The sequence below is a fragment of the Malus domestica genome, chromosome 03 (assembly GCF_042453785.1).
Source record: "Malus domestica chromosome 03, GDT2T_hap1".
Lineage (NCBI taxonomy): Eukaryota > Viridiplantae > Streptophyta > Magnoliopsida > Rosales > Rosaceae > Malus > Malus domestica.
Window position 1 is genome coordinate 25,298,952 of NC_091663.1, and position 72,089 is coordinate 25,371,040.

The 72,089-nt window shown below is 38.6% G+C and overlaps 2 protein-coding genes and 1 long non-coding RNA gene across 12 annotated transcripts; 2 read left to right on the forward strand and 1 right to left on the reverse strand.

Annotated features, from left to right (window-relative positions):
- Positions 1-22,580: 22,580 nt before the first annotated feature.
- On the forward strand, positions 22,581-26,907 carry LOC103427872 (zinc finger CCCH domain-containing protein 18-like). 7 transcript variants are annotated; one of them, XM_029100092.2, is made up of 8 exons: positions 22,581-22,701; positions 23,712-24,630; positions 24,726-24,893; positions 25,000-25,179; positions 25,519-25,595; positions 25,808-25,975; positions 26,100-26,217; positions 26,331-26,638. In XM_029100092.2, exons 2-8 carry the CDS (start codon positions 23,723-23,725, stop codon positions 26,413-26,415), a joined length of 1,704 nt encoding a protein of 567 aa, XP_028955925.2. In that variant the 5' UTR covers positions 22,581-22,701; positions 23,712-23,722; the 3' UTR covers positions 26,416-26,638. The 7 variants fall into 7 exon arrangements, with proteins under 7 accessions (XP_028955925.2, XP_070675298.1, XP_028955923.2 ...); XM_070819197.1 differs by having other exon boundaries at positions 22,592-22,701; positions 26,369-26,907; XM_029100090.2 differs by lacking the exon at positions 22,581-22,701 and adding an exon at positions 23,017-23,149.
- A 4,083-nt stretch (positions 26,908-30,990) lies between these two features.
- On the reverse strand, positions 30,991-34,360 carry LOC103427287 (transcription termination factor MTERF9, chloroplastic-like). 4 transcript variants are annotated; one of them, XM_017330092.3, is made up of 6 exons: positions 34,034-34,360; positions 33,349-33,540; positions 32,548-33,240; positions 31,873-32,281; positions 31,582-31,686; positions 30,991-31,297 (listed from the first exon to the last, which is right to left on the reverse strand). In XM_017330092.3, exons 1-4 carry the CDS (start codon positions 34,322-34,324, stop codon positions 31,952-31,954), a joined length of 1,506 nt encoding a protein of 501 aa, XP_017185581.3. In that variant the 5' UTR covers positions 34,325-34,360; the 3' UTR covers positions 30,991-31,297; positions 31,582-31,686; positions 31,873-31,951. The 4 variants fall into 4 exon arrangements, with proteins under 4 accessions (XP_017185581.3, XP_017185580.3, XP_017185582.3 ...); XM_017330091.3 differs by having other exon boundaries at positions 31,582-31,764; XM_017330093.3 differs by lacking the exon at positions 31,582-31,686.
- Positions 34,361-44,508: 10,148 nt separating this feature from the next.
- Positions 44,509-45,107, forward strand: LOC139194249 (uncharacterized). The gene is made up of 2 exons (XR_011579008.1): positions 44,509-44,802; positions 44,926-45,107. It is a non-coding gene; the product is annotated as an uncharacterized lncRNA (long non-coding RNA).
- The last annotated feature ends 26,982 nt before the right edge of the window (positions 45,108-72,089 follow it).

Genomic DNA, 72,089 nt, shown 5'->3' on the forward strand with positions numbered 1-72,089 from the left:
TATGGGGCGTATGGTCGTAGTATACAGACCACTCGAGATACGCTCCATCTTCTCTAGAATACGCTTCTGGCCATATTCGTAGGAAGTTATGCACAAAAATTCAACTCCATTTTCTACATGGGTTTTAGGGTGGTAATTGTTATCTCTAATGTCCTTGAAACTCAACAACGTTCTTTCGGAACATGGAGAATAAAGTACCTCATCAATGGTCAGAATTGTACCATTGGACAACATTATATGTGCCTTATTGTATCATTCGATCAAGTTGGATAATTTTGACAGGGTTGTTAGATGTGCATTCTTAGGTATGAAGTTAGTGAAATAAATTTGTTCACGTAAAACGATGTATGTGGTTGTACTACTGTCAAACAACTAACTTCCCCACTAGTCATACCTAGAATGAAAATTTAATTTGAATCGGTCACATGCATAAAAGTTCGTAAAAACAAGTATCCATTCAAAATAATTTTAAGTATTCAAGGATGGTAATTAAAAAACCTAATATCCAAAAACAAATTACCAACAAATGATCCAAACATAAAGGAAAATCGTTTAAAAATTAACCAAAAATAAGGAGTGTTCGGCCACTACTGTGGAATTCGGCCTCAATGTCTTATTTCAACCAAAAAATAGTCTATGTCTAAGATTCTAATCTTCCATAGGTGTGGTATCCTCCTAAAAGTCTGAAACCTCCATCTTGGTACTCTCTAGTTTGTTCATTTGCACAAAGTTTGATTCAAACTTCTGACGACGAGAATAATATTCAGCTACAACCTTCTAGGGAGCTCAGTAAACAATGGACCAATGGTCCTTTGAACCATAGTGATAGCACATGTCCATATCTATGGTTTCAGGTGCTTTGCCTTTATTCTTGAAGTTTGGGGCCTTGGGAGAGAGGTTTGGGTGCTTCTGGGCTTTGTTTCCCCCCTTAGATGGGCCTTGGCTCTGTTGACCTTGACAAGGTGGATTCTGGCCACCCCTACCACGTCTCTTTTGGCGTTTTGGGCGTTGGTTCGTGCTATAGTGTGCTTTAGGCACAACAGTCACCCCAGTAGGTCAAGCTTGATGATTCTTCATCAATAGCTAATTCTGCTTTTCAGCAAAAAGTAAAATAGAGATTAAATCTGAGAACTTCTGAGCTTTATATTGTTGCTACATGACAATATTAGTAGCAGAAAAGGTCGAATATGTATTCTCTAATAGATCATTTTCAGTTAAAGTTTCGTTACAAAACTTGAGAAGTGATCGAATTCGACAAACTTCATAATTATATTCATTCACAGACTTAAAGTCTTAGAAGTGTAAATGTTGCCAGTCATGTCCTGCTTCAGACAAGAAGATGTCTTTTTGGTTATCAAAACGATTAGCCAAAATGACCCATAGTTCTCGTGGATCATTTTCAGCAAGGTACTCGGTTTGCACGGCGTCATGGATATGTTTTCGGATGAAGATCATAGTAGTTGCTTTCTTAGCTTCGCCAATTGGGTTGTCCATCTCATCTTCAATGGCAATACGTAAGTTCTTTGCAGTGAGGTAGAGCTTCACATCTTGGACCCACTTGAGGTAGTTCCTTCCAGAGACCTCCAAAGCGATGAAGTCGAGTTTGTTCAAATTTGACATGTTCCTATCACAAAATAAATTGACAAGATGTGGTTAGTGTAATGGAGAAAAATCAATCCATTGACATAGGAGTAGAACATTCAGGTTCTAATAGACATGTATTGGTTTAAATTTGCATGAAAAACTTCGGGTTTTCATGGGTGATGTTTTTAAGGAAAAGTTCAGGTTTTCAAACAAGGCATGTTTTTAAGAAACATCAGGTTTTGAAATAATTATGAACTTCAGGTTCATATGTTCTTGCAGGTAAACTCAAATATATACACAGAAATATGCAACAAGAAAATATGCAAATAGAACTTCAGGTCTATAATTATAATTGAATTAATTATTTGGACTTTGGGCCAAATTTAAAGTGTGGGTGAAAAAATATAAAACCCAAATTGTCTAAAAATATTAAACAATCGAAGCTTAAGGCCCAAAAATATAGGCCAAAGCCCACGGGTGGGTTGAGCAAATCTCTGCGGTGAGGTCCAGGCCCAAATTAGGCTGGATTTAGGTGGGCTGTAGGCCCAATAGTGAGAGAAAAAAAGAAGCAACAAGCCGAAACCAAAATAAGAGCCCATGAAAGAATATGATCCGGTGCGAGGCGGACAATGAACCCAAGGAAGGACGTGATCCAATGCGTCACAATGTACGAGACACCATAGCCCTTGGGCTGGTGCCATGCTTGGGCTAGGTTTGAATTTATAGGCTGCAACCTGGGAGCCCAGATTGGTATATCTCTCCAATGGGCTTCAAAAGGAACACCAAAGCCCAAAGGGTTAGTGTATAAACCAAGCCAAGCCCACATGGGCCCGGGTAAGAACTAAAACATCCCAGCGTTTGCTGGGCAAGGTCGCCAGAGTACCCCCACTACTGGTGGCCATGTTCTGGGTAAATATTGGTCGGGGGAAGCACATGTTCGATATGGAACCCTATATTGAATGGAGAAAATTCGATTTCTCGACATTTGGGTGTGAAAACCATGGGGATTTCGAATAGAAATCCTAATGAAATTCAACGAGAATTTCAATGATCATCATCGGAGATGATAAATTTGTCCCAAAAATCCCAACTTCAGGTCGTAGTTTTTTATGGATGTCAGCGTTGGTGCCGTGACTCGGTTACGGGTGAGTGAAGGCTTTTGGGGACGACGCCATGAACGATGTCATGTTGGTTTTCATGGAAAGAGAGAACTGTTGGCTCTTGGCTAGTGGCTCGGCTCGGCTTCGCCACATAGGTTGCGGGCCTGGGCGAGTCGAAGTCATGTGTTCAAAGAACCCTAGCGCTATCGATTTCAATTTTGTTTCTTTTTTTTTTCAATTCAATACATATTCAATTCAAATCAAATATTTTAATGATGTACATATATTTGATTCAATTCATGGAAAATATCAAATTCAAATAATTCAACAATTATGAATATAATGCATACACAATTTATGTAGAATCTATAATTCGAAAAACGTAAAGTTGGGTCATGTATTATGGTGAATGTTCATGCTATCAAGGCTAGAAAAATATCGAGATAAAAATCTTTGTTTTGGAAGAACCTGATTGCGTAATGATATGGATGAACTAGTTTAATGCAGAAAAAGCTTCCTCATCAAATTCCTAAGCGCAGTGGTAGGAGCACGTTGATGACGTGTTGTAGCCTATTTTATCTAACAAGGGGAAACGGTCCAATGGCAAGGAGAGAGATTGAGAGAGAGAGAGATGTGTTTGTAGAATTATAGGGGAATGTGTGTTATTATTCCTTCCTACGTAGTGCTTTTATTTATAGTAATAAGGGAAAGAAGAAATCCTTCATCCCCAAGGAATACAAGTTCATATAGGAAAGAATAACTAAAATCAAATCTAATATGGGATTTACACAATCACACATAAAGTAGGAAAGTTTACAACAAAAACATTAGATCATTTCCTTTTTCTCAATGCCTAATGACATATTGGGTGTTTGATGTCTCACCTCTTTCAAATAAATTATGCACTTTCATTGTAATTTGTATTTTCTTCACATTGTCCGCTAGTCATGCTTGTTATATATATATATATATATAAATCCATGTGTGTGTGTGTTTTGACTTAAAATGACAGTTTAGGCCGAGCAGGGTTGACCCGGGAATTACGAAACTCGGCCCAATGGACATCCTTTAAGCCAATGGGCTTTTAGCACACAAAGAAGGTTTGGTCGAGTCTTGCACGAGTTGAAATTTCCAAGAGATTAAGCCTTAGATAAATATGACTTATCCCAAGGATTAGATTAGGGCTAGACATTTAACAAATAAATAAACCGACTAAACAGCTTGAACTGTATCAGCAGCTTTGTTTGGTTTGGTTTGGTTTGGTTTTTTTTTTTTTTTTTTTTTTTTTAATTTTTGGTGGTTAAACTGAACCGCATCGACCTTAATCGGTTCCCAAAATTCTAAGGCCTCGTTTGGCACACCGTATAAGACCATCGGATAGTATTAATAATACGAAACGGGTGTTTGGTGAGCTTCGTATTAAATAAGCACCGGATTATTTAATCCGGCCCCACTTATTTTATACCCCTCCCACCCGCTTATGAATCCCGTCCAAAACCTCTGTATTATTTAGTCAGGTGAGATTTCTCTTGTTCACTCCGTTCCTCTCTCGCACGACTCTCCTTCAACTATCTCACCCGCCTACTCTCTCTCGTCTGGATCTCAAGTTCATCTTTGTCATCTTCTTTTTTTCTTTCTGTTCCTACCTCCTCCCTCCTCCTTCACACACACACACCTCCCACCTCCTCCGTTCGCCTTCGATCTCTGACAGAACAACAATACTTCCGTGGGTTGAAGGAGGAAGATGATGATTCAAATTTTCCGATCTAGGCTCCAACGAGAAGGACAAGGAGGAGGAAGGGAGCTGGGCTCCGACAAGGAAGGGAGCTAGGCTCCGATGATAAATTTTGGTTTATTAGCATTGAAAATATTTAATTTCTGGGAATTTTTTTTTTTTTTTGGTTGGTGAATCGATGTGGGTTTTGGGAGATTTGAAGAAATGAGGAAGTGGGTTCATATGGGAGGGTGGGAATTGATGTGTGGGGAAGATGGTGTAGATAGGAAGACACGACTGGGAACTGGGAAGAGATATGGGTTTTTTTCTCTTCCTTTTTTATTTTTATTTGTTAATTTTTGTCTGTGTAATGATGTTTAATTTTTTTTTTCTCACTTGTTTTTCTTCCTTTTTTTTTTTCATTTTAACAACACTTATCCTGTGAAATTATTTAAAAAAAATATTATAGTCCGACCTATTATCCGATGTATAAATTAATCCGATGCAACACCAAACGCCCGATTAATTTAGTCAGTCCTATCCGACGACTATTTATCCTATCCGACTGAAATAGTCAGTACAGTCCGAGCTGCCAAACGAGGCCTAAGGGTACAGTTAACCGAACGACCAACATATATTTAATTATTTTTATCCATAATTAGTATATGTAATAATATAAATGGTTAGTTATTTATGAGTTACCGTGTTTTCACCACATGAAAACAAAACTTGTTACTTTTAAGAGTCTTTGGAAAAGAACAGAGGGGCCATTTGGAGAAGGACGCAACTACTGCTTTGGTGTTTTCCTTGGGTTGCTTCATTTGTACTTTTCTTTGAGCAATCAATCATATTAGTGCTACGTTATGTAGCTTTTGGGAGATAAATTTGTTATGTATTTTCCACTTCTGACAAATTGAGAACCGATCGAAACCAACCTGTCACTGTCGGTTAACCGACTTGATCAGTTTTAGACACAACTTAATCGGTTTCGGTTTGAAATTTTGGCTCAACCAACTAGGTCGGTTTGGTTTCAATTTTGGCCTAAAACCAATCCAAACCAACCCACGCCCACCCCTAGATCATATTGCCTACATAATTGGACAAAGGTGAATGATTTTCACAATGAAATCAATTTCAGAATCCACGTTGAAGTAAAAAGGCCAAGGTTGGTTGGAGATGAGGTTTTGGCTACTAAAAGATAAAGGGAATATTCAAGGAGATGCTGAGGAGTAGGTACAAACCCATTAGAACTTTGCCTCGACAGGATTGTTTATCTTAGGGTCTTTATCTATTCATTTATAAATAGAGAAGGTTCTGCAATAGAAGAGGGGGACCCCTTCAACTCAACAAACAACTCAAAACGCTTTACATGAAAACCTTTCCTCTAGGTGAAACCCTTCTCAAACCCCTAAGACAAACACTAACTATCGTAATCTTCCCGTCAACACATCTCCAAGTTGGACAAGTGAACAACACTATGTTGATGACTGGCAACATCTTCAGTTTTAACTAACAGCAATAGAGCTGTAGAACCAAATTCAAGAGCACCTTTAGTTTGGATCAATGAAGAACACGACAATTGGTTGGTTGGTTTATCTATCTAAGTCTTGGCAGGCAAAGAATTCTATATTCTTTAATCTTAAGATGTCATCTTATCAGCTTCAACGAAGTGAAGTGTTCCCAACTCACTCCATATTCAACACAAAGAAAGTCGAACCAATTATTGAACTTTGCAATGATTTAGTATAACCTTGTATTCAGGCTCTAGAACCCAAGGCCAAGACATGTTCCTTCCTTGGCCGTAATCTTTTCGGTGCAAAAGTTAGTAGTGTATTCGACACCACCACCACCTCAATTCTACTCACCCGACCGAGCTCAGTTGTGAGATGGCATGCCCGCATTCAAAAGAATAATGTAGTTAGCTCATAGTTACTCAGTATGTGCGCCACGTTTAGGTTTTCTAATTTTTTGTGTCAACATTTTGCCACGCCCAGTGGGTCCAGTGCTAGAATAACCACGTGGGATTTTGTTTAAAGTATACAAACTAATTCTACTAAAAAGTATACAAAATTGATTTTATATAGATTTGAAACTGATTCCGCAAAAATGTTCGATGAAGGGTTAGATTGACGGTATGCATGTAGTTTTGTTGAAAGTATACAAACTGATTATACTAAAAAGTATACAAAACTGATTCTACATATATTTGAATTGATTATGCAAAAGTGGTCGATAAGGGGTTGGATTGAAGACATGTATGTATTTTTTTTAAAGTATACAAAACTTATTCTACATATATTTAAGATTGATTATGCAAAAATGATCCATGAGGGGTAGGGTTGATGCCATACATGTAGTTTGTTGAAACTATACAAACTGATTCTACTAAAAAGTATATAAAACTGATTCTACATATATTTGAAACTGATTTTGCAAAATGGTCAATAAGGGGTTGAGCTGATGGCATGTATGTAGTTTTGTTCAAAGTATACAAACTGATTCTATTAAAACTACACAAAGTGATTCTACTAAAAAGTATACAAAACTGATTCTCCATTTATTTGAAATTGATTTTGCAGAAATGTTCAATGAGGGGTTAAGCTGATTGCACACGTTACTTTCACTATAGTTGTGTGGGTTGTGCTCTGTTAATAAACAAAAATATTCGGGGTATGGCTAGTATTTAAAAAAAATTGTTCCTATGTTTTTGGGTTGGGCTTTAGTTGTTTTTGTGTTTTTATCTCTTCTTGAAACGTTTAAAAACTAGTGGAATTTTTTGAAATATATTGTATAGTGGGAGCATTTTTGCTCACCACCATAAACTATGGTGTATGCTAACCATACATCTAATTAATAGACACGTGTCATTTCACTTAACTCTAGTTAACTTTCACATTAAATGTTAGTTTTTCAATTTTGAAAAAAATTAACCAAGATTAAGTTAAATGACACGTGTCAATTGATTAGGTGTATGGTGAGCATACACCATAGTTTATGGTGGTGAGCAAAAATGCTCCCATTGTATATTTGTATCTACATGTAAGGTTTCATTAATATACACATGTTAATATTATTAATTTTGTTTAAGTCCCTCCAATTATTTCCTTATAAAATACCTAAATGAGAAAACATTAAAAAAAAGGAAAAATTAGTATCCGGTCCCTAGTTTTTACTGTTCATTGACTAACACCTTATTAGTTCTCAAATTTTGATTCAAGTCCCTAGCATTAATGCGATAATGAATTTACATGTTTATTATATAATTTTTTTAATATAAAAATTAGTAATTAATTTAAGGTTTAATACTCACACCTCTATTAAACTTCTAATTAATTTTCAATTCAAACATTTCCAAAATAATAAAAAATTAAATTAAGTTTGTACCTATTAGTTTTTTTTTATATATAAAAAGATTCTCAATTTTTTAATCTTAAATGTACCCATTCATATAATTTTTCAATTTTTTTAATCTTAAATGTACCCATTCTCAAATATATCAATTTGTTATATGTAAAATGTACCCTTTTTTAATATAAAATCCATTCAAATTTTTTAATCCATGTTTAAACTTATATGGGTACATTATTTTTCGTTGATTTGAGAATGTATCCATGTTTTGGTACAATAACTTTTTTTGTTAATTTTGGTTAATGTACCCATACATATATGTACACACACACACACACACAATATAATAGAGAGAATAATTTATATTTTATTATTTTTAATCCCATAATTATGGGTTTTATTTAAAATCTCATTAATATAAACAATTACAAATTTCAATTTTTTATTTTTAATTAAAAAAATATAGTAACTTACATTATTACATTAATATCAGGGACCTCAATAAAAAACTAAAAACTAACAAGGTTTCAATCAAAGGATATTGATAGCTAGGGACCCCATCCAAAGTGTCCCTAAAAAAATGACACAAAAAAAATGTAAATACAGACTTGTAACAAAAGTAGATTTAAGATGATTTGATGTATCCAAATGTATGCATCAAAATATATTGTAATAAATTAATGTATCTAAATATCTAAGAAGCATGTACTAAAAATATATTATATTAAATTAATGTACTAAAATGTATATACAAAAATATATGCAATGGTACTAATCTTCCTAAATGTCTATACCAAAATAGATATATTAGAATATATTAAATTAATTAATATACATAAAAATAGAACACAAAGTATACCCAAAAATATTACATAAAAATAATTTACCTAATTTTCTACCTGTAAAATATACTATGGGAATAAAATGAAAATTACTATCATATGCAATTTGACACACCGCGACCCGGAATGTCCACTAGGACTCTAAATCGAGCTGTGTTGGCCGACATCTGGAAGGTGACGAAGCCATGAAGTGTAGTGATGTGGAAAATGTGAATAAATTTAAACCTAAAAGTGCCTAAATATAAGAGTGCGCTGGTGAGCTGGAATGAACCCATTTCACATGTGATGACAAAGCATAAGTAAAGTACAGTATGTAGGATAAGGATTATACCCTCAAAGATAGCCACCTATATTATGATTTGCCAAGAATCCTCATCGATACAAAAGTTCAGCAGCTAAGACCTGGAGGGGCGAAAAAAACAAAGGTGAGTGGGCCTGAAAATAAAGTTTTATAAAAACCTTTCTGAAAATATTGTAACCCCGCCCTGTATCCAAAATATACTTACTACGCATAGTATAAAAACACTTACCGTAGCCTTCAAAATCTCAAGAATTCATTACGGCACAATATCTTGTAACAAAGGGCAGGATATCCAAAATCACAAAATCTCAATAGTAATATAAGTAAAATCAGGTGCTCAAACAATCTATGCTAGCACACAAGTCGGAGTCACCTAATGTAACCTGTATGAGTGAACTAATGCTTATCAATCCATGCTGGCACACGAGTTGGAGTTGCCTAATGCAACCTGTACGTCAGGACTGGGTGTAATCATAATATACACTCTAGTGCTACAATCACGTGAGGACTGGTGCTATTCACAGTCAACTACAAGTCGGAGTTGCCTAATGCAACCTGTACGACAAGACTGGCACCTACTTAGATCCAAGGCGAGCGTGCAGTGCGGAGGTGAACATACACGTGAAAGACTGGCCCTGGCCGTGGGAGAGCACTAACACTAGGGTGCATCAATGATGAGCAGACTACATAAATATAAGCATGCCATAACGATTCAATAATTTTAGTCAACATAATAAACTTACATGCGCATCCAGTATGATTTAGCATATTTCATAAATTTCGTCATTTCGCTTATTCTTATAAATTTTAGTCTAATCCAGGCCTATGTAAGAAATTCTTTTTCAAATGCATAAATGGAAACTATCAATCATATATATATATATATATATATATATATATATATATATATATATATATATATATATATATATATAAAGGAAAAGACCCACTCACCTGAGGTTCGTGCTACAACTCCCTAACATGAATATCGAGGCATCACGAACGATCGTCGTCTAGAACAATTATCAATTCACTTCTTAGAATTCTTATCGATAGAACACATAACTTACATAAAACACATCCCCAATGACGTTCTACAATGATTTGTAACCTATTTACAAACTTAGAAAGCCCATCCAGGAAGATCCATATGTCAGATTCTCAATCTGTCAGTTTCTAATATCCTTAAATATTACGTACTATAATATAATAAGGTTTGGTGATGATCCAATGGTCTGATCGTCGAATAATAAAATGGTCAAGTGGCATAGTATTCCATTTTATGTTCAAACTATTAAACTATAACAAACGGTGATCAAATTGAAATTAGAACATCAAATTTAACTTAAAAAGGCAGCGTCGCCCCACTGGCCACGCGCCACTGCACATGGCGGTTGGCCGCCCCTACTCGCGAAAAATCGAATAACTAAAAAAATTCCCAAATTTTACAATAATGAAGATCTTAATGAGTAGAGCAAATTTTATACTTGTGGCCAAGTCCAATTTGGCCAAAAAAAGCCTCAAATCGCCACGAACCCGCCAGAAACCCTAGAAAATGGTGGTTATCGATTCGTCGTCTCTGATGCTTCGACGCACCAACCAAGGCTTGGGACTTGTTCCTGGTTTCACAAGGAGTTGAACCATGGTGGTGGTCGATGGTGGGGACTTCAAAAATGGCAAGTCGTCGCTGTGGGTGCCCTCAGACTTATTGAAGAAAACGACATGAGTTCATCGTGAAATCTCCACTAACCGCCGTCAAGTTTGTGTGGAATTTGAAGAGTGAAGGTCGTTGAGTCGAATGGTGGTGATGGGAGACTCCAACTCGCAGGAAAACAGAAGGAAATGGCGACGGAAGAAGCCGCCAGAAACCGGGTCAAGGGGATCCAGCCTTGGTTGGCTACTATCCCCCTTCTCTCCTTTCCTTCCTTGTTCTCTCCTCCCATTGGTCATCTCCTCACCTCCTTCTTCTAGTTGGTCCATCCTCTTTTCCCTCCCTATTCTCCTTTCCTGATTGGGCAATTCCTTCCCCCATCTCTATTTTCTTCCTCCTCTCATCTGCCTCTCTCTCCCTTCCTCTTCTATCAACTAATTTTAAAATAGTAATATAATAACACAATAAATGTTAAAATAATAATATAATAATTATGAGAAATATATACAATAATAATTAGTAATTTTTACAAAATTACTTTTCAGATTTGTAGTTCCGTAAAACCTCCGTCGTAACCCTGGCTTCGATTTCGCTTGCGCCTACCCATTTGTAATGTCGAGTACTTCGAGAGTACGGTAAAGTGATAGCCCATACACGTCACGAATGATGGTCAATGAATGTTAACGTTCTCGCCTCTATTGGCATTTTCGTAAATTCACTCTTTTGAAAGTTATAAAATTGTAAAATTAGGGACGGGTCATCACAATCTACCCACCTTAAAACATTTCTTCCCCGAAATTTGAAATCATTTGTTATACAAAAATAGTGAAAAAACAACAGAAATAACTATGTATAGAAGATATCAAGTTAGAGAGGTTGCATAAAATAGAATGTCATTCCTTCACGATCGAAGTGCGGTGATTCCTCTTTCATGCCACCAAACTCATACATTCCTTCTCCTCCAGCACAAGAATATAATATACTGCTTTTATAAAAACATAACGTCGAAAATATTTATATATGTATAGTAACATCCCGTCAAAATACATACATACATACATATATATATAATAACGTAAAGCTAAAGTAATTATACTGAAATTAAAATTGAACATAGAACATTTTCAGCCTACGCACTCAATGCGTCACATACGTAGAAGGTAAGTGTGTAGTATCTTTGGGTCACACCCAAACAATAATAAATAAATAACCTAACGTATAAATAAATAGAAATACTAACGTAGACCTACCTATCCACTTGTTTAACGAATCCAACGAATAAGTTATTGATTATACAGTCTGCAGCCCGTAATACCAACAACTCACAGTTGTCTCGATAAGTAAGTAACAAATTCTCGAGGGTGCAATATTACCATCATGCCCCTCATTGGGAAATACACATAAATCATCCAATTAGTTCCTCAATCACGGTCACGTATTGTCCTCTCAGGCGACAATGCAAATAGCACATAATTTGCTACATTGTAATCTTGATCATTCAACTACCTATTCACAATACTCTTTTGTCAATCATGTGATGTGTATAAAATTTCCATACTACGTCTTAACAGTGCCATACCCAAAACCAAAAATTGTAACCGTAGTTACAAGCAACTAAAATAAAGATAACTATGTGTTACAACCATGCTAATTGTAGAACGGACAAAATGCAACATGTCCACTAAGGTTTGAGTAGGTTGTTTCAGACTAATCGCTAGTCTGAGGGTGAAATGTGGTACGTGACAAAGCTTAATACACACGGCCTTCAAGAAGGCATCCAAAGATTTGGAAATGAAACACGTGTCACGGTGATATACAATAGTGACATGCACACCATGTAGTTGAACACTGTAATTTCCCTCGAATTTAGCGAAAACTATGTGAAGAAGGCTAAAAGAACACTCAATAATCTGAGAGATGAGTCCATCAATTTAGGATACAAAGTAATTGGAGTGAATGCATGATATCTCACTACAACATTAGTTTCCTGAATATTCAATCACCAACGGTGAAGATTCATTCAACAGAGTATTTGTTGGGTGATTGAAGAATTAATTGTCACAACTAAAATTTTCAATGTCCGAGCAATTCTTCAAGATGATATGACTGTCCTAGAAACAATATAAAAGTGCAGTGGGTTTGACACATACTTAAGGTTGATTGAGATGCCTTCCATCACAAACAGGTGAATATGAAATCACAGTCAAAGTAGATGTTGATCAAAACATCAGAAAATCTGAAAATTTCAAGAATAAGTAATTTAACTAAATGGTCTAAAACGTAGTCCCTCTAGACCAAAGGAAAGTGAGTTGACTTGTCAAATCGGTCAATAATCACTTAAACATCATCATGATATCCACATATACAAGATACCTCGTACCATGAGCTTATGGTGATATGTCCCATCTTCATTCAGATACAGGAAGTGATTATAATCACTCAAACGATTTCTTGATGATTCGCAAATAACATCATATTCAAACTTATGAATTCCAGCTGAAACGAAATAGGAAAGGCTAAGAATGCTCAAAGGTAAATATGTTTTTGCTACTGTAAATAGTAACCACGTTTGCACAACCAGGATGATACACGACAGTGCAAGCGTAGACAATGTCCTGGTTCTTCCATCACCATTGTCAGAAATCTAATTCTTTTCAGATGAATATGTACTTAAGGGGTCTAAGGTTGATAAAGATTTTGGACACGTTTCTCCACAGAGAAAAGTCATTCGGTTTCCAAATAAAGATGGTAACTGTTGACTTAAAGTCATAAGTAAGATGGTTCAATTTGTACATTTCTAACCGTTGGAAATATAAGTGATACTTTGTCATGCTGCTTCCGCATAGCCGAAACATCCAAAGAACACGTCATCATGGATTTTTAAGATAGTCAAAGTTATCGAAATGTGTAAAACAAATGTGAGATGAGACAATAGTTCAGTTGTCAAGAACTTTATTCATAGTCAACATCCCAAATTAAACTAACTTTCCTCGATCGTAAGTGAGGAAAAACACTATAGCCGAAAAATCGCTTAACATATTGTCGATAAATCGACAAGATCAAAGATATCTCGAATTTCACAACACTTTGTGAGAATTTCAACCTTCCTCCACTAAACCCTTTTGGGAAGAGGAAAAGAATATCATCCATTGAGAGCACGTCTCCCACAAAACGTATATGCTCTAAACAAGTTTGAAGAATTTGGCTTCACTGCCGAGGTAGATGAGAAAGTTATGGATAAGACCACTATGAATTCGTCAGGCTATGAAAGAAAACTCAAGTTACAAAGGTTGGTCGGGTACACTATCAATTCGAAGTGTGGGTATTAATGGTTTTTAATCATCACTCGATGAAGTTGCTAAAATCTAGGTACGACCTTAAGGTTTGGCCTTTCACCTTCGGGATTAGGTTTGAGGTTTCCTAGATAAGGTGTTTGGTTGGATAAATTCCTAATCGATAAACTTTAGTAACTAAGTTCTCTCAATGTAGTAGGACTTGTTCGAAAAGTCACAAGGGAAAATTGGTGTAGTATGAGAAAGTGGATCGATGGTGTACTTCACTTCACCATTTGGTGATATCCAAGGTAAAATTTTGGGAAATGATGCCAAAGATATACGTTCTCGAAACGTACTAAACTACTTCCTTTAACTACGACGCGAACTAAAAGGTCTTCACAGCTTTCTCTATATTTAAATCACTCTTACAACGGAAATTAACTCGTGCTTCAATTGTAGTGTTTGCCAGGTGGCAGTGACCACAAGGATGAATGGTCAAAATGTTCTGGTTACCTAGATGGGTAAAACAGTTAATACAACTATGAGTTTAGACTATCCTCCAATAGGGCTTGCTCTTAAGCGTCTACAATTTAGTTTATTCGGCTTAGGTAACCATTGTTAATCAGTCTATCAGCTGCACCGCTAATTAACGCATACATGATATTTGATATTATTCGTTACCCTGAAACTGTGAACCGACATTCTGGCATAAAGGTATCACTCCTAGATACTACAAGTGTCTGGTATCAGAAATTACACCGCCTGAATACTGGTTGACAGTTCCTGGATATCAAACAGTATCGTCAATTAGTAACGCCACCATAGGCTGACTACAGGCTAGAGCCCGCTCGAGTAGTTGGTCTCGGATAATTGGTAAGGAACTAGTCTTAGGAGGTGGTTTCGTTAATTATAGGGAAAATACTTACTGCCTCTGGGATTTATACTAACCGTAAGCATAACAACTCGTACACCTGTGCCTATGCTCGTCGAAATGACTAGTACAGCACCATAAGAAATTCTGGAAGCTAGTATTGGTTGGAATGTCCTAAGGCCGGAAAAGAAATTTCTAATAACTTACTTCGGAACATATCTAAAGAGATTCGATCTTCCTCCTAAAGATCCAGAATTTTAACTAATGTGTTTGAGGAGATTCGTGCTATCGGGGACCAAAAATGGTTGTCCCCAAGACGTTCTTCCGTCGAATGCTACCACTTTAGCACCAGGTTGTCACTTAATGACGTTTCTAGAATCTTGACGAAGTAAACTTCGTAAGGATTCAAATAGATTGTATTCTAACGGGTACTATCAAGGAATCAAAACCATTTATGGTTTCCCAACTCAAAAAGGTTGGTAGAAATGATTAGATGGTAGTCGAATTGATCGGTAAGTCTCTGGTGGCACACAATTATCGATACATTAGCACTGCTTTAAGGTCATCAACTTGTCTCAACTTGGGATTTTTCCTTGATATGGAGGTTCTTCGTTTAAGTCTAGAGGCGGTCACTAAAACGATTTTCTCAAATGTCAATAAGTCGCCTAATCAGTCCAAAACTTAGGAAAACCTAACATGTTTTCGTAATTGACGAGGTGGAAAAATTCAACATTTAGGCTCAAGAATCGAGAATGCTTACATCACGCTGTGATGAATGCAATACTACCCAAACTTATGCTCTGATACCAAATTGACACACCCCGACCCAGAATGTCCACTAGGATTCCGAATCGAGCTGTGTTGGCCAACACCTAGAAGGTGACGAAGCCATAAAGTATAGTGATGATAGAGCATAAGTAAAGTACAGTAGGTAGGATAAGGATTATACCCTCAAAGGTAGCCACCTATACTGATATTTACCAAGAATCCTCGTCAATACAAAAGTTCAATAGCTAAGACCTAGAAGGGTGAAAAAAACAAGGGTGAGTGGGCTTGAAAATAAAGTTTTATAAAGACCTTTCTGAAAACATTATAACCCTTCGCCGTAAAACAAGTATAGTTTCCAAAATATACTTACTACGCATAGTATAAAAATACTTACTGAAGCCTACAAAATCTCAAGAATTCATTACGGCACAATATCTCGTAACTAAAGGCAGGATATCCAAAATCACAAAATCTTAACAGTAATATAAGTAAAATCAAGTGCTCAAACAATCTATGCTAGCATACAAGTCGGAGTCGCCTAATGCGACTTGTACGACTGAACTGATGCTCATCAATCTATGCTAGCACACGAGTTGGAGTTGCCTAATGCAACCTGTACGACAAGATTGGGTGTAATCATAATATACGCTTTAATAACTGGCGCTATTCGTGGTCACCTACGAGTCGGAGTTGCCTAATGCAACCTGTACGACAAAACTGGCACCTACTTGGATCCAACGCGAGCGTGCAGTGCGGAGGTGAATATACACATGAAAGACTGGCCTTAGCCCTAGGCGAGCACTAACATCGAGGTGTAGCAATGATGAGCAGACTACATAAATATCAGCATGCCATAACGATTCAATAATTTTAGTCAACATAATAAACTTACTTGTGTATCCCGTAGGATTTAGCATATTTCATAAATTTCATCATTTCGCTAATTCTTATGAACTTTAGTCTAATCCAGGCGTATGTAAGAAATTCTTTTTTCAAATACATAAATGGAAACTATCAATCATATATATATATATATATATATATATATATATATATACACTATAAAAAAGAAAAGACCCATTCACCTGAATTCCGCACTACAACTCCCTAGCATGAATATCGAGGCATCACGAACGATCGTCGCCTAGAACAATTATCAAATCACGTTTCAGAATTTGTATCTATAGAACACATAACTTACATAAAACACATCCCCAAGGACGTTCTAGAATGATTTGTAACCCATTGACCAAAAGTCAACCTTCGTAAGATTCGCACCTTGGATTTATGATCCGTAACTTTCCAAGAATTTCAATAAGCTTCTAGAACAACATCCTAAAGTTAAGGAACGATCCAACAGTCGGATCTCCGCCAATTGCCAAAATTAAGTGACAGCCGACTTTTAGGCTTACAAACTTAGAAAACTCATCCGGGAATATCCGTATGTCAGATTCCAGATCCATCAGTTCCCAATATCCTTAAATATTACGTACTATAATGTATTAAAGTTTGGTGACGATCCAATGGTCGGATCATCGAATCATAAAATGGTCAAGTGGCATAGTATTCCATTTTAGGTTCAAACTATTGAACTATAACAAATGGTGATCAAATTGAAATCAGAACATCGAATTTAACTTAAAAAGGTAGTGTTGGCCCACTGGCCACTAACAGCCGCACATTGCGGTCGGCCACCCCGACTCACCGAAAAATTGAACAACTCCAAAAATTCCCAAATTTTACAAGAATGAAGATCTCAATGAGTAAAGCAATTTTTATACTTGTGGCCAAGTCCAATTTGGCTGAAAAAAAGCCTCAAATCGCCACGAACCAGCCAGAAACCCTAAAAAAAGGTTGTTGTCGTTTCGTCATCTTCAATGCTCCGACGGACCAACCAAGGCTTGGGACTTGTTCCTGGGTTCACAAGGAGTCGAACCATGGTGGTGGTCGATGATGGTGACTTCAGAAACAGTGGATCGCCACAATGGGTGCCCTCGAACTCGTTAGAGAAGACGACATGAGTTCGTTGTGAAATCTCCACTAACCGCCATCAAGCTTGTGTGGAATTTAAAGAGGGAAGGTCGTTGGGTCGAATGGTGGTGGTGGGAGATTTCAACTCACCAAAAAACGGACAGAAATGGCGATGGAAGAAGCTACCAGAAACCAGGTCGAAACCGGCTCAAGGGGATCCGACCCTGGTTGGCTACTCTCCCTCTTCTCTCATTTATGTCCTTGTTCTCTCCTCCCATTGGTCATCTCCTCACCTCCTACTTCTGGTTGGTCCATCCTCCTCTTTTCTCTCCCTGTTCTCCTTTCCTGATTAGGCAATTCCTTCCCCCATCTCCTTTTTCTTCCTCCTCTCATCCGTCTCTCTCTCCCTTCCTCTTCTCTTAACTAATTTTAAAATAGTAATATAATAACAAAATAAATATTAAAATAATAATATAATAATTATGAGAAATGTATACAATAATAATTAGTAATTTTTACAAAAGTACTTTTCGGATTTGTAGTTCCGTAAAACCTCCATCGTAACCCTGGCTAGTACTTCTAGAATACGTTAAAGTGATAGCCCATACACATCACGAATGATCGTCAACGAAAGTCAACGATCTCGCCTCTAGTGGTATTTTTGTAAATTCACTCTTTTGAAATTTATAAAATTGTAAAAGGGTAGTCACACAATTAATATATTAAAATCAGGAAGAAAAACAAGAAATCAAACATCAAAATATAATTAATAAATGAGGTAATTATATGTACAAGGGACTAAAATAGACTTCAATCTTACACAAGTTTATAGTCTCGAAGGTAGTTCTTCAAGCATTATAATGACATTTTCTAATATTTAATATTGTGTGGTTATGTAAATTATAAGTAGAGATTATGAGTAATGCTAGATAGACCAAATTTTTTAAACCAAATTTGCAAACTAAATGATGTGGTTGTAGATGATTGGATTATTAATTAAGTGTCAAGTAACATACTTGTTTCTTATTGGTGACATATCATATAACAAACATTTAAGATCTAGATAATCTTTCTTATTAGATTTTGTACTACTTAAAGATTAAGTTATTACCTCGCTACTATAATTGTGATTAGAGACATTAGACATGATGAGTATCATACACACAAAATTCCTCAAACTTTTCTCTCATTCTATGCCGCACCTCCCTTCTTCTCTCTAAATTTTAGTCTACAGAAAGTGTTTTACATTTTATTTTATTTTTAACACTTAGATTAAATAATTCAAACGAAAATCTAAGTGACGGTCATAATTAAATTACGTGAAGATTTGTGTGCACCGAAAATCTAAGTGAAATTGCTATGCTGCATGCTCTTAGGACCTAAGGTATAAACTTGTCATGGTGATCTCAAGGAAGATTCAACGGATCATACTCTATTAGCAAAGCACGAAACGCACAACTTGCAACTAGGCTTGACAATTCCTGACATGACTTGATAACCCGACACGACATGACACGAAATTAACAAGTGTTCGGGTCGACACGATAACAAATCGGGTAACCCGATAAGCACCTATTAAGATAACAGGTTGGTTCGGGTATACACGTGGGTAACACGATACATGATAAGCAAAATATTAATTTTATAATTTTATAACCCTTAAAAAATACTATAATAATTATATATATATATATATATATATATATATATTAATTTAACAATTTTATACCCCTAAAAACTATAATTATATATATATATATATATATATTAAATTAACTATTAAAAATTGGTGACCATTGGATTGGCTTAAATATACATACCATTCAAATTCTTAAGTGTTATACGTACAAAATAAATAAATTTAAATCTACTTAATAAATATATATATATATATATATATATATATATATATATATATATGCCATTGAACTTGATGGGATACAAATTCTACGAAACTAATTTCAACAATCCAACTGTCAAACTTGTTTGTATATGCTTCGAAATCGCATCAGCAAAAAATCACAAAAAATAAACATTCAGAGATCAAGTTACGGGACAAAACTTTTCGACGGTTATCAACGAAAAATCACGATTTAACGGTTATTTTAACTCCGATTTTGATGATTTTTTACAGCTACACTCCTTGACCCTATACGAATACAATGAATGAACTCGATCTTCAATTTAAAATATTTACACTAGTGGATACCACAAAATCTTATGTTATACTTCATGAAAGTATGAATAAACTTTTAAGTGTTAGTGAATCTATTGTTTTGATGGGATACGGATTCTATGAAACTAGTTTCAACGATCCAACCATCAAACATTTTTGTATATGCTTTGAGATCGCATGCGCAAAAAATTGCAAAAAACAAATATTCAGAGTTCAAGTAACGGGATAAAACTTTTCAACGGTTATAAATGAAAAATCACGATTTAACAGTTATTTTAACTCTGATTTTGATGATTTTTATAGCTACACTCCTTGACCCTATATGAATATAATGAATGAATTCAATCTTCAATTTAAAATATTTACACTAGTGGATACCACAAAATCTTATGTTATACTTAATGAAAGTATAAATAAACTCCAATTGTTAATGAATCTATCGTTTTTATGGGATACGCATTCTACGAAACTAATTTCAACGATCCAACCATCAAACTTGTTTATATATGCTTCAAGATCACATACACCAAAAATCGCAAAAAACAAACATTCAGAGATCAAGTAACAGGACAAAACTTTTCGACGATTATCAACGAAAGATCACGATTTAACGATTATTTTAACTCCGATTTTGAAGATTTTTTACAGTTACAATCCTTGACTCTATACGAATACAATGAATGAACTCGATCTTCAATTTAAAATATTTACACTAGTGGTCTTGTGTTATACTTAATGAAAGTATGAATAAACTCTTAAGTGTTAGTGAATCTATTGTTTTGATGGGATATGCATTCTACGAAACTAATTTCAACAATCCAACTGTCAAACTTATTTGTATATGCTTCAACATCACATACGCTAAAAATCGCAAAAAAAAAAACATTTAGAGATCAAGTAACGAGACAAAACTTTTCGACGGTTAGCAACGAAAAATCATGAATTAACGGTTATTTTAACTCCAATTTTGATAATTTTTTACAGCTACACTCCTTGATCCTATATGAATACAATGAATGAATTTGATCTTCAATTTAAAATATTTACACTAGGGAATGCCACAAAATCTTATGTTATACTTAATGAAAGTATGAATAAACTCTCAAGTCTTAGTGAATCTATTGTTTTGATGGGATAAGCATTCTACGAAACTAGTTTGAACGATCCAACTGTCAAACATGTTTGTGTATATACTTCGAGATTGCATATGCCAAAAATTGCAAAAAACAAACATTCAGAGATCAAATAATAAGACAAAACTTTTCAACGGTTATCAACAAAAAATCACGAATTAACGGTTATTTTAACTCCAATTTTGATAATTTTTTACAGCTACACTCCTTGATCATATATGAATACAATAAATGAATTTGATCTTCAATTTAAAATATTTACACTAGCTTAATGAAAGTATAAATAAACTCCTAGTGTTAGTTATTCTATCTTTTTGATGGGATACACATTCTACGAAATTAATTTCAACGATCCAACCGTCAAACTTGTTTGTATATGCTTCAAGATTGCATACGCCAAAAATCACAAAAAAAAAAAAAAAAATTCAGAGATTAAGTAACGAGGCAAAATTTTTCGACGGTTATCAACGAAAAATCACGATTTAACGGTTATTTTAACTTCAATTTTGATGATTTTTTACAGCTACACTCCTTGACCCTATATGAATACAATGAATAAATTCGATCTTCAGTTTAAAATATTTACACTAGTGGATACCACAAAATCTTATGTCATGATGATCGATGAAAATTGAGGATTTTTTAAAAGGAATAACATGCAAACTTTGAATTCCTTTGGCAAGGTTTAAACTTTTGAGAAAGGCTTCACAACCTTGAAAACAAAAACTCTTTCATTTTGCATATCCTTGCACGTTTAATATTTTGTAATAGACTAGTAGTGTATGAATGTTTGTTTATTAGGCTCTTATTTTCGAGTGTAGATGTAGTATTTAAACGACAAATGTGTTTTAATGTTTTGAAGTAATATTTATATGGCAATGTGTGGTATGTGCAAATTTAAGAAAAAAAATATATATTTTTCTTAACGGGTCATAACGGGTCGGGTTACTTTACCCGTTGGGTCACTGGTAAAGTGACCCAACCTATTAAGGACCTGTTAAGATAACGGGTGTAACACAACACGACCCGTTAAGATAACAGGTGTTACATGAAAACGACATGAACACGACAGACACGACCCGTTTGCCAGGCCTACTTGTAACTCAGTTTTTCAAGAGTTGCGGTTTGCGCACATGTCTAGTTTGGAATTTTAGCACATTTGTTTTCGAATAACAAATAATACTTTTTTAATTATTCATTTTTCAATACTTTTTATGTTTATGAGATAAAATTATTAAATATAAAGAAGGAGAGGATTAGAAAAGTTAAGCACTTGTTAGCATTGTTTTTAAAATGACTTAAAGTGTTTTTATAGAAAACTTCTTTGGTTATAAAAAAGACTTGAAGCACTTTGCATTTATAAATATAAATAACGAGAGGTACTTCAAGTGTATTTTAAAGATTTATTTATATTTTATTAAGAAATGTTTAAAGATTTATTTATATTTTTATTAAAAAATAATTTTTTTATCAAAAGTAATTTCAGTTATTTTAAAAATATATCCAAACTAACCTGATATGAGAATGCATGGCCGAATCATTGCTTATATTTATGGGGTTTGGAATAGTTCCAAACTTTGAAAACAGTTATGAACAGATTCGAAAATCGTGGAAAATTTGTTGCCTATTTTTTTGTGATTATAGAATATCCACCTGTGAACTTTTTAAAATCTATTCACAAAAAGTTTAAACAATCAAGTGCGCACAATCTCTAGATTATGATCAATAATAATTTTAATTAAAGTTATCCTTTTTTATTTGAACTCTCAAAGTGTACGCTTTAAAGCATCATTTCTGTCAGTACATATATGATTTTGAAATTAGACATTATTTATATTTTTGGATAAGTTCAGTGACAAAATAGGTATACGAGAAAGTAGTACTAAATATAGACTCGTTTGATTTTTGTGCTCCTTCTTCTTCTGAGCCTCTGACTAGTTTTTGATGCAGTTGGACTGAATGAATTGGTGAGTATTTTGCGTCCACGTTATTTATTCACTCTGTTGATTCCGTTCTTGCTGAAAAAAAAATATTCTAAGCTTTGAAGTTTTTGGGTTTTCACAAAGATTTTATAGTACAAATAATGTTTTTGTTGTTTTGATAAAGACTAATGTGTGTTTTGCTTATCGGTTCATCGAATAAATCAACTTTTTTTTTTTTAAATCCCCTCTTAATTATCATGATAACTTCTAGTTTTGTTTTCGATTATTTTTAACTGGGTTTTTGAGTTGGAAAAGAATTCAACTTCTGAGACTTTTTATGTTTAAAAGTTGCACCATGTCATTTTACTGTCAAGAATATTGTTGGTTGGCGTAATGTAATTTTTTCCAAAAAGGGAAATGATTTTTGGTTCCAATAGATTCTGTGCTTGAAGACACACTATTTATGCTGTGCAAGTGCAATCTTTTCTGAAAGGTAAGTTGAATTTTTCCAAATATTCTCTTAGTTTATGGTTTTGGTTGTTCCCTGGGATTAAATATGGAAATTACAATATTTAAGCATGTTATTTTTATTTATATCATATTTATGCAGATTTGGAGAAATGTCCATTTCTGGCTCTGCTCTGTTCTCATAATCTTTACAGCTTTTCTATTGTTGTATTGGATTATATTTATTTTAATTTATTATATTTTCCTTTTATGGATGCAAAGAAAAAGGAGGAAAAATCTTCAGACAGAAGAGAAAGAAACCTCAAAATCTTTGGTTCACTGAATCTTTGACCTAGTGCTGTTAGATTTTTAGTATTTCTTCACAAATATTAGGGTTTAGATTCTGTATTTTAGTCGTATTTCTGTCCGTACGGCACTGGTAGATTGAGAGCATTTATTTTCTTTTATTCGCTCCATTGAAGGGTAATGTTCTATATATCACATGTTTTCTCTTGGTTTATGTTTTTATTTTCTTGGTTATGAATTTCCCGTGTTTTTGGCCATTTTTTCTGAGAGTTAAACTTTGCAATATGTTTATTCTTTGGCAGTGAATAGATTGATGATGGATTTTTCTGTGTCCACAACCGCTGTTTACAATAGAATCCAGAAACTAGAACCCGAAAATGCTACGAAGATTATTGGCTTTCTTCTTTTACAAGACCATGGCGAGCAGGACATGGCTCGGTTGGCTATGGCTCCGGAACACTTGATTCACCAAGTGATACTGACAGCCAAGGCTGAACTTCAGCAGTTGGCTACCAAATCAGTGTCATCCCCACTTTCACCTTCCTTTAACCGGACAACAGGTGCTTTCGCACCTTATTCGCCTATTTCGTCAAGGCATTTCTCATCTCCGGCAGCCTTTCAAGTCCCAACTTCATTTTGGGATCGGCAACTAATTGATAGGCACAGCCCGGATTTTATGCCATTGGGTTACCCTGACTCTATTACTGTGCTGCAAAACCAGGCTCAGTTTTTTAGTTTGGAGGATCAAATGGAATCAGTTAATTCTGAGATTTCAGGATTCTCTAACGATTACTTTTACAGGGATGCTGAAATGTGCAGCTTGAGTGCTAGAAATGGTAGAAGGATTTCAAACCTCGGTGATTTTCAAGTTAAGATATGTCACTATTTCAATAAGGGCTTTTGTAAGCATGGAAGTAGCTGTAGGTATTACCATGGACAATTGATTTCTGATAGCTTCTATGGAAATGATGGCCTAAATGATGATCATGTTTTGTCACCGGGGTCTCGTGAGAAGTTGGAGTGGGAAATCACCGAGCTTCTTCGATCAAGAAGAGGGATTCCTATTTCAATTGCTTCTCTGCCAATGATGTATTATGAGAGATATGGAAAATCTCTTCAGGCAGAAGGCTACCTAACTGAAAGCCAGAGACATGGCAAGGCTGGTTACAGTTTGACAAAGCTTCTCGCTCGACTTGGAAACAGTATTCGGCTGATTGACAGGTGCAAAATTTGGCCCCTTTTCAGTGTTTTGTGATTGATTGACTGATAGTCTTTCAGATATCGGTACATAACCAGTGCCTTTGTGTTACTTACAGGCCTCATGGGCAGCATGCTGTAATTTTGTCGGAAGACTCTGCAAAATACATGGAAAATCGGAATGAGAAAGGTGATCCTGGTCCTATTGTTAGCGGTTCGCGACAAATTTATCTAACGTTTCCATCCGAGAGCACTTTCAGTGAAGATGAAGTCTCAAACTACTTCAAGTTAGTCTAATTTTCTGATTGCTCTTTGAAACAAGGATTTCACGCTTCTTTAGGTATATATTTTCAGGGTTTAATAGTTTTCTCATTTTGCTGGTTTTCTTTGCAGCACTTTTGGTCCTGTTGAAGATGTAAGAATTCCATGCCAACAGAAAAGGATGTTCGGGTTTGTAACCTTTGTCCATGCCGATACTGTGAAAACAATTTTGGTAAAGGGAAATCCGCATTATGTTTGTGGGGCTCGTGTTCTCGTGAAGCCTTATAGGGAAAAATCAAAGCTTGTTGATAGGTAAATTTTCCTATTGTTATGTTTAGATTTGTACATCCTAAGTCAAACTTCTCAAAGTAATCAGTGGAAACTGTAATATGAAAACCTCCATGAGATTTTGTACAACTGAAACTGTGATAAGATTTTTCACTGCATATATATCCAACAGTTCGTAGAATTCTTCAATACAGTTGGTAAAGCTGTCTTTAATTCTCTGCTTGTGAAATAGCATGCATTAGTGCAAATACTTTTCTTGCCTCTACGATCTTTGCTTCAGTTAAAATGATGCTGGAAGGCCTTTTTCCCTCTTCCATATTAATGACCCTCTTTTTCAATCTCACATGTCTTTGCTTTGTGCAGAAAGTACCAAGAGAGAATGGAACCTACAGCATATTATTCTCCGCACTATACAGACATGGAATCCGAGTTTTATTCGAGTGAGTAGCACCTGAAATTTCTCAAATCGTTAAAACAATATAGGTTTATGTTTATACCGACCTTAGACATGGTGGCAATAAAATCTTTTAGATTATTTTGCGATATTTGGTTATTTTCTTTTATTTTATTTTATTCTTTTATCAAATTAATTGCGTATTTTGTTCAATTGGTGACTGAGTGCTTATTTTTGCTAATGCACAAATTGTTTTAGTGTCAAGAAGCTGTGATAACTCTAGATTGTTAAGGAAGAAGCTTTTGGAGGAACAAGAATATGCACTTGAAATAGAGAGGAGGCTGGCAGAGCTGCGTTTTGTGCAAAAGCCTGTGGCCAGTCAGCCGCAATCTAGTTACTTCATGGATGGGCTAAAAGTATCAGAAGGTTTGTAATTCATTTCAACTCTTTAAGTTGTCTGCAAACCATTTTTCTTCTTTTACGATTTTAATTTAGTACTCCATGTTTTTCTTTCTTCTTGGTATATTTCTTATTGTTGTAGTGCATGCAGATAATTTCAACTTCCCGTCTGCAGAATGTTTCAATAATCTGTTGTATGCTCTAAACAGTGGGTCTACAAGTGATGATAAACCCAAGCACACAGAAACCAATTACACTGACCATGATAGGTATATCATGTATGAGTTAATTTTCTTCTTCCGATGGAAGGTTTTAAATCTTCACATTGTTCTATTTATCATCTGTCAATGATTGTTCCTGTTTGTATTTGTTTTCTGACAAGGAGGTGTCGTTGCTTCATTTTCCCTTTCATTGTGGCAGTCAAGGACTTAATCTCCCGGATAGCCCGTTTGCAACACGATAGCTAGTGGCATTTCAACACTCATATAGTTTCAGCAACGCAAAGATTATAGAGTTAGGTAACAGTTCAAATGCAACATATTTGGTTTGACAACATAACCTTCTTTCGTTTTCTTTGGCTTCATCAACTTTTTGGCAAAGTTTCCTGCAAGTACATACTGCCTACAGAAGAAACATTAGATGACATTCCTCCCTATCACGCACGGGTTGACGGACATAGTAAAGAAGAATTCGTGGATACGTAGAAGTATATGCAAGAAAGATTTACAGTTTCCTAGTGTTAAGTCACAGAAATAAGGCATGAAAGTGTCTGATGTAATATTTTAGTCTTTTAGTTGAACAAAGGATCTTAGAATATTTCACGGTTTCAGAAGGTTTTAAATTTATTAAAATCTGTGTCACATTAAGCGAAGATGAAATTACCTTGAACTATATGTTAGGTAGAAAATATACCAATTCTATAATTTCAATCAAAGTGGGTAGTTATATTTATTAATTAATTATTTTATTGCTACTGAAATGATTTATTTTTATTATTTTTTATTCTCTCGTTGAGTTTGAAGCTCCTCATTTATAATTGCTGCATAGAACAAAACAAAGAGAGGAAGTGTGCTTTTAATTTCAATTAATTTCCATGAATTCAAGGTTTGCATATATTTTTAATTTTTCTGTATTTTAGGCGAAGATTGCATTGTCATTTAACAAATTGTACTTTTACTTGAATGTGTTAATTGGGAAGATGAAACTACAGTATCTTACCACATGACATTGCTTAGTTTGGAGAGAGCACGGTCTTTGAGACTTCCACACCTTCGGATCATCAACACTTTTTTTCAAGATAAATGTTCTTCTAATGTCGAGAAAAATGGAGTATTGGTTTATGTATTTTTGTCTAATTAGAGTTTTATCTCAAAATTAAAAATTTGTGGAATATTGTTTTTTTAATTTGTCACAACGCAAAGTAATAATTCTTTTAATATATATGTGATCATAATTTTCTTGTTATTTGTGATTAGTGTGCGTTTTATAATACATGATAAAAAAATCTCTGTTGATGTGTTTTATGGTTTCAACACGGTTACACAGCCAATGGAAGGATCAAATCATAGGTCTCTTCGGGATAATGTTAGAGAGATTATTATTTAAACTAAATTTTATAAACTATGTAAGTGGGGTTGTTGGTAATTGGATTATTATATAAGTATTAATTAGTGTACTTATTTTTTATTAGTGACATATCACATTGTTTACAAATTTGGTTTAAAAAATTGATCTACTTAACATTACTTATTCGCAAAATGAATAATGCTAGGAGACCAAATTTTTAAACAAAATGATGTGTCACCAATAGAAAATATGCACATTAATTGACGTTTAATTAATAATCCAATCATCAACAATTACGTCATTTGATTCCACAATTTGGTTCAAAATTTTGGTCTCCCTAACATTACCCTCGCAAAATTATACGTTAAAATCATTCAAATCTAATTGAACTTATTTCTCAAACTCATATCTTTGAGTGGGAGTTGTTCATATAGCTAGGTTGGTGATTTTTCTGTTTTTGGTGGTTTTTGTCCACTGGTCAAGAAAATACGAGGAGCAATCTCGATGTTTGTTAAATGTAACTTATAGTAGTGCCTTATTGCCAATGCTTGCAAGATCATCAATGGGTTGTGTGATGTTTACCTCTTGGTGCTTTTCTGTTAGATTTACAATTAACTTTCAAAGTTAAGTTTTTGTGAATGTTATTTTTTCAGTTATTTGAATGTGGCTAATCCATATCTTCTGGCTTACATTTAACATGTCTACATCGTGCACGTTATTGATCGTTCTTAAGAAAAGTTTCTTTTGATTTTTCCCAAAGTAATGCTTAGTGGAGTAGAACTCACCTAAACGTGGTACATTTTTCCTTTATCATTGATTTACTTGATTATCTATACACTAGGTGACAAGTAAGAACGTCTTTTTTTCCAAGTTTCACAAGAACCAACCACCACAACATCCACAAATGAATATTGAGTAGGAATACTGCATTTTTAACTTCTTCTTTTTTTTTAAATTTCTAGTTATTAGAATGAATATATCATCGAAGACAACAAACATAATTAAATAAAAGTGTGGTAACTAAAAAAATCTGTGGATTATTCAAATAAAAATCTCAAAATATCAAAACTAGTAATAAAAATGCTGTAAGATATAGAAAGGACAAACCTGCAGTGTCCTTTGTCTCATTCACTGTCTCTTCCTTTCACTGCTAAATTTAGTTTTCCGAAATTGACATTCACAAAATTATATTTGAGGGTTTTCTATGATCTAAATAAGCAAACCGACCCTGGAATCGATAACGTGCAAGCTTCTGCCCGCAGACTGGATCAAATTATGCCCGCAAGCAGGGCCGGCTCTGGGTGTAGCCTAAGTAGGCAACCGCCTAGGGCCCCATTTCGAGAGGGCCCTCAATTTTTTTTTTTATGTATAAGGAAGTGTTATTGATATTCTAAAAATTTCATCATACACTCTTCACAAGTGTATTTTTCTTTCTAAATATAGAAGGTTTAGAATGTAAAATGAGAATTTTAGAGTGCCAATCATAATTTTCTATATATATTTATATATATAATTTTGTAGTTTGAGTAAAATATCTAAATATGAAATTATAAATATTTTTTTGGAACTTGCCGTGCAGCGTTTTGGGTGGGGGGCCCCAAAAATATTTCTTTTTAAATGTGTGTATATATATAACATATATAAATATATCTTTAGAGTTAGAATTTAATAAAATATTTCACATAATTGTCTTGAAACTTGGCGTACAAAGTGTCTTGAGTGGGGTGAAACTTCAGCAACAATTCAACTTTTTTTTTGGGAATTTAACGCACAACATACTGGTAGCAAGTCTGCGCCTGCGAATCGGTTCTTTCCCACTCCACTTACAGAGATCAGGTGCCCGATCAATGCTTCTCTTATCTTTTGCTTCTTTTTCTATAATTTAATTTGCGAGTGCTGTGTTTGTAAATATAATTAGGATTTTCGATTCTAGGGTTTATGATTTGTTTATTTCAATGCATATTGTTTATGCGAAATCAGAGTATTCAAACTTGTGGATGCACTTAATAAAGTAGTTAAATCCCTTCAAGGAGATACGTGGATTATGGGTGCACTTAACAAGGTTGGTTACTTTTTCTTCCTAACTAGTTTTGGTTCAAGATAATTCGAAGTTTCAATATTGAATTTTACTGTATTGTTTATGCACCTCGTTTTGTGTTGTGTCATTTGTATCAAACTTTTGTGTTGGGTAGTACATAAAATATGAATTTTAGTTTGTTTCTTTGTCAATTTGTTGTTTACAGAATATTGAATTTTAGTTATGTAAACTTAATTAATACATTTGCGTCCAAAAACGCGAGACGAGTAATATTTAAGTAATGTTTGCATATCTTTCTTCTTTGGATATGAATTCTAATGATTTTTGATGTAGAAATGAACTTTTTCATGTATTTAGCGAAATATTTTCTTATAGGTATAAATGTACAATGAGTTGGGTGTCAAAGAACTTTAGGGCCCCCACTCGAAGGCTCGCCTGGGCCCCATTTTTTCAGGGCCGGCCCTGCCCGCAAGTTTCGTTAATACAATTACGTTGGAGGAGGACTTCACTACCAAATGCCAATGCAATATGGTTGTATTATTAAAATCCTTAGCACAAATTGTATTCTAGCTTTTGCGATTGCTGGATGTATTTTTTGTGAGTATTGAGTTATGTGTTCTAGTCTTTAAACAATTTATCTCGTTTCTGTTGAAAAATAATAATATTTAGGTTCATTTTTATTGTTTGGGATTGGGCATTATCCCATCCAAATTAGGGTTTCTTTTGTTCTCTATAAATATGGCTTGTAGTTTAGTATGAGAATAAGTCAGTCATTTCGGTAATCTTGTTTACTTGTTTTCCGTTAATAAAGTAGTCTTCACAGTTACATTTCGTTTGTTTATTTTCAGCTGCTCCTTTGCGATGACTTTATGTGGTCTCGTTCAATTCGTGTGTCCGTAAAACTTAATTCTAGATCAATTTCATGGTCACTAGAACAATAAGCTCAATTGACATCTCTGTATTTGTATGTGTTGACCAATAAAATACTACTCTTATCTTTTTTTTGTAAAATTTTTTTAAGGAAACGGTTTAAAAAAAAGGGTAAAGATTATATGGAAGCCAACTGTGAGATCATGAGTTGAGGTCATATAATTCTAGGGTTACAGCCAGCCAAAAGCCTTGTGACGAGAATTGTATTGTCGCAACAGTGGTTGGGGGTGGTGACAATGTTAAGGGTGGTATCTGGGCCTTACAAAGGCCCTTTGGACTGAATATCTAAAGCCCAAATAAAGTACTTAAGTAATGGGCCCTATAAAGGAGAGCACAGATAAACCAACAGTCAGCAGCAAACAATACACTGCCGCTCCAAGTTACATTTCTGCAGAAAGGCATTCATAGATCTCGGGTTTTTATATATGAAACTTGCACTGGAAAGGCAGCTTTACATTCTAAAAACGAAAACACATCAACATTCAACAAATGTTATAGCAGTCAGATAACAAAACCACACATATACTAACAATATAAATAGAAACTTCGGACGTGCGTATTACAGGTAACTAAAAACAAAAAGTTTAGCAGAAGAGAAAGAAAAAAAAGGTTTACAAGCTAGCAGTGCTGGTTTCCGGGGTTTCATTGAGGATGAACAAGCAACAAAAAGTCATCCTACGGATGACGGATGAAGCATAGAGTAGGTACAAAAAGTGCAAATACAAGAATGCGCCCTTGCGTTTTAAATCAATTGCACTTAGTAAAGCTTCTTGTTTGTCCACTTGAGCGTCGCGAAGATACAAATACACTACAACCTGTAATGAGTTGGTCAATCATTAGAAACTATAAAATCATATAAAACAATGTAATGAGAAAATATCTAGAGAAAGGGCAGTAAATAGAACAATGTAACAGATACATCATGTTGTATTAAATCAATTGTTTACTAATGTGAAGGAATTCAGTACGGATAACCAAAGATGTTAACATTCAAGTGGCAGACCAATTATTCCTCAAACAACTATCGTTTCTTGTTCAATTAGAAATAAATTACCTTAAGTTCCTCAAAGAATAAATAGTATATATAAATATTAATCACCTTAAAAGTATAGAACTCCACGATGAGAGTGTTTTATCTTTTCCGTCACAAGCAGTTAATACTCATCCAGATGCTTTGACCTGGAGCGTAACCTTCTACACAAAACTGGAGCAGCTCCGGTATAAACAAATAATGGCACTGGAGTGCACAACGACAACCTATATACTCTATATGAGAAACAAACTAGCCACCCAAACCAAAAACTGTCAAAAACCTGGAAACCTTCTTATTCCAGATTTGTGATAAGCGGGGGCTCTCAACTTCATGGCAACTTTGTTAACAATGTCATACCTTGAAATTTACCAGCATATGAAGTTGCTAAGGGAGGATGCTTGGCTCATCAAACACGTGTCAGTAACCCACACATACTTTAATGGAGGATGTTATCCCTTTCTTTCATATTTTTTGCAAACTCTTTGAGCAGTAAGCTCTGCCGGAAAGCCAAATATTTATCTAAGCTAGTTCCAGCCCATTGTTGACAGAAGCATTCATCAGTTGGGACCAATGAACTTAGAGGAAATGGCCCCTTAGGAGCTTTCTGCAGAGAAACCAAGAACCTATGTCGAGGGCGAATTCTCTGGTCTAATGACAAGCTTAGGTACATAGGATATTTGGTCAAGGAATGCACTTCGTTATGAAGTTCATTTATCAAGTACTTGTACTTCGGTTTTAAGTTATCCTCCAGTGATAGGGATAGTACCTGCAAGGATATATGTCAGAAATCGACAAGGAACATTGGTAAAGATTCAGAAAATTAACTTGTGAAGTGGGAAGAAGCAAGAAAGCTATTTTTCTTCTTCTTCGGAACTTGACAGGTTATCAGTAAAGGAAGTCATGAATCATAGTACTCCAAAATACATAAACATGAAAGAAAAATTGTTTCTTGTCACACAAGTATGAATAAATCCCATCCAAATAGAAAGAACGCAACAATAATCCAATGGGCATAAAGGAAAGTAAGCATACCTGTGTTAGACTAGTTAAAACTTTCAAGATGTCAGAATTACACATCCCAATACTCCTAAGGAAATTGATCCTGGGCAATAGCCCATCATCAATGCTATAGTGGAGGAACTGAGGATGTTTTTTAACCATCTTCACTATACTATCTCTGGTTGCTCCTATTTCCTTAGAAAGAAATAGCAGACGAGTATTCCATGATATATCAATCCGCTGAACCAGAATTTGAGGGCTTAACTGCACAACTTTACCCAAATCCTTTTCCTTAATCCCAACCTCTTCAACTAAGTATCTCACAGTTGGTTTCAACGAGTTCTCAACACTATAGGAGAAGAGGGATGGAGTAGCAGCAATAATCTGCCCGACCCTGGAATTCGGAATACCCAGACTCATCAGGAAAGCAACATGGGACTTCAAATTGTTCTCAACTGTATATTCGAGGATCTGTGGCTGCCTCAAAATCATTCTTCTTACATCTCTCTGTTTGACACCAACACTCAACAAATATTCCAACCTTTCCTTTGCTGAGCACACATTTATTTGAAGAGAAGGCATATGTCTCTCATACATTTGAATAAAGTGTGATTCCTTAAGCCCAAATGTGCTTAGATAATCAATAAGGGGTAACCACTTCTCATCCAATTGGACTTCTTCTGACAGTCGAGGGAATCTATCCTCCATAGCCTTCCTTGTTGCTAGCTGAAATCAAATAAAACAAATCAGCACTTTCGTATGAAATGGTGTACAAATGTTCAACTATAATTGATCATAGAATTTGAAAGCTCTTCATGTCAATCCACAAGCTACCTTTCCCTTGCGAGGAACATCCACGGAAGTGACTTCTTTTTTTTTGCTTGGACTATAATTGTAGTCTTCCTTGTTACTCTTCTCTAGAGTGCGCTTGCTGTTTCTGCCATCCAAATGACCATTGGAAAACCCCTTGTGGGATTTGGGCCTCTTTCTACTAACATCAAAATCTGAAATTTCCGCAAAGTCATCCTGGGGAAGCAATCCACACAGAAAATTCAGATGATGTTCAAAAAAAAAAAAAAAAAAAAAGCTACTCGTGTCATATATACATTCATACCAAACTAACATTTCATCCAATAGCTTATCACATCACATATAATTATAAACAACTGATCACAACCCAACAATCAATTTTCCGAATGTTGGGTGACGAAATGCGAAATACTTTCAAGCTCATCGTCTTTCATTATACATTTAGCTTGTTGCATACATTTTCAAGAACCCAAAAAGCTTGAAAGGAAAAAGAAAAAACCCACAAAACCAGCATCAACCTCAATCCAATAAGCAACCAAATGAAGGGAAAAACCAACAACTCCAAAAGAAAAAAACTTGAAACTACAAATTAACCTATACAAACAAATGGGCAGTACCAAAAAGTCAGCATAACTGAAGCAGCAGCATTCTTATTATGCTTATAATTAATGAAAAACAAACAAATGGGGGTGCAGAATAATTTACTCACATTGAGCAACCAATCGTCGTCGGACACGTCAGTAACACGAGAGACCTGGTCGTCGTCGTCTTGGTCGTAGGGGGTGAGAGGCTGGCCATAGCGGGACCGGCGGTTGGACTTGAGAATTTTGGGGTTGGAGTGGGTGGAGAGCACCACGAAGCGGCAGCTGGAATTGGACCTCCTTTTGCGACCAGAGAGATTGGAGAGAGTAGTAATGATGAACTGGGATTGAGAGAAGAGTTTCAGACAAGAAGAGGAGGAGGAGGAATGGGAGGAGGGGCAGAGAGAAAAAGGTACCATTTTACTAGATAGAGGAAGAGAGACAAAGAATATACCCTAAAACCCTCTACAGAATTATCTATATTATCGTTATCTTCTTCTTTTTTTTCTTTTTTTTTTTAAAAAAAAAAAAGAAAAGAAAAGAAGAGATAACTTGTGGCACATTATGATTATGCACTCTTTTTGGGCCAAAGAAGTTATAAAAATTTCACTCTGCTAGTGACCACAGTTAAGCAGACTCATCGGCTCGAAGCATCGAATCCGGAACCTTTCACATTTTTTGTTTATTGAGGAACCGCATTCCGTGTCTCTTGTTGTGGTTATTATCTTTTTATTTTTATTTTTTTGGTGAATGTGGTTATTACTTTCTTATGCTGTCAAAAGGATCAGGATCATCTCCTGAGCTAAGGGTAAGGATCCTCCTGAGCAGGTCCATCGGACTGTTCAAATTTTATCTAACGATTACAATTATTATAACTTTTAGAGGGACTCTATTTTTGTAACCATTGGATAAAATTTGAATGACCTGATGTGCTTACTCAGGAAGATCCTCACTCTTAACTCAGGAGAGAATCTTGATCCCTGTCAAAATATATCTTTTTTGGGTACAGAGTCTCACAGACTTCAGAGACAAAAATAAATTTCTTTTTTCCTTTTTTCTTTCCTGATCAGCTCCTAACCAAACTATTTTTCGACTCTTACACATTATTTTTATTTTTTACTATCAAACGGATAAACAATTAGTAACACAATTAAACATAGATGTGTAGAAAAATAAAACTAGTGTGTTTATCATATCTTTTTTTTTTTTTAGGTTGAAGTGTCAATTTAGTCTCTAATTACCTCAGTGAAAATTAAGTCTTTGAATTATTTTTCGGTAAAATAAGTCCCTAAATTCATTAAAAATTGCTAATTTCATCCCTATTATTATATTCAAAACTATTTTATCTAATTTTTCTTCAACTTAAGTCACCTAACACACTTTAGAGTGTAATATCATCATTTTCTTGCCTATAAGCCCTTAAAATTTCATATAGGTTACGAATTTAACGTTTAATTTACCGTCCAAAGTTAACTTCATATACTATTTCTTTTTGAAAATTACCAATCTACCCTATAATGTGTATCACATGCAAGTAACATGGCCTAAATTGAAGGAAAATTGAATATAGTATCTTTGAATATAATATTAGGAATATAATTGGCTGATTTTTAGAATTCAATGACTGATTTTTCAGAAAAAAAAAATAGTTTAGGAACAATTTTCACTTAGGTAATAATTCATGAACTAAATTAGCAATTCATCCTTTTTTTTTAAATTTGGTAAGACATGCCTCAACCCCGTTACCCTCCAAACACAAGGATGGGCACGTGATGGTCGATACCCGAAGGTGACGAAGCCATTTTAATATCCATGCAAGTTATGAAGAAAGAACATATGTAAATGAAATAAGTAAATTTAAATATAATGAAATATGAAATGCATGCAAGCCTAATATCTTTATAAAAACATGCAATTTGAGAAGGGTCCACTGATAGATAGTTTGTCACCAAAGAGCCGTTCAAGCTAGAAAGAATGGGGTCGCTGCTAACAACGCACCTCGGAACGAGACGAGCAGATTGGTACCTTTCTTGACGACTAACTCACCATGGTTTGGCTGAAAAATGGCCTGGAAGGTCGTGGGTTCACCGGAAAACTGGTATTTCGTCGAATTTCTGAGTAAACCTTAGGAGGCCCAACCGAGATCGGAGTTGGTCAGAAAAATGGCTAGAAGGTGGCAAAAGGACCATGGATTTGAAAATTTCCAGAGTTAAACAGTGACTTCCTTTGTATTTTTCGTGTTCCTACATCACCAAAACCACCCAAAAACTTACTAATTGTGAACCTTGACACGATCTACAATGATATGGACCAATTTTGAGATTTACCTTCACTGGAAACGGCAAGAATTCACCAGAGAAAAAGGTTGCACAGTAAAGGTTCTACTGTGCAAAGAAAGGGAAATGAGTGTGTGGTGAACTCGCCATGCTTGGGGATTCTTGACGTGGTGCTTGGGTGGTGGTGCGCTGTCGTGGACGAAGAGAAAAGGGAGAGTTCGAAGGTGAGATGAGCGAGAGCACGGGAGAAGCGAGAAATGAGAGGGCGGGAGAGTGATGATGAAAAGGAAAGAAGAAGAAAAATAAGAAAATAAAGAGAGGGAAAGAGATCTTGGGACAGGGAAGGAACACCCCAAAAAAATGGGGAATTAGACACGTGTCAGCCAAGGGAAGATCCAAAATGGAGAAATATCTTTTAATGTGAATTTGCATAAATGCCCTTGACGTTCAAAAATTTGTAAAAACTTCGATTTAGCTCCGAATTCAAATCTGCTTGCGCCTACACATTCGTATTGATGAGTGCTACGTGAATAAATTAAAAGAAAAATTCCTACATTCATAAAATGAGAGTCAACGCTTTCGTTGTTAGGGGTATTTTTGTAAATTTAACTAATTAAAACTTAAAATTTAAGACGGGTTGTTACAATTTACCCCATTAAGAAAATTTCGTCTTAGCTATGGTTCTGCGCGATAAACACTTTCCTGGGCAATCATTTTGGGAGGCGCGGTTGGGAAGGAATTCTTCAGAGGGATTGGAAGGTATTATTGAAGTGGAAATGTTGTTAGAGCGAAGGTTGAGATGGAGAGTGGGGGATGCGATGAGCATCCGGATTTGAGATGATCCTTGGATACCGAAGCCACCAACATTTAAGGTTACTCCAAACCATAACCTTCAGGCTAAAATGGTGATGAAGTTTGTTTGTACCATACTTAGGGCCTCCGTATTTAGATCTCGTATAAATACTCGGGGGACTCAAATGTAATTATGTAATAAATGAAGGGGCAAATATGTAATAAGTGAGAAGCCCTTATTCTATAAAAGGATTCCTCACTCTCCTTATTAGGGGAGGCCAAGAGAGAGGCTAAGTCTTAGGCCATGGGAAGAGAGCCTGACATCCCCAAGAAAGGCTCATATCCAGCAACCCCCTTACACTCTCAAACTCTCTTTTTCTCTAGGGGACTCCCCCTCACCCTTGTAATCCATACATACAGTTAAAGAGAAATACAATCAACATCAGTGTGGACGTAGCCCAAACATTGGGGTGAACCACGATACATCTTGTGTTCTTCACTTTCTTGCAGATTCATAGTCGGATTTACGTTGTTCTAAGACCCATCCGGTTTTGTGCATCAACATTTGGCGCCGTCTATGGGAATCGACATGACAAGCCATGTCGGTTCTCTCTCAAATTTTCATCTCACCACCGTGAAACCTTCATAACCTCACCACTGTCCACGGTGGATCTGCAAAACCCAAGAGACAACCACACCCACTCAACAGTTTTCCTATTTCATCTCCATCGTTCGACTTACATATTATTCTTTTCACTTATCTAGTTCTGATATATATAATACTCTTTGTCCTTGGAAAGACTCTGAACTCTGTTTGCTCAGAAACCAAAATCATTAATCTACTCGCTAAGTGTTGTTAGGTTTCTGAGAAAGTTTCAATCTTTGTATTCGTGTTGTTAGGATTTCATTTGGGTTGTCGGGTTTGGACATGGAGACCGGAATCATCGGAGTGTCGGAGTCGGGTCTGGATGCAAAGAATGAGAAGAGGGTTTTGAGGGCGGAGATCGATACTTCGGCCCCTTTTGAATCGGTTACTGGAAGCCCTCTCAGCTTGCTAATAAGCCTTCTGAACATCTGAACCTGCGACTGCTAAGTCTGAGAGAGATGGAACGGAACAACATTTTCACCATCACACTCATTTGCCTTCTTGTCGCCAACATCGGAAGATAGGCTCCATCGTCCGCGCCTACTAACTCTCCTGCTATTCCAACCACCACCCCTCCAGCTACTACACCAGCTGCAGCTCCTAAGCCCAAGTCACCATCTCTGGTTGCCACCCCCAAATCTTCTCCCACTCCGGCGTTGGTTCCACCCAAGCCGGCCGTTGCTCCGACTCCCAGCAAGACCAAGAAGTCGAAGCACAAGTCTCTGGCGGCTACTCCGACTCTAGATGTGGCCAGCCCGCCTGCGCCAGAGGGACCTGATGCTTCGTCTCCCGATGCTGTTTTCGCAACTGTGTTCCTTCACTTATTACAGGAAGAAGGTGAGGGAGTGCCCGATCTCAAGGACAATCAAGGACAATCCCGATCTCGACGCCAAGCCTTCGAGTCCTTCGGAATCCATCTCCTCTCCAAAACAACGACGTGGTGGAAAAGAGTGACGTCGTCATTTTCTCGGTCAAACCTCAAGTTGTTAAAGATGTAGTTTTGTAGTTAAGGCCGCTGCTTTCCAGGAAGAAGCTGCTTGTTTCAATTGCTGCTGGTGTCAAATTGAAATATCTGCAGGAATGGGTAGGTCACAGCCGATTTATTAGGGTAATGCCAAATACTCCTTCAGCTGTCGGTGCAGCAGCTTTAGAAAGTGTCAAAAAAACATCCATGGCGCCACTGGTTCAGAGCTCTCAACCATGGGTCGAAAAATATTGGCCGAGACAAGTGAAAGATGTAGCGCAGCAGGACGGGGTGGTCCGAGTCCTCACCAACACCCTCGAGACATCAAATTGTCCTCACATGCTCTTCTATGGTCTGCCGGGTACTGGGTTGGGATCACTTGCTTCGAGACAGCAATAGGGTTGGGATGCTTGCTTCGAGGCCCATAGCGTCAAGGCTCTTCCTCCTATTTCAAATCTCAACAATAAGGACAAGTTGATCTTACTGGAGTAAAGAAAAAGAAAAAAAGATATGAGAATAATGGAGAAAAACAGAGACAAAAAGTAGAAAGCAAGCATGGCTGCCCACCCACTCCATTGTCTAAAAAGAGGGCGCGCTGTCGACCACCCACATGCAAAAACAAGGAATAAGGGGAAGCTTTGCTCTGCGAGAGCACATGGGAAAGCAAAAGCAAAACAGAAAAACAAAAGCAAAGCAGAGAAACAAAAGCAAAAGCAGAAAACAAAAGAAGATAAAAAAGCAGACACAATTACGGTGGTGATGGCATGCAGAAAGGGGAATTATGGGCGTGACCCATTGAGCAGAGGGTCGGATTTATTTTTGAATGATGTGATTTATTTTTCTTATCTTTTGGAAACATCTGTATAACCCCATCAGAGGGTAATAAAAAAAATAAAAAAAAACGACAAGCCCAAAATAATGGGCTGGATTGTTATGTGGAGGGCGAAGACCCATATGCCCAAAAGAGCCAGGCCTTATGGTTTCAAAATTAAAACCTCCATCCCTCCACTTAAGGTTCACCCCTATATTATCACCAACCAGGTGATCAAAAGTACGTCCAGTACTCCAAAATTATTCGGCAGTCTGCCGCTATTATGACCAACTAGGTGATCAAAAGTACGTCCAGTACTCCAAAATTATTCGGCAGCCTACCACTATCATCACCAACCAAGTGATCAAAAGTACGTCTAGTACTCCAAAATTATACATGACCATCACTCATGTCAATCCAAAATTATACATGAGCATCACTCATGTTAATCATACATAAACATTCATGAGCATCACTCATGTCAACATACATGAGCATCACTCATGACAATCACCATCATACATAAGCATCACTCATGTCAATCATACATAAACATTCATGAGCATCACTCATGTCAATCATACATAAACATTCATGAGCATCACTCATGTCAACATTCATGAGCATCACTCATGTCAATCAACATAAACATTCATGAGCATCACTCATGTCAATTAGCTTCAAAAGCTTCATTTATAGAGCTCCAGCTTCGAAAGCTTCATTTACAAGAGCTCCAGCTTCAAAAGCTTCATTACAAAAGCTCCAGCTTCAAAGCTTCACTTGTAAAGCTTCACCTACAAAGCTTCAGTGCAGGGTATACAAATACTGCCTCCGAACAACTGCCACTTCGGCCCATATAAGGATTGAATTTGAAGTCTCCAGCCAACAGACTCTATTGACTGAAGACTTGGGGGACTACACTATGCACCATATATTGGATTTCCGCAACTGGGCCTCATGAAAAATACTTGGGGGACTTAGCCCATTATTTATGTACTGAGGAGTGAACCCTTATTCTATAAAAGGGACTCCCTCACTTTCATTAGAGAGCACCCATGAGCATCACTCATGTCAATCAACATAAACATTCATGAGCATCATTCATGTCAATCAACTTCGAAAGCTTCATTTACAGAGCTCTAGCTTCATTTACAAAAGCTCCAGCTTCAAAGCTTCACTTTCAAAGCTTCACCTACAAAGCTTCAGTGCATGGTATACAAAGACCACCTCCGAACAACTGCCACTTCGGCCCATACATGGATTGAATTTGAAGTCTCTAGCCAACAACCTCTATTGATTGAAAACTTGGGGGACTACACTATGTACCATATATTGGGCTTCCAGAACTGGGCCTCATGAAAAATACGTGGAGGACTCTAGCCCATTATTTATGTACTGAGGAGCGAACCATTATTCTATAAAAAGGATTCCCCTACTTTCATTAGAGAGCACCAATTATTTATGTATTAAGGAGCGATCATTTATTCTATAAAAGGGACTCCCTCACCATCATTAGAGAGCATCACCACCTGCTGAGCAACTGCCTCGCCGTGAGCATCAACTCTTAGCCCATCACTTATGTATTGAGGAGCGAGCCCTTATTCTATAAAAGGGACTCCCTCACCATCATTAGAAAGCATCGTCGCCTGCTAAGCAACCGCCTCACCGCGAGCATCAACTCTAGCCCATCATTTATGTATTGAGGAGCGAGCCCTTATTCTATAAAAGGGACTCCCTCACCTTCAATGCCACAAGCCGAGCCAACCAAGGCAACATAAGCCACAAACCGAACAGTCTCGCAACATGTGTTACATCTAGTTGAACATTATTTCAGATTGAGCATCGTCTCATATCGAGTATCAGTTCAAGACGACATTTAGTTACTTCGGCCCATACATTGACTGAATTTCAAGTCTCCAGCCAAAAGACTCTCTTGACTGAATACTTGGGGGACTACTGTTTGTACCATACTTAGGGTCTCCGTATTTAGATCTCGTATAAATACTCGAGGGACTCAAATGTAATTATGTAATAAATGAAGGGGCAAATATGTAATAAGCAAGGAGCCTTTATTCTATAAAATGACTCCTCACTCTCCTCATTAGGGGAGGCCAAGAGAGAGGCCAAGTTTTAGGCCTTGGGAAGAGAGCCTGACATCCCTAAAGACAGGCTCATATCCAACAACCCCCTCACACTCTCAAACTCTCTCTTTCTCTGGGGGACTCCCCCTCACCCTTGTAATCCATACATATAGTTAGAGAGAAATACAATCAACATCAGTGTGGACGTAGTCCAAACATTAGGGTGAACCACGATACATCTTGTGTTATTTACTTTCTTGCAGATTCATGGTCGGATTTACGTTGTTCCAAGACCTATTCGGTTTTGTGCATCAACAAAGTTAATGAACGAAGATAGATTAGCGTGGAATGAGGAGTTGCTAGGCGCACATTTCGCATTGGAGGATGTGAACTAGATTTTGGGTATCCCTATTCGTAGACGAGGATGTCATGACCGGATCGTTTGGCATTTTACTAAATATGGGGATTATACGGTGAAGTTTGGGTATAAAGTAGCGATGAAGATGATGGAGGCGGGGGAGTTGGGAAGGAAGGCGAAGGGTTTGACGAGTGAGCGGGACAAAAACAACCACACGTGGATGAGGTTTCGGCAATTGAGGATTCCAAATAAAATGAAGATTTTATTATGGAGGTGTTGTAACAATGCTTTGGCTGTGTGCTATAACTTACAAATAAGACATATGCGAGTGCCTGATGTGTGTGCCAACCGTGCAATTCAAATAAAGACGGAGAATCACTTGGTTTTTTAATGTGAATTTAGTCAGGCTTTCTAGTTTGGGATTTTGGTTCAACTAAATTTGCAGGAAGTAACGGGTGTGGATTTCTTGAAAGTTGGAAGAAGATTTGCTTAAAGGTTCAGGATGTTGAGGACAAGGATGATATTCTTTAGAGTATTGTGTTTGGATTATGGCGTATTTAAAAGTGCAAAAATGCCATGATTTTCAATAATTGTCATCTTGTGAAGGCTTTAGAATTGTCGAGGAAACAAGTGGTAGAGTTTCAAGAAAGTGAGAAGGTGGTTGATGAGGGAAGAAGCACGGTGAATAGGAGTACAATGGTAAAGATGGTGGGGGTGCGGGATGGATAGCACAAACCACAGTTTGGTACACTTAAACTCAATTGTAATGCTACTTGGTGTAGTAAATGAATGCGTGGGGCCACAAGGTGGGTGCTCTGTAATTTTGTTGGTTAGCTGGTGGTTGCAGGAGGGACAGGGAAGCTGCAGTTGTCCTCTACCATGATGGCAGAGGCGGCTGCCATTAGGGAGGCACTGTAGTTTTTTAAAGAGGAAGGATATTGTACTTTGGTTGTTGAATCTGACTCGAAATTGGTGATTCAGATGGCCAAAAGGAAGATAAGTGTGGAGGTGTCATTGGAAAGTTCATACATGATATTTAGGTTATTGCAAATGAAGTAGGGATTGTTTTGTTCATGTTTACTTGTAAGGAAGATAACCGAGTGGCGCATTCTATAGCTATGTTTGTTCAAAAACATAACGGATCATTTAGCTAGGATTGTATTGGCCCATAGTTTCTTTTCAATATTCTAGCTAAAGACGTAAACCTTTCAACTCGTATTTAATGCAATCTATCTTTATGATAAAAAAAGTGATGTAAAGAATGTTTGGCATGATTTTATTAAAATGTCTTCATGCATGCTCAAGTGTTAAAAATAAAAAAGAACTTTATATATCCTGTGTGGCATGCCATGATTTAAAAAAAGACTGAACTCCATCGTAACTAACGGGAACCGCACCACACCCTCAACTCTGAACTCAAGCATGTTATTTTGACATATGTCCTCTACATAACGGGAGCTTTAACATTGTTAGGTTTGCATCGGATTGAAAAATTATAATTTAAAAGGAAGAACAAAAAGCGTGCAATATCTACACACCCCTTTTTTACTTCTACACACCTTTCTAATTTTTGACCGTCCGATCGGATGAATTGAAAGATCAAATGACAGAAATTAATAAGGGGTGTGTGAGAAGTAAAAAGGGGTGTGTGGATAGCACACCCCAAGACAAAAAGGAGCCAAATAGCCATTGGTACCTCCCCATAACCAACCATGAGCCACCCAATTCGTCAGCCACACCAACTTGCCGGCGACTGTTTGTTTTCTCTCCACGGCTTGAAAAAGCTCTCTCTTTCTCTCCTTCCCTCATCTATGATTCTCTCTCTCTCTTCTTTTCTTCATCTTAAAAAACTAAACCTGAACTTACAAAACCCGATCGAGTTCAAATTGTAGATTCACGAGTTCCCTGTCTGCCGTCATCGAAGACTAAAACTTTCCTGCAAAACTAAACTCAGAACCCAACAAGCATTGTAACTGACAGGAACCGCACCACGCCCTCAACTCATCAGCACCATCAGCCACCACCACATCTTTCTTCCGATCTCTGTCTCGTTCCCACAAAAATCTACCCCCACCAAAACCCACGAAACATTGAGATCTCTATGTCTTATGTTGGATCAAACGCCCCGTCCTCTGAGACCAATCCCCACCCAAGGCCAACCCGAATCTGTGAAACCAGGAATAGAAAAAGAAGAGAGAGAGAGAGAATGAGAGAAAAGGAGAAATGAATGTGGCGAGATGAGGGGTAAATTGCTCATAGTTGTTATTTCTATTTAGTTCTGATTAACGACTTTTTTTTTAGTACAATGACATATTTTACACTAAGGGGAGGGGTAGTTCGCCTGAGTTACACAATGAGCAACCTAATTTAGTATCAAATTTGCTATTTACGAAATCCAAACTTAAGACCTTTCACTTACAAATAAGGAGAAATACCACCAAATCATAGTACTGAGTGGTGTCAGTTCTGATTAAAGAGTTAAAATGGTAATTTCATTGCGTTTTGATCAACAATTAGGGTTCTATTAATATGTAGGTTAGATAACACACTAAATACCTAAGTTGTATTCCCACTCTCCATGTAAAATTTCCTAATTGAGTGTTATCCACATTTATTCCCTGATGAGTGGGTATGTGTTAACCAACGTGGCACATTTTGTAATGGTGGTGACAATCAGCCTATGTCTTTTCTCTCTCTCTCTCTCTAATCACTACCAGGGGCTATTGCGAGTGGCATATTTCCTCATTGTGGCAATGGAAGCCTCAGCTTCTTCCTCCATACTCATGCAAAAACCAAGCATTTTCAACAGCAATCTATTATTTGAAAGCAGCACCATCCCAAGTGTGCAAGCTTTACCAAAAAACCATGCAACACAAAAGCTTGAAGGATTGCAGCGATTGAATATATTTCGGCTGTAGCTGATCCCACCCCTGTCATCATCACCTGGCAAATTGCTGTCAGAGATATAGGTATATATATATACATATATATATATATATATATGTATATGTATGTATGTATGTATTCATCCTTATATTTTATATGTTTGTGCTTTAGTTTTAGTGCTTTAAATTTTTGTTAATATTGTGCAGCTGGAGGTGCACCTTTTGTGGTCGCTGGAATTGAATTCAGCAAAAGAATAGTGAGTTCATGAATATTGCATGAACAATATATGTATAAATAAATGGGCTTATAATCCAATAAATCATATGTTTGTATTGTATAATATGTTATTGTTTATGATTTATGTGTGCAAATGGGGAATTTGTAGATAGTGTTGAATTGTAAGTTATGAGCTGTTTTAGAAATAAGCCTTGTTCTAAATTGTGTATTCACTTAGTCTAGAATATTGACAAGTGTAAGGCAAAATGATGTAAGGCTATGGATGCCATTAGGGGTGGGTTCGGTACGGTTACCGTACCAAAACCCTCGTACCAATTACCGTACCAAACTTTCGGATTGGTAAAATCTATTACCATTACCATACCAAACTTTCGGTATACCGAAGTTCGGTATTGCCAAATGTTCGGTTGGCATTGTATGGCAATGGTAATTGCCACTTTGTTTTGGGACAAAATTTGTTTTTGCTTTTTTAACCCAATTCAAGGGCAAAACTTTTTTAGTGTACCTTTATCTCATACATTGTAGCCTAAATTAATCTATTATTCATCATTTACAATTCACACACACAATAATTCAAATGATGCATCAAGATTCATGATGAAAATTAAGCTTACAATCCAAATAGAAGTTACAAACCAAAACAAATAGAAGTTACAAACCAAAACAAATAGAAGTTTCCCCCATGCTAAAGATCTTCTCTATCCTCCATTGGTTCAAACACACTTCTAGAACTTTCCCAATGTCTTCTCCCTTATGACCCGTGATCTTTATGAAGTTTATGATCCGTTTGTGCAACTTTCATTCACTATCCATGAAGTGAGCGGTAACTACCATGTAGTTAATGTTTTGTACCGATGTCCAAGTATCGGTTGTGATACTTACCTTTTGATTATGCATTGCTTCAAATAACTTAGACTTCTCCAACACATATAAATCCCACACATTGGCCGCAATCTTCTTCCTATTTGGAATCTTGAACCGAGGTTGAGCCTCTTTCATCATATCAAATTATTAGAATATTATAAATATGTGTTATATAATTATATATATTATATAATTTATAAATTATATATTATATTATATGTTCGGTACGGTAAGGTAATACCGTGGTAATGATATCCATTACCAATACCGTACCAAGAAATTTCGGTACGGTACAATACCGTACCATTACCGATCGGCACAAAATCGGTATGGCACGGTTGGTAATTCGGTTGGCACGGCAATTTGGCAAAAAAATCCACCCCTAGATGCCATGTGTGAGAATCCTAGATTATGATTGAATGAGTGGCTGAGATCATTTGGTTGTAATTGAGATTATTCCAGCTGTGTAACTAACTGGGATACTGAGCATATATTGTTGCAGTCCCACGGTTTCAGTGTGAATGAAATAGAAACATTCCTCTGCTAATTTGTAGAGAAGAGAATATCAATACCACTCTTATCTTCTTCTTCTTAGATCATCATTTTCTCTTAGAATAAGAATGCGTGATGATGAATCTAGAGAGTGTTTTGGTCTGAGAATCAAGCTCGCAAGTATCTGGGCTTGCTCAAATTCTGACAAAGTATATTAAAGCTTAGAAAAGGTTGGAATTTATCTTAATCCAGCAAAATTGAAGTGTGAAATGGCTGGATCTAGAAGCTCTAAGGTGCGAACACCGATTTTCTCTGGTGAAAATTATGAATTATGGAGAATCAAGACGGTAACAATTTTTAAATCTCACGGGTTGTGGAGATTAGTTGAAAAGAGGGTCACGACATCAAATTCAAAGAAAAAGAAGAAGGTCGAAGAGAGCTCAGAAAATGAAGACGATGAACAAGCAACGGTTATGCAAGATGCAAAAGCTCTGTATATTATACAGAGTGCAGTTTTTGATCAAATATTTCCTCGAATTGCCAATGCAGATTCAGCGAACATGGTCTAGGATCTACTATATGGAGAATATCATGGTGGTGATCAGGTACGATCGGCTAAATTCCAAAATCTCCGACGTGAATTTGAGTATATTAGAATGCGTGATGATGAATCATTATATGGGTATCTTACTCGTTTGAATGAACTAATTAATCAAATGAAGACATTTGGTGAGGTGTTATCGAATGTAAGACTTGTGCAAAAAGTTTTAATCAGTCTTAGCAAACCTTATGATCTCATTTGTCTTATGATTGAGAATACAAAGTGTATAGAGATTGTTGAATTACAGGAGGTTGTTGCAATTCTCAAAAGTCAGGAACAATGTTTGGATTTGCATTCATCTGATACCACTGAGAAAGCTTTTGCATCTCTCTCTGTGAGTCCAAAGAATCAGGTTAAGGGAAGCAGTTAATCTAGTGCTTTCAAGAGTAAAAAGAACTGTACTTCTAGAGGAAAGAAATAGGAGCCTAGAACTAAATTGTGCGAATAAAATGGAGGTTGCAGGAAATCTGTTTTTTTGTAAATAGTGTAATCATTGATACAAAAGTCAATGGTGAATGGTACATTGATAGCAAGTGTAGTAATCACATGACAGAGAATGCAAATCTCCTTGTTGATGTGAGAGCTAATATAGCAGGAAATGTACAAATGCCAACTGGAGAATTAGTAAGTGTTGCAGGAATGGGGACACTAGTGATTGAAACCAACAGAGGTAGAAAATATATCATGGAGGTTATGTACTTACCTGGTTTAAAGGATAATTTGCTAAGTGTGGGACAAATGGATGAGCATGGATACTATCTTTTATTTGGAGGTAGTATGTGTTGTGTTTTTGATAGTCCATCATTTGACAGTCTTACGATAAATGTCAAAATGAAAAGAAATAGATGTTATCCATTATCTCTATTGCCTGAAGATCGACTTGTGTTGAAAGCCAATGCTACTCACTGCTCTAGAATCTGGCATAAAATATTAGGGCACCTACATTCTAGATGGCTCACTTAGCTAAGGGACAAAAATATGGTGCATGGATTACCATACTTGGAAGAGTATAATGAAGTGTATGAAGGTTGTCAATATGGTAAGTAGCACAAGGAAAGTTTTCCAAAAAAAAAAGCTTGGAGAGCTACTTCTCCACTTGAATTGGTTCATGTAGATCTCTGTGGACCAATGAAGAATGAATCTATTGCAAGGAATAAATATTTCATGCTGCTAGTGGATGATTACACTAGAATGATGTGGGTATATTTTCTGAGGTATAAATCAGAAGCTTTCAATTGCTTCAAGAAGTTCAAGGTCATGACAGAGTTGCAATATGGCTTTAAGGTGAAATGTTTGAGAAGTGATAGGGGTGGAGAGTTCCTATCTTCAGAATTCACTCAATTTTGTGACACTGAGGGTATTCAAAGGTAGTTGACACTTGCCTACACCCCACAACATAATGGAGTGGTGGAAAGGAAAATAGGACTGTGGTAGAGATGGCAAAATCCATGTTACATGTACCATCTAAGTTAAGGCACAAACTTTAGGCTAAGAGTGCTAAAGGAGTGTTTGTTGGCTATGCAACATGTGAGAAAGGTTACAAAGTTTTTGATCCTATCTCTATGAAACTTGTGCCATCTAGAGATGTTGTTTTTATGAAGATGCATCTTAGTGCTGGAAAGATAACTCAGAGAGGAAGGTCACAATACTTGAATGTGAAACACAGACTGAAATTGCTTCCAGGGTTGAAAATGTGCCTAGTACCCCTAGTACTTCCAATGTCTTGTCACCAACAATGCATAGTGAAACTTCTTGCAGAAATAGCTATACTCAGCCATCTTTGATATCGTCTACATGTGAATCACCCGGTAGCATTGATAGAAACATAAGTAATGCACAGCCTTATGATCATACGCCACTAAAATGGAGAAGACTGGATGATGTGCTTACACAATGCAATCTGTGCATCTTAGAACCAGAGAAATATGAAGATGTAACTCAAGATGAATCATGGATGAAAGCAACGAAAGATGAGATATCTATGATTGAGAATAATGCAACTTAGGATCTTGTTGATAGACCTATTGACAAACATGTGACTGGAGTTAAATGGGTGTCCAAAACTAAACTTAATCTTGATGGAACAGTACAAAAGAACAAGGCAAGGCTTGTTGCAAAGGGATATGCTCAAAAGCCAAGGTTAGATTATAATGAAACATTTGCACCTGTGACCAGATTGGATACGATTAGAACCTTGGTTGCTTTCGCTGCTCAAATGAGTTGGAAACTTTATCAGCTTGATGTTAAATCTACTTTCCTCAATGGTGTACTTCAAGAAGAGGTTTATGTGGAACAACCTGATGGTTTTGTAGTGCAAGGAAGTGAAGATAAGGTGTGTTTGTACCATACTTGACCAATCTCGAAACTACCGAGCACCGGTCAACGTTATATCGTTGTAGACATTGAAATTTATGTGAAATAAATATTGACAATTGTATTAAAATTACAACCCCCATTCATCTCACCTACAACACACACTCATTTCACCTAACAAACTCCACCCAATTCACCTACAACATACACTCACCTCACCTACAACACACACTCATTTCACCTACAACACACTCATTTCACCTACAACCTCCACCCAATTCACCTACAACATACACTCACCTCACCTACAACACACACTCATTTCACCTACAACCTCCACCCAATTCACCTACAACGTACACTCACCTTACCTACAACACACACTCATTTCACCTACAACCTCTACTCAATCCACCTACAACATCCACCAAAACAAATGGATGGTGGTGACTCATTCTCAAAGCCTATAAATAGGCTTCTCCATCAAGCAATCAAGGGAGAAAATTTACATACATTTTCTCTACTCTTAAGCAAATCCCAAAGGATAAAGAAAGCCCTTTTCGTTCTTCGTGAAATCCTCCTTCAAGATCAAGCCCCAACGACCCTTGAAAAACTCCCACCAATTCAAGATCAAGCCCCGACGGCCCTTGAAGAAAGTGTTCATCATTCATCAATCGTTCATCCAGGATCAAGCCCCGACGACCCTTTGGATCAACAACACAATCCACAAATCAACACCTTACGGAGATCGAATCAGAGGATCAAGTTATAAAGAGATTGTAACCTTTAAATCATTAATACAAATATTATTTTGTACACGTGCTCTTGTCTCATTCATCGTAGGAATTCCCGTGTTTACAAATTTGGCACGCCCAGTAGGACATTCTCTACCTCTCATCTTTATCTTTGAATCCGCAAAAAGCACAAATGGCATCAAAGAAGGCTCAAGTTGTTCTCGCAGCCAATGCAAGGAACAAGAGTGTCATCACCGCAGGCAGTGTTACTTCGGGCGTCACAACTCGAAGCAAGGCAAGAGCTCTTTCTGCCGCCTCTTCCACCCCTGCATCAACTCCGCCAAATGAACAAGAACACTCGAGGCACAAACTTGTGATCACCCTGGCCTCGCTAAGAGCGGCAAGGGAGGAAAGCCCAAGGAAGTACTCTGGTTCCATGCTTTCTGATGTCGACTCAAGCGGCAGCTCAGCCATGCAAGTCATGACTACTGGAGCAACTTCAATCGATGAGCAGCTGGCTCATATGAATGAAGCGATCGCAAGGCTAACACGGATTGTGGAAGAAAAAGACCAGCAAATCACTGCACTTGTCAACCAACTAGATGTGAAGCTCGACGTGAAAGTTGAGCAAGGGGATAATCCAGTAAAAAAGGAAAACGACGAGGATGAGGAGCCTCCTGCGGAGAAAGTCGAAGAGAAACTAAAGCTAGACCAATCAGCGGCACTCATGGGATCTCTCTCTATCCAGCAGCTGCAGGAGATGATCGTCAACACCATCAAGGCACAGTACAAAGGAAGTTCACATGACTCCGTACTATACTCAAAACCCTACTTTAAGAAAATTGATGCTTTGAAGATGCCGAGGGGTTATCAGCCACCAAAGTTCATGCAATTCGATGGAAAGGGAAACCCGAAGCAACACGTCGCCCATTTCATTGAGACCTGCAACAACGTGGGGACAGAAGGAGATTACCTCGTTAAGCAGTTTATACGCTCGCTGAAAGGAAATGCCTTTGAGTGGTACACGGACCTAGAGCCTGAGTCCATCAACAGCTAGGAGCAATTGGAAAATGAATTCCTCAACCGCTTCTATAGCACCCGCCGCACTGTGAGCATGCTAGAGCTGACAAGCACGAAGCAATGGAGGGATGAGCCAATCGTGGACTACATCAACCGATGGTGCAATCTAAGCCTCGACTACAAGGATAGGCTTTCGGAGATCTCTTCAATTGAGATGTACGTCCAAGGCATGCCATGGGGGTTACACTATATCCTTCAAGGCATCAAACCACAGACCTTTGAAGAGTTAGCCACCCGTGCCCATGACATGGAGCTAAGCATTGCTCATCATGAAAAAAAAAAGCCATTCACTAACTTTAAGAAGGACAAGGTGTTTGCCCCAAATGTAGATAAAATTAGGAAGAAGCCCGCCAATGAAGCTTTTACTGTCAACGCTGCGCCCATCAAAACCTCCTCCGTGCCTATCAAGATCTCCTCCAAAACCAAAGCAAAAGAGATAAAGAGAGGTGAGCCTCATCTAACCCAAGACAGGTACAAAAGTACCTTGAAGGAATTGGAGTAGAAGGCGTACCTTTTTCCTGACTTAGACATGGATGCAATGTTAGACGACTTGATGGAAAAGAAAATGATTGAGTTACCAGAATGCAAGCGCCCTGAAGAAATCAATCGCGTGAATGATCCTAAATACTAAAAGAACCATCGTATCGTGAGCCATCATGTTGGCAAGTGCTTCGTCATCAAAGAACTCATTATGAAGCTAGCGTAACAAGGGAAAATCGAGCTCGACCTCGAAGACACGGCCGCAACACATACTACTACAATTGCATTTGGATCCTTCAATCTCATGCCTCTCCAAGCGACACTTGACCATTCCTATCAATGCTCAAGTTGCACGATACCTTCTGCGTAACCATCACCGGGGGCAAAAGAACAAGATGCACATACCGATGATGAAGAAAGATGTACATTAGTGACCTACAAAAAAACAAGGAAACCAAAACCACAAGCCACAAGACCAAAGGTGGAACAAGGGAGAAAACACCGTCGCCGCAACAGTAGGAAGCCCAAAAGAAACGTAAACGCTGCTAAGCCAACGTATGCTGGGGAATCTATGGAGCAAGAGCCACGCATTCCTATCTCCTTGCATGAGTACTTCCCGGAGGACTTCTTCCAATAGTGCACTATCACTACATGTCACATGGTCGAAGTAGAAATGGAAGAGCCCTCAAAAGGCAAAGCTATTGCCACTGAGGGAGAAAAAACTCTCACGCTCGAAGAAGGTCTGTCAACACACTTCAGCATCGAAGAAGTGCTACGATTACCAAAGAAGATGTGAAGAGCACTGGCAGCAGTCTTGGCAAGTCCTGACGATCACGAAGTGCAAGAAAGCAAGAATGAAGGCTTGAAGCTTTGGCCACATGAATGTGCCATATGTTGTTCCGTCGAGGATGTAATCCACTTCACCGACGAAGACTTGCTGCTAAGATCCAAGCCTCACAACCGTCATCTTTTCATCTCTGGTTATGTAAGGGAGCACAAAGTCAACCGCATGCTTGTGGATGGTGGATCAGCCATAAACATCATGCCAAAGTCAACAATGACTACAATCGGCATCAAGGCGGATGAACTGTCCCTAAGTCGTCTACTAATCCAAGGTTTTAATCAAGGAGGCCAAAGAGCGACGGGCATGATCCGAGTGGAGATGATTATTGGTGAACTCAAGTCAAGTACGATATTCCACGTGATTGATGCAAGAACTTCCTACGGCTTGCTCTTAGGAAGGCCTTGGATCCATGCAAATGGAGTAGTACTATCCACCTTTCACCAATGCTTAAAATTCTACTGAGAAGTAGTGAAGGTGATCTGTGGCGACACCAAACCATTCACCGAAGTCGAATCACATTTCACAGACGCCAAGTTCTACATGGATGAAGACATGGTGCCCGAAGCTCTTCCAAAAGAGATCAAATCCACGGGCAAAGCAACACCTAAAAAGAAGGAGTGGCAAGCCATGCCCAAGAAGCAAAAAGAAGAAGCTATGCCTTCTTCAAGTAAGAACGATGATGAGCTTGCTAAACCTGCAACAACTAAAGGGAGCAGGACGCCGTCAAATGGATCAAACACACCCATCTTCCAATACATCCAGATGTCAAGAAGAAAGAATGGTCAATCACCGTTCGAAACTGGAGCAAGCAAAGTCGATGCACAGCGGCATAGGGATAATGTAAAGTTGTTCAAGACGAATGCAGTTTTTCCTCTGACACAGCTAAGCGAAGCTAAGGTTGCAAGATTACCACATGGCTTTGTAAAAGTTCTACCAAAGGGGATGGAACCAAGCTTTCTCCCAACCAAGAGGACCGAAGAAGGTTTTGATCCAAACACCTACAAACACATGTCGAAAGCTGGGTACAACTTCGCTTCTTCTTCGAATCCTGGAAAAAAGGTTTCAAACACCGTCAACAATAAAGAACGTGACCTAACCAAGACTCAAAAGAAGTTGAAGAAGCATGGTTACGAAGTTAACAACAACAAAGCTGGACTTGGCTTCACACCAAATGCACCCGTGAAGATTTCACGCAAAGCGAAAAATGCTAGCACTCAACACATCAGCGGGAGCATTGAACAAGATCAAGAGGAGCCTAAATCCGCCCCTCGAACATCAGTCTTCGATAGGATGAATCGTTCAAGACCCAGAACGTCAGCACTTGATCACAGTGGTGGTCAAAACCGAACCTCCGTCTTCAAGAGGCTTAACAGGCCAACATCCCAAAACTTTGTTTTTTAAAGGTTGTCAAAACCTAAGAAGCAAAGCAACAAGGCTAGCTTTCCTCCTCGTCAGTCAGCTTTGGAAAAACTTGAAGGCAACAGGAAGTTTTCTGGAAATAGGGAGACAACGTCAAAGAAAGAAAAGCTATACAGGCTAGCAGAAAAATGAGATATTCGAAGCTCAATTCCTTCAAAGATGAAGCGTCAAGCAATCTTGGAGATTGACACAAATGGAACACTGAAAGTAAGAAGGTGCACCATCATCCACACTGGACAATCTTCATGCCAACAAGCCCAAGAGGACGACATTGAAGAGGAAGTCCAAGACATCTTTCCCGTCACGATCCAAAAAGACAAAGGAGATGAAATCCCTAAGGAAGACGTCACTTCTGGCTCTTTCGACTCAAGGTCGTCGCCTCGACTGCTGGGGGCATGTTCCAAGTCAAGCGAAGTTGAAGGATGGACTCATGTCACTTCAAAGAAATTACACATGAAGCCTACGTCACATCCACAAATTCACCAGTTGAAAATGGGGCAAGAAACCATTGTTAATACACTTTCAAGCCTGGATGAAGCTAAGATTGATAACATGATCGAAGGTGATCTAATTCAAGAGGTCATGGACTCGGGACAGAACTTAAATGTTGCCTTTCAAAAATCAGGGGAACTTCGTGCTTGCATAGATTTTTGTAACTACAACACCCGAAAGGATGACACTAAAGAGGAAGTCCAAGATGTCTTCCACATCACGATCCAAGAAGGCAAAGAAGATGAGATCCCCGAAGAAGATGTCACTGCTACGCCACCACAACTTGAGGATGGGGGCAAGCCACGGTTGATGATCTCAAGGAGCTCAACTTAGGCACAAAAGAGGAGCAGAAACCTATCTTCGTAAGTGCATTGCTAAGTGCGGACGAGATAGAGGAGTACTACCAACTGCTATCAAAGTACAAAGACGTCTTTGCTTGGATCTACAAGGAAATGCCCAGCCTTGACCCTGTCATCGTTGTGCATCATCTTGCAGTCAAGCCTGGAACGCGACCGATAAAGCAAACTCAAAGGCGATATCGATCCGAGCTCATTCCACAAATCGAAGCAGAGATTGACAAGCTAATCAAAGCAGGCTTCATTCGAGAAGTGTAATACCCCAAGTGGATCTCCAACATTGTCATCGTCCTTAAGAAATCGGGACAAATATGTTTTGTGTAGACTTCCGGGACCTTAATGACACTTACCCGAATGACGACTTCCCCCTTTCCAATCATCGAAACCATGGACGGCTCTTCTGGATACAATCAAATTTGCATGGCTCTCGAAGACAAGGAACTAACAGTCTTCTGCACGCCAAAAGGTATCTACTGCTACAAGGTGATGCCCTTTGGTCTGAAGAATGCTGGAGCTACATATCAACGTGCAATGCAGAAAATCTTCAATGACATGCTACACAAAAATGTAGAATGTTATGTAGACGATGTGGTGGTCAAGACAAAGAAAAGATCAGACCACTTGAAAGATTTGCGAATAGTGTTCGAAAGGCTACGAAAATACAACCTCAAGATGAACTCGTTAAAATGTGCGTTTGGCGTCACCTCCGGAAAGTTCCTCGGCTTCATTGTCAAGCACCGTGGTATTGAAGTGGACCAATAAAAAATCAAGGCCATTCAAAGCATGCCTGAGCCAAGAAACCTGCACAAGCTGAAAAGTCTACAAAGACGGCTAGCCTTCATCCGACGCTTCATCTCCAACCTGGCAGGGCGTTGTCAACCATTCTGTCGACTCATGAAGAAGGATGTTCCATTTGTATGGGACAAAGCATACCACAATGCTTTTGAAAGCATAAAAAAATATTTGTCAAGTCCACCTGTCTTGGGGGCGCCTGTGCCCGAGAAACCACTCATATTGTATATCGCTGCTCAGGAAAGTTCAGTCGGAGCACTCTTGGCGCAAGAGAATGAATCCCAGAAAGAATGAGCGCTTTACTACCTCAACCAAACTCTCACCGGCGCCGAGTTGAACTACTCCGCAATAGAAAAGATGTGCCTTGCCTTGGTGTTCGCCATCCAGAAGCTCAGGCATTACATGCATGCTTACACTATCCACTTGGTTGCTAAAGCTGACCCGGTCAAATATGTCATGTCCAAACCAGTCTTAATAGGGCGACTCGCTAAATGGGCGTTGCTTCTTAATCAGTATGAGATCATCTACGTCCCAGCTAAAGCTGTCAAGGGGCAAGCGCTAGCAGACTTTCTTGCCAATCACCCAATCCTAGCTGATTGGAAAATCTCAGACGACTTGCCTGACGAGGACGTGTTTTACATCGTCATCTTCCCCGACATGGACGATGTTCTTTGACGGATCTGCATGAGTAGACGGAGCGAGGGCAGGAGTAGTATTCATGTTGCCACAAAGGCAAATACTACCTTATTCCTTCCAACTAAGTGAATTATGCTCCAACAACGTCGCTGAGTACCAAGCACTGATCATCGGGCTCCAAATGGCGATCAACATGGAAATCATAGTTCTCGAGGTATATGGCGACTCTAAGCTCATAATCAATCAACTTTTGACTGAATATGAGGTGAGGAAAGATGATAGTGTCCCATACTTCCTGCTGGTAACTCAACTGCTACAAAGGTTTGAGGCTATAACACTAGAACATGTGCCAAGGAAAGAAAATCAAATGGCAAACGCTTTTGCCAACCTAGCCTCAAACATGACATTAGGAGAAGATGAAGTTGTAGACATGTCAGTCTACTAAAGATGGGTGATCCCCCTCATCACTGAAATTTTACTGGATGATACGAATGTCATCTCAGTACTTCCAGTCGATGTTGAAGAGTGGAGATAATCGCTGATTGACTACTTAGAACATGGAAAACTTCCAGATGATTCTAGACACCGCTCCGAAATACGTTAACGAGCACCTCGCTTCCTCTACTACCAAGAAACACTCTACTGACGCTCTTTCGAATGAGTACTTCTGAGATGCCTAGGTGAGGAAGAAGCCAATCAAGCCATGGAAGAAACACACTCAGGTGTATATGAGGCGCATCAGTCTGAACCGAAGCTACATTTCCAGCTCAAAAGGATGGGTTACTATTGGCTAAGCATGGTGAAAGATTGCCTGGAACATGGTAAAAGATGTCAAGCCTGCCAATTCCACGCTAACTTCATACATCAACCGCCTGAACCATTACACCCTACAATTGCTTCATGGCCATTTGATGCATGGGGATTGGATGTTGTAGAACCGATCGCACCAAAGTCATCTGCAAGAGAAACTTACATCTTAGCTGCAACAGATTACTTCTCCAAGTGGGCTGAAGTCGTACCCCTAAAGGAAGTCAAGAAGGAAACTGTTGTCCATTTCATCAAGGAGCATGTCATCCACCGGTATGGTATGCCTCACTACATTATCACTGACAATGGAAAACAGTTCTCCAACTGACTTGTGGATGAGCTCTGTGAGATATACAAGTTCAAGCAGCACAAGTCTTCCATGTATCATGCCCCGGCCAGCGGTCTTGCAGAAGCATTCAACAAAACATTGTGCAACCTCATGAAGAAGGTGATCGGCCGAACAAAGAGAGATTAGCACGAAAGAATAAGCGAAGCACTTTGGGCATAGAGGACGACACATAAGACTCATACCCAAGCTACGCCATATTCTCTTATATATGGCGTAGAAGTTATTCTACCACTCGAAAGTCAAATCCCCTCACTAAGAATGGCTATACAAGAAGGCTTAACTGATGAAGAGAATGCAAAGTTGCGCTTTCAAGAGTTGGAAGCACTCAACGAAAGAAGGCTCGAAGCTCAACAACACTTGGAATGCTACCAAGCACGGCTATCCAAGGCAATCAATAAGAAGGTCTGCCCAAGGTTTTTCCAAATTGGAGATCTTGTCGTCGCATTATGTAGGCCTATCATCGCAACTCACAAGACAAAAAGCAAGTTCACATCAAAGTGGGATGGACCATACGTAATACAAGAGGTCTACACCAACGTCGCCTACTTAGTCATGGCAGAAGACGGCTTGAAGATCGGCCCCATCAATGGCAGATTCTTGAAGCGCTACTACCCCTAAAAGGCGACAACCAACGCTCCTAGCCCGCAAGAGCATAAACTGTGTACGGCAAAATCATCATCAAAATCATTGTTAAATTATCACACATTTAAACTACGTCATGACTTGATCCCTCCTCAACTGAGGGCACGTAGGCAACTTGAAACTTTAAAACTTCAAGAACAGTCACATCACCAACAAAAACACAAACACTTTGAAGAATAAAAAGCAAATTCAAAATATGAATACTTTATTTCTTTAAAGGAATGATTTGGTTACAAAGCCATATTACAAAGGTGGAGCTTACATTTTTTTTCTAAAGAGGAATGATATCCTATGCCAATTCAAGCACCCACCAAGAAACCTAATCATGCTATTGTCAAGCCACTCACAAGTGTATATTACTATTAGCAAGTCAAGAATGGAAAAGGAAATGGGTGTGGTGACAGAATGAAGCTTCCAGTCACTATCTAAAAGGAAATGGGTGCACTAGTCACCATCTAAAAGGAAATGGGTGCATAGGGAAGTAACACACTTAGTCAGATATACGTTTTATTTGTATTTTGCACAACATGCTGAATAAAATAAAGCATGTCCATTGATATCTCTGAGAAATTACAAGTGCGTAAAAAAAAGGGGAAAAGAAAAGCAAAAGAGAAAAGATGGAGACTTCATAAAGGTTGCTGATGTGAAGCCTCATCACTCGGCTGAACCCTAGAAGAAAAAGGCACTAAAGATTGATCATGTGGCGCTTCAATGATTGGTCGAACACCAGAAAGCGAAGGCAAAAGGTGCATTCGGAAGAAAGCCACAAACTTCTGATGGTTGCTTTGAATCTAACCTTCAGATGTCTGCAGATGATCAAGCTTTCTCTTCATGCTCGTCGGATAATCATTTGCAAGCATGCATAAATCTCGATTCTCGCACTTGAGACGTTTGATCTCTCGTCCAAGGCTTTCCACCTCGGCCGTTAATGATTCAACTTGGCGAGTTCGAGCAAGTAGGCACTGACCCATGTTAGACACAGAGCCCGCACACTGAACACTGAGAGCCCGGGAGTCTTAAACAGCCAACTCATCCGACCGCCTTGAAAGTAGCCTATTATTTCTAGGGGTGAGAAGGTTCCTAGCTATAACCGTAGTCGTTGTTACATCCCTCATCATAGAGTCTTCAACTCTAAAAGGGTCATTAGAAGAAAAGAAGGACGGGCGCCATATATTACCCTAACGTTGCGCACTTGTATCACTCCCGAGACTCAAATCTAAGCAAAGTTAGACGGGTATGCCATTTTCAAAAATGGTAAAAGAAAAGGGTTAGAGGGAGTAAAATCTCAGAAATACAATAAAGACAATTTTCAAGGGTGGGCAATCTTCAAAGTGTGCATGTTGAATACGATTGACACCGCTTTAAAGGGAAGGGCAACACAACCACTTGTTCAAAAAATCGAAGAGACACCAATCTTCGAATTTCAAAACCCAGATTTTCCTGCGTAAAGTCCGTCAACATTTTTCAGACGCAATCTCAGCTTTCAGCTATCACGTGCAACTTTGTCAAAGATCACTGACAAAGTTGAAAACGTGTGAAGTCCATTATTCCAACTACCACACTTTTGGCCGACAAGCGTAGGTGACAAGGCCGCATCCACACTACCACTTGCTATTGGGAAATCATTATATCATTCGACCTTCATCCTCTATAGCAAGGCACACATCCAAAACGCCTAACTCTTCTTCCTTGTCGAATGCATCTGCAACCAAACCTTTCAACATACTCAGTTTTCTTCCTCCCTAAAAATACAAACGCCTGACCCTTCTTCCTTACCAAGAATACATCTGCAACTAAACCTCTCAACATACTCAGTTTTCTTCCTCCCTGAAAATACAAACGCCTGACCCTTCTTTCTTGATAAGAATACATCTGCAACTAAACCTCTCAACATACTTAGTTTTCTTCCTCCCTGGAAACACCTCTTCAACCAAGTCACACCAGAGCAAAGGTATCTCATATCACTAGGGTTGAAAGCAAGAGTATCTCATAGCATGTTTTCTCCATATCCTTTTCTTTTTCCTCGTTTTTTCTCTGCAGGGTAAGGAGAAAGAGAGCAATCAGCTGGCACTTGGAATTAACCTTCCAAATTAGAACCGACTACCTGGAACCCCTTCCCTGATTGCTCACCTAATACTACACTCGAAGTACCCATTGTTTCAACATCTTATGCTTCCAAAGACTATACCAGATGCCTGGAGAACAGAATAGGCAAGTGAAAATGATGCATCGAAGCATGTGGAGACAAGTACAATAGATACATGTGCTGATCATCTGCTACTTCTTCAAAAGAAAAAGTATCTCATATCATCAGGGTCGAAAGCAAAGGTATCTCATATCATGCTTTTCCCCTATCATTTCCTTTGCCCTTGCTCTTGCCTACAGAACAAGGAGAAAGGAAACAATCAGTTGGAACCTGAAATTAAAAGTCCGATCGGGAACTGATTGCCCAGAACCTTTGCCTGGTTGCTTACTTAGCATTGCTCTCGAGTGCTCATCTTCAACTGTCAATGGGTCTCGAATTTCCTCAGTGAATACTTCAGGACAGTTGATATGATGTTGGCTCTTTACACTGAAGCTGCCAAGCATGGATGAGTGGCCGAAAAGTGATGCTTTGAATGACCATTTAAAGGCAAAGGGTTGCGCACCACTTCTGCTAGGAGAAAGAAACAAGCAGAGAAGAATGCAACACGATGAGCTGGAACAAATCATTATGGAAGGACACCCTTCTCGGTAAAACTGCATAATCCAGACGGAAGAGTCTAAGTGAAATCCAAGCCTACCGTCGTTACTCTAATCAAAGAGCTCGTGAAGTTTCAACAGCCTTTCGCTGGTACTGTCACCGAAAGCAAAGTCTCGACAACCCTTAAAGATCATACCGTTAACCAAACTACTCAGGGTTCATATGAAAATGTTGTGAACATCCTTGATCTTTTAAAGCAAATTCTTTGCAGCATCTGACTTTATCCCCTAACGTTCTTCAATATGAATGGGAAAGATTGAACAAAGAAACAGGCCATCACCTCCGCCTCGTGCCTGCTTGCCAAATGTTCAAACCCTGAAAACTACTCAAGATCAAGCCCCAACGGCCCTTGAAGAAATCACAAGTCCGATTCAAGATCAAGTGTCCATCACCCTTGAATCAAATCCAGTTTAAGATTCTGTGGAAAGTCCTTCGGAGGAAACCTGAAAAACCCTCCAACCTAGTTCAAGATCAAAGCTGTGGAACGTCAACAAGCGCAATAAAATATGTGCTGATTCGTCCATTACCAAAGCCAAAGATCATTTACCACATGAAGCTTCTTGTGGTCCAAATTTCAGCCAAGATCAAGCCTTAACGGCCTTTGAAGAAATTTCAAACAAAATTCAAGAACAAGCCTCAACGGCACTTGAAGAAACTCTCAGCCCAATTCAAGATTAAGCCTCAACGGCCCTTGGATCGACATCTACATTAAGGGACTTCAAAACGCATCTTCTACATGTGACAAGCACATGTATACAACGCGCCTTAAAGTGGGGGTATTTGACATTCAAATTTCGGTGAAATAAATATTGACAATTGTATTAAAATTACAACCCCCATTCATCTCACCTACAACACACATTCATTTCACCTAATAAACTCCACCCAATTCACCTACAACATACACTCACCTCACCTACAACACACACTTATTTCACCTACAACCTCCACCTAATTCACCTACAACATACACTCATCTCACCTACAACACACACTCATTTCACCTACAACACACACTCATTTCACCTACAACCTCCACTCAATCCACCTACAACATCCACTAAAACAAATGGATGGTGGTGACTCATTCTCAAAGCCTATAAATAGGCTTCTCCATCAAGCAATCAAGGGAGAAAATTTACATACATTTTCTCTACTCTCAAGCAAATCCTGAAGGATCAAGAAAGCCCATTTCGTTCTTCGTGAAATCTTCTTTCAAGATCAAGCCCCAACGGCCCTTGAAGAACTCCCACCAATTCAAGATCAAGCCCCGACGGCCCTTGAAGAAAGTGTTCATCATTCATCAATCGTTCATCCAGGATCAAGCCCCGACGACCCTTTGGATCAACAACACAATCCATAAATCAACACCTTACGGAGATCGAATCAAAAGATCAAGTCATAAAGAGATTGTAACCCTTAAATCATTAATACAAATATTATTTTGTACACGTGTTCTTGTCTCATTCATCGCAGGAATTCCCGTTTTTACAATCGTCAATAACCCAAAAGAGTTTCCCTCCAACCAGGAGGCCAATCATAGTCCGACATCAGAAGCCAATCATAGCATGACATGTGCCAACATCAGAAACCAATCACAACACGACACGTGTCAATGTCAGAACAAAGCTAGAAACTCTCTTCTAAAAAAGGAGATCATTATCCCATAATATTTCCTAATGTCATTTGTACTAAATCATTCACTAGAACTCACTAAGGGAGAACTTGAATCTATGTACTTGTGTAAACCCTTCACAATTAATGAGAACTCCTATACTCCGTGGACATAGCTAATCTGGGTGAACCATGTACATCTTGTGTTTGCTTCCCTGTCTCTATCCATTTACATACTTATCCACATTAGTGACCGGAGCAATCTAGCGAAGGTCACAAACTTGACACTTTCTGTTATACTAAAGTCCTCGATGATTTTATGCATTAACATTTGGCGTCGTCTGTGGGAATCGCACTTATTCCTACTCTCTTCAACTTTGTCAAGCTGGTTTCCACCATTCGTACACTCTCTCTTGACCAGGCATCCCTCTTCAACATTGCAAAGCAACGAAAGAATGAACAAAAGAAGTTTGCTCTTCAGGCTAAAGTTGATGAGCTGGAAGCTCAGAACAACAAGATAGCGATGAAGAATGAGATCTTCCAAGAACAGTATGAGAAGGTTTTTAAGATGCTCCACGAGGCTAGATATACTAAAACACACGAACTCATTACCCCTGTGGAAGTCAACCATCAACTGGGTGCCCCCCAATACGGAGGGTCATTTGCCCTCGACATGGGTATTCCTGTTAAGAAGCGAGTTACTCATCGAAATGGCGACCAACATGAGATTTCTCTCAACCTAGCTACTTCGACCCAAAGCAAGAGGAGTGGAGGAAGGCACCTCCTTACAGAAGGAGTGGATAGATCGAAAGCCATCTTTCGCGACTGTCAAGACTTCTTAAAGCAACGTCAAGACAATTTCATCCATGTAAGCTCGAAGATCAATGACCCAAGGGTCTTTAAAAGACTCGGTCCCCTCCCATGTCCCAGGCCGGCTACCAATTTGGGGAAGGGGCAACAAGTCTTAGAGAAACACGAAGGTATAGGGGACTCAAAGATGTTCTGACAGACATACCTTGGAAGTCAGTACGGCAAGTCCAGGAAAAAATCACATGCTCTTAATCAAACATTCCTACTTCCAAAAGGAGATGGAGATTTACGAAGAAAGCTCCAGTGGTACATGACTCCACTCAGGACCTTCTTATCTTATAGCTCTGTAAGGAAGTAAACAAGTTGAAAGCGGAATGACAAGTTGAGTTACCTGATTGGAACCAACCTAGGCCTGGCCTTCTTACAGGGAGGATCATCAACACCCTCTCCAAGGAAAGACAAAGCAGAAGTTTAGCTTGCAATTCTATACTGGAAATGAGGACCCAATTGAACACCTTAACCTCTTTGAGTCCACCATGCCATACCGGATGCACACCAATAAAGAGCGATGTCTTCTCTTCCTTTTCACCCTCTCTAGCGGAGCTTTAAACTGGTATTGCCGCCTTCCACCTGAGACGGTAGACTCATTTGAGGAATTGAGGAAACTATTTATTTCTTAACACATTTTCCAGACCGATCGCTTACACTATGTGGATGACTTGTACACTATTCACCAGAAACCAGACGAGTTATTACGTATGTATGTTGGCCGCTTCAACCATGAGTATTCTTGTTGTGCCAAGGTAGATGACAAGACTGCCCTCAAAGCCTTCACGGCATGCTTACGTGACTTTTCTTTAAGTACATAATCAATGCCAACACTTGGAAGACTTACTCTGAGGTGATGGCGCAGGCTTATAATCATGATTCCGCCAAGGCAAGGACATACCAAGAGAAACCCCTAACAACCATCCCTTATCAGCAAGTAGGGAGTGGAAGCCAGACCCACCCAAATGAGAATACCTCAACCTTCCAAACGACAGCAGTGCCTCCCCCTGCCTTACTTAATACTTTGCCAAGTCAACAGACATATCAATCTCAGGGCAAAAGGAAGGATTTTCATCCTCACCAATCTTATTTTAGTAAAAGAAGTAAAGGACACTACCACGATAACCAAGGGTATCGCCATGATAATCCCCGACCCTAGGCAGTTAACACAGTGGGTCAAGAACGTGTTAGGATATGCCCTACCCCGAGGTATGAGGCATACACACCTTTGAACGCCACATGCGTGGCCATTTACCCTGCAAAGCACACCTGATATCGAAGCCAAAGCCAAGGCACCCAGATTACAAGCTCACGAAGAACACGGGCACATTTTGCTGCTACCACGAGCATAACGGCCATGATGGCGAGAAATGTATCACCTTTCGTGATCATATTGAAGTTTTGGCACGTGAAGGAAAAATTGATCAATTCCCCCTTCACCCTTCTAGGGGTAACTGTAACCAATGCCAGGTGAATGTGATATATTCCATAAGTGGTGGCACACCCATATCTAAATCTTCCAACAGGGCCATGAAAAACAGCGAACGAGCTTTAAGGCCTGGCCACCAAGTGTTTCATGTGGAAGACATCAGGGGAGGCAAGTATTAAAAGCCTAACTGGGATCCAATATGTTTCTACCCTGAGGAAGAAAAAGATATCATCTACCCTCTCAACGACCCACTGATCGTGGAAGCTCACATAGCCAACTTTAAAGTACGACGAATCCTGGTAGACACGGGGGCTTCGATCAATATCATGTTTGTTGAAGCTTTCAGGGCACTTAATGTAGTCGAACACTTGCTCTATCGCTCGATTTCTCCTTTAATAAGTTTCTCCGGTGATATCATGCAACCTTTAGGGAGCATACACTTACCTTTCATCATTGGTACAGGCCCTTACACAGCTACCATTACCACTAACTTCTTGGTGGTTGATTGCCCAACTGCATACAATGTCATATGTGGACACACAAGCATCAATGATCTTAAGGCCATGGTATCCACACATATGTTGTTGATGATATTTCCAACCCCCTATGCCAATGGTTACATCAGAGGAGATCAAATTAGTGCACGATCATGTTACAACACTTCGGTCAAGCAACACCACCTGCCTTTGCCCAAGGAAACCCTTTCTATACATGACCAAGTCATAAAGACCAGCCCGGACGAAGCCAACTTGGATCTTCACAGTGGCAACAGTCAACCCAACGATCCTCGAGATGACACTTTCACCCAGCAATCACAACCCGCTGAAGAGTTGGAGAAAATCTTTATCCCAAAAGATTATCCGGATCATATGGTGAAGATTGGCACCACCTTGTCACCACTCATTCAGTTGGCATTAATCTCTTTTTTGCAAGAGAAAACTGAAGTCTTCACCTGGTCATACGAGGATATACCAGGCATCTCTCCTAATATCATCTGTCATCGCTTAAGTATTGACCCTAAGACCAAGCCAGTGAGACAGAAGTGAAGATCTTATAATGCGAAACGATACGAGGTAATGAAGGAAGAAGTTGAAAAACTCAAAGGCATATGTTTCGTCCGCGAAGTCAATTATCCAACATGGGTAGTAAATGTTGTCCTTGTTAAGAAGAATCTGACCAAGGAAAGTCTCCTACTCTAAAAGGTCTTGTGGAAAATGTGTGTCAACTACACCGACCTAAACAAAGGATGCCCGAATGATAGCTTTCCTCTTCCTCTCATAGACAGACTTGTAGACTCTACGGTAGGGTGTGAACTCCTGAGCTTCATGGATGTTTACTCAGGATACAACCAAATCCCCATGAACCCTCCGAACCAAGAACACACAGCTTTCACTACTGACATGGGACTATATTGCTATAAAGTCAAGCCTTTCGGCCTAAAGAATACAAGGGCGACTTATCAGAGACTAGTCAATTCAATGTTCGCCAAACAGATTGGGAAAAGTATGAAAGTTTATGTTGATAATATGCTAGTCAAGAGCAAACATGCTGACCAACACATCACCAACCTATCTGAAAATTTCACCATTCTGAAGAGGTATCGAATGAGGTTGAACCCCAACAAATGTGTCTTCGGTGTAAGATCTGGCAAATTCTTAGGCTTTATGATTAGCCAACGAGGCATTGAGGCTAATCCTGAGAAGATCAAAGCAATCCTCGATGTGAAGAAACCAGTAACTTCAAAAGACATCCAGAGCCTACTGGCAAGGTGGTAGTCTTAACCAGGTTCATCTCTAAGGCCACAGACAGATGTGCTCATTTCTTCAAAGCACTTAAGGGAAGTAAGAAGTACATTACATGGATTGATGTATGTGCCGAGGCATTCAAGAAGCTCAAGGACTACATGTGTAAAGCCCCTCTGCTCTCCAAACCTGAGGTTAGTGACACTCTCATTATCTAACTATCAGTATCGGTTTCAGCAGTAAGTTCTGTTCTCATTCGAAAGGATGGTAATGTTGAACGACCTGTCTACTATGCTAGCAAGACCTTACAAGATGTGGAGACACGATAATCCAACATTGAGAAATTGGCTCTAGCATTGGTCATGTTTGCTCGAAAGCTTCGCCCTTACTTCCAAGCACACTCCATCATTATGCTTACCAATCATCCTCTTCGACAGATACTCCAAAGTCCTGACACTTCATGGCGAATAATCATATGGGCGATAGCATTGAGTGAGTTTAACATCTCTTACCAACCAAAGCCAGCTGAGAAGGGCCAAGCAATGGCAAACTTCATCTCCGACTTCACATATCCTGTTGACATTGCTTATATGCCTAAAAAAGTGGTTTCATTACCCTCAAAAGCTCAGAAAATAGAATCAACAGCCCCAACATGGAGTCTGTATATTGATGGCTCGTCCAACCAGCAAGGTTGCGGAGTAGGACTAGTCCTTACTACCCCCAACAAAGTGGAAATAGAGTATGCTCTTCGTTTCAAATTTAAGACGTCGAACAATAAGGCCGAATATAAAGCCCTCCTAGCAGACTTACATTTGGCCAAACATTTTGGGGTTAAACAAATTAATATCTTCAGTGATTCCTAATTGGTGGTTAACCAGGTCACCAACAACTTTGACGCTAAAGATAGCTCCATGGCATCATATCTGGCACAAACACAATTGTTTCTCAAACACTTCCACTACCTCGAGCGCCAAATAGTCATGCAAACGCTTTGGCTCACCTCGCCTCAACAGTGGAAGACAAGATTGGGAGAAAAATTCAGGTCGAATTATTGGCAGCACCAAGCACCATGGTCGCAGAATTATGCAACTTATAACAGGGGGATAGTTGGATTACCCTGATTTATAAATTCCTTGCTCATGGCACCCTTCCAAATGACAAAGTCCAAGCTAAGCAGATTCGATACAAGTTTACCCGTTACTTGATCATTAATGACCAACTCTACAAGCAGGGTTATAACCTACCATACTTGAGATGCCTTACGCCTGCGGAGGTGAAAATTATCCTTCGGGAAATACATGAAGGAGTCTGCGGAGATCATGCTGGATCTCGATCCCTCGCACACAAGGCTTTTCTCCAATGATATTACTGGCCAACACTCCACCAAAATGCCATCAGAATATCTCGCTTATGTGATAAGTGTCAACGCTACGCAACTATTCTTCACTCCCCTCTCGAGTCGCTCACTCCTATGATCAGCCCTTCGCCCTTCGCCCAATGGGGACTTGATTTGATTGGCCCAATACCTGCAAGGAAGGCCAAGGTCCGCTATGCAATTGTTGCAGTTGACTACTTTACAAAGTGGGCCGAAGTAGAACCCTTAGCAACCATTACTGAGGCAAAAATAGAAGACTTCGTATGGAAGAACATCCTTTGCAGATTCGGCATTCCCAATGCGACAGTCACTGACAACAGGCGACAGTTCGATAACAATAAGTTTAGGATGTTCTGCTCTAAGTTCAACATCAACTTATGTTTTGCCTCCCCAGCTCAAACCCAGTCTAATGGACAAGTTGAAGTCATCAACAAAATAATCAAGCGAACTTTGAAAACCAGCTTGGACAAGGCTAAAGGTTGTTGGCCAGAATTTGTACCCCAAGTTCTTTGGTCATACCACACTTCGTATCGGACATCAACAAGAGAAACCCCATTCTCACTTGGTTTTGGTACAGAGGCAGTTGTCCCAGTTGAGCTTGAGCAAGCAACATTCCGAGTCCAAAACTACATGCAAAGTGAAAATGACAAACAACTTACCCTCAACTTAGATCTAGTCGAGGAACACAGAAACCAGGCTTACGTGAGGAATGTCGCCTACAAGTAGTGTATCTCCAACTATTATGACTCAAGGGTCAAACCTCGTTCTTTCAAAGTAGGGGACTGGGTATTGAAGAAAAAATTACTCTATGATAGAGTTCCGAGTAAAGGAACACTTAGTCCAAACTGGGATGGACCGTTTGAAGTTGTTGGCATCAGTCGCCCTGGCTCCTACAAGCTTAGAAGCTCCGATCGCAAGACCCTTGACTATCCATGGAATGCTGATCACTTGAAGTACTATTACAAGTAAACTCACATAGTACAAGTGTTAAGCTTCAGCCATTCGGCATCCTATGTAACAAAGACCATTTGGCATGAATTCAATAAAGAGGTGATTTAGACAACTCGGTCATAATCCTTTTACATTCCTAGCAATGAAACAATAGGGTTCAAAGCTTCAACATGAATGCTTCCAACGAGAAATAAAGTCGAAGTATATGTCAGCAAGACTATACAAATAAACAAACAGCTCCACAGTATATTCGTTCAATCTTACCCAAGTTATGGCTTATATCCAAGCAAAGGATTTGCTCAAACATAGCCAAGCATTCATCAATGATAGTGCAAATACTTGGTAATTAACATCAAACTATACTGTGCAAAGTCATAAGCATCTATAAATAAAAAGCTCTCAGGCTTACAACATGGCATATGCCATACAAACAACAAACTAGTACATCCAGAGTACATGGCACATGCCACACAAATAATAAACTCATACATCCATAGTACATGCAGAAAAAGAGGGCATTAGGAGTCATCCTCATCTGAGGCTGAACCCCCGACAATATCACTTTGTGTTTCAACCCCATCATCATTACCACCTTCCTCAGCATCTCCAGGACCATCCTCACTCTCATGAGACTGCTCACCGATACTAGTCTCATTATCAGAGTCATCATCATTACTAGGATCAATTGCGAGGATGAGGGCTTCACCTTTTTGTCGGTACTCATCCATCTCATCACGGTACTTTTGAATAATGTTTCCATTGTTTTAATGCTCAAGGACGGCCATCAATTTCCTTTTCTCAAAATTAGCCGCCAGGATGCAGTGAGGTCTAAAGGCATCTTGAAAGGCCTGGGAACCTAAGAACTCCTGCACGGCTACGTCCCTCTCAGTTGGGATACTCCTCTTCAGCCCAAAAACCTAAACCAAGGCACTATCCAACTCCCCTTGAACCTTGGAAACCTTAAGGATGGTTGTCTCCAACTGTTTCTTAGTCGCTTCCAATTGTTTCTTGAGCCTCACTTTCTCACCATTCCGCCTCTTCAAACTCTCAAAATTTTGATCCTTAAGACGGATGGCATCAGCCAAAGCTTTGCTCATTTTTCTGGCGTCATTCACAAGCTGCATATTCTCTTTAAACTTTGCCTTGTACCGCTCGACCTCTCGTAATCTATCATCGTACTCGGTCATGACCTATATGATAAGATGATCATCGCTACCAGGAAAAAGAGGGGAGAAAATAAAGAAACGATAAAGTAACACTTACATAAGAAGATAACCTCATCATTCGATCACGATCTGATTTGTTTTCATCTAGCGGCTCGCCAAGCTCATCAACAGTGGATCGACGTCCTACTAGGCAATTATTGACATACCTAAAACTACTTGGCTGCATGGCAACCTTCAAGTCCTTCCAATGAATGCTGCCAACCTCTTCCTTATACTTCCTCTTACGGCTGGAGTTATGGTCACCTGCTTGGTCAGTAGACTTCATGGTTGGAGGAAAGATGGGATTGATGGTAAGAAGAAGAGGCAACAATCGTCTCTCTTCCCCTGCAACTATGGCAGCAGCACACCTGATGGCCTTAACTTTAGCCTTCTTTGAGGCAGCAATCTTGAGGACCTCCTCTTGTGACTTAGGTTTAGGGGTTGGCCTCACCCGATGCTTACAAGCTCCCTTGTGAAACAAAATGTCGCCTATGAGGACTAACATGGGTGATTTCCCTTTCTTGGCGATAGTCTCCCCTTTCTTGCCCACTTTCTCAATTGAACAAGAAAAATCAAAGTAAGGAATGCAACTTTGTAAAAGAAAGAAGGGGCGAAATGAAAGATACAAATTACTTGTTCGTCTCTGGCATTCTGACACTAAGGGCTGGAAACCGTACTTTCGAAATAAGGGTCGTAGCTTGCCTAAGTGTCTATCCTCTTTGGGCACCCTCAATACCTTCTCTACGTCAGCTAGCTCCCGTCCGGACAGCTTGATGGTCCCTCGCATCACTGCACGAAGAAAAATGTTAGAAGCAAGAGAAAATCACAACAAATAGCAAGTAATGCAAACAATGGATACATTACAACCTACGGTCTGGAAGTGAGTAGGAACATGTCGCTCAAACGTGACACCCTTAGCATACTCCCAATCATTATAAAGAAAGCACCAACGGTTTTTCCAAGTGCAGTACGCCTTTTTCTTACCAAAGACAATACGCTCTCACTCACTCTGACATGTACACTCGGCATACCCAGTATATGCTTTCACCGAGCGCATCTTATAGCAGTAGCACCACTGATGAAAGGAAGGCTCACCTAACCCACATTCCATCCAAATAATATAAAACTCAATCAAGGTATCCTAAAAAGCAGGGTAGAGTTGCCCAAGCGCATATCCAATGAAAGATAGCATCCGTTGCAACTACGAGTGCAAAGGCAGCTTCACCCCTAAAATCAATAATATCTGGGTATAGAACATAACATGACCCTTGGGCTGTTCAGAAGACAATTCTTCATGATGCACCAAGCGCATTCCTACACTACGAGGGATACTACATGACTGCCTTAGGGCCTCAAGCTGCTTTTCGCTATCTAGCAAGTTTTTCATTAAATGGTCTGCTGTGAAATCAGAGTGAAATATAGGTATGGCGTCACAAACAACCCTCTCACCCACTGACATGATGGAGGAAAAACCAATATTGGCTAAGGTTTGACAATTGCAAAGATCACCCAATCTCAAATTTTTTGTACAAGACTCTAACAAAGGCCCTGAAGACTCCAACATTGCAAGCTCAAACCTAGAGTTAGAGCTAGGGGTGCCCTCATCACTAGGACTTCAAGACTCTGACATCTACAACAAACAGAAACAAACTCTATCACCACATGAAAGATCGAAACATAAGGAAGTTCCTAGGGTATGAAGAAAAGCTCAATCAGTTCATTATGTTCTCAACCAAATACATGAACACTCAAACAATTCAACAAGAATGAAAACATGTGATCTAGTGGAGAAGACTACCGACCTGAAAATGGTGCAAAGCAATGCCAGAATCCCTCTCAACTAGAAAGCACTCTGTCTCCAAAAATCACTACAAAATGAGCAAATGAAGACAATGAAAAGAGTGGAAACTTATCATTCTTATATGGTTCAACATGGCCAAAGAAATTCAAAATTCAAAATTCAAAATTCAAAATTCAAACCATGAGAAAACCCCACATGGAAAGTCTTCAAAGTTCCACACAAGCTCTTCCTCTCCCCCTTAAAAAAAAGGGGGGGTGAACACAAAAGCCTCATCAATGGAGGACAACCACAATACTCAAAAGCTTCACACACTCTTGATCAAGATAGTGTGAAGCAAAACCAATTTATGGTGGAAATCAAAAGCTTCATCAATGGAGGACAACCACAAATCTCAAAAGCTTCACACACTCTTTATCAAGATAATGTGAAGCAAAATCAATTTATGGGATCAAGAAAGCTTTATCAATGGAGGGCAACTACAATCCTCAAAAGCTTCACACACTCTTGATCAAGA

Coding starts and splice junctions, on each gene's coding strand:
- LOC103427872 (XM_029100092.2), top strand. CDS start 23,723: ATGATGGATTTTTCTGTGTCCACAACCGCTGTTTACAATAGAATCCAG. Junction 24,631..24,725: donor AGTATTCGGCTGATTGACAG/GTGCAAAATTTG, acceptor TGTTACTTACAG/GCCTCATGGGCAGCATGCTG. Junction 25,180..25,518: donor AAATCAAAGCTTGTTGATAG/GTAAATTTTCCT, acceptor TGCTTTGTGCAG/AAAGTACCAAGAGAGAATGG.
- LOC103427287 (XM_017330093.3), bottom strand. CDS start 34,324: ATGGTACCTTTTTCTCTCTGCCCCTCCTCCCATTCCTCCTCCTCCTCT. Junction 33,541..34,033: donor ACGACGATTGGTTGCTCAAT/GTGAGTAAATTA, acceptor TTGCTTCCCCAG/GATGACTTTGCGGAAATTTC. Junction 33,241..33,348: donor ATGTTCCTCGCAAGGGAAAG/GTAGCTTGTGGA, acceptor ATTTGATTTCAG/CTAGCAACAAGGAAGGCTAT.